This window comes from Galeopterus variegatus, unplaced genomic scaffold (genome assembly GCF_000696425.1).
Source record: "Galeopterus variegatus unplaced genomic scaffold, G_variegatus-3.0.2 Scaffold1877, whole genome shotgun sequence".
Taxonomy (NCBI): domain Eukaryota; kingdom Metazoa; phylum Chordata; class Mammalia; order Dermoptera; family Cynocephalidae; genus Galeopterus; species Galeopterus variegatus.
Window position 1 is genome coordinate 246,098 of NW_007727988.1, and position 67,283 is coordinate 313,380.

Sequence of the window (67,283 nt, forward strand, 5' to 3'; positions counted from 1 at the left end):
GCCCCGGGTTCGGATCCTGTATAGGACTGGCCGGTGTGCTCACTGGCTGAGCGCGGTGCGGGCGACACCACACCAAGAGTTGTGATCCCCTTACTGGTCACGAAAAAGACAAAAAAAAAATAAATAAAAATAAATAAATAAAAGACTTGGGAAACATTAAAGCAGTTGTCTTTCAGCCCTGGGGTCCATGTTTCCTCTGACAAGAACACATCCCCACTACTAACAGGGTGGTCCTTTTTCTGTTTCCCAAGAGCAGTTTCCTTACCCTTTCTCCTTCTCCAAAGCTACCTTAAAAAAGGGAGATTTATTATAAAGAAATTCAAGAGATTCCATAAAAATTAAGGTCAGGAGATACAGGTTGATCTTGCAGTGGAGTAGAACTGGAAAGCTGTCAGCATCCAAGGTAGCTACTCTGCGTTTCTGCTTCATCTTTTCTTTCTCTAGATCAGAGATTGGCAAACTTTTTTTACTAAGGGCCAGTTAGTAAATATTTTAAGCTTTGCAGCTTCATATAGACTGTGTTGCAGCTATGTAACTCTGCACTTCTAGTGTGAGAGAGCCATATGAAAACAAGTGGTCATGACTGTGTCCCAATAAAACTTAATTTACAAAAAAAAGTAGGGAATGAATTTGGTACATGGGCCGATGTAGTTTTCTGACCTCTGCTCTAGACTTCTGCAGACCAGTTCCAAATATGTATATTTCATCATTATGGCCTCCAGATGGCGCTGTCAGTCTCCAAGTCCATGTCACCTAGTGAATTTAGTGCTTGCAGCTAGCTAACTCCATTCTAATTCCAGATACCTAGGGAAAGGACGCTTAACTGACTCAGGTATCCAGATATAGAGATAAAGATATCCATATCTGTCTATCTGTCTATCATCTCTATCTATATTGCCTTATAGGTGGAACTATGTGGCTATCAGCCCTCTCAGCAGGAGCTGTGGGTAGTCTCTTCTCAGAAGGCACAAAGCATATGGAGATGGGCTGGTTATGTACCCCAATGTACCACATAGATCCAGGAAGATTACCTGTTTATTCTGCTTTTATCTCTCTCTCTCTCTCTCTCTCTTTTTTTTTTTGGCAGCTGGTCAGTACAAGGATCTGAACCCTTGACCGTGGTGTTATCAGCACCACGTGAGCTCTCCCAAGGTAGCTAATTGGCCAGCCCCTATCTCTTATAATCTGTCATTTTTTTATATTAAGGAACTAATTTTGTACAATTAAATATATTTGAGTTTGAACTCTACTAAAAAGACTGTAGTGCATGTGTTAAAATTTAAACTTTACTGAGCAATAATAATCTCTAGAAGACTGTTGTTTCACTCTAATACTTACTGTGGAATTACACCTAAGCTGTTGTCTTTTCTTTTGTGTGTAGGAGATCTGCCATAACCTAGGAGTTTGCTACATTTATCTGAAGCAGTTCAACAAGGTAAGTTACAAAAGTGATGATGGTGGTCGACCGAGGATTTCACTGAGGATGCACTTTTTGTTACACAGGTGCCATTTTGTATTATCCGTAGTGCTTGCAGAAGTTTTTTGGAAGTGAAAATTTAAAGTGCCTATACACTTATCCCCATTTTAATTCTCATTTGCCATTATTCATCTTTTTTTCCCCCTGCTTTAAACAAGAAAATGGAAAAGTCTAGAAATATTATGAGGGAATGGCAATCTAACTGCTTTTCTCCTCTCCTCTTTTTCTCTACCCCCAGTTTAATTGTCCAGTATAGAAACAAATGTTCAATAAAATATAAGTATAAAAAAGTGGACCCTTAAGTCTTAAAGGTATAATCATGACCATGTGAGCTATCTTATGCTCTGACAGCAGCTGATATTAATTTTTAAGGTCATTGAAAATGAACTTAAAATTTTAAGTGGATCTGATTCTGATAATTTGCAGTTTTCAGTAATTTTCCATGATGAGAATTTATATTTCATTGTAATTAAGCTATAGGCTCTAAGGCTCTTATATCAGAGAAAACAATTTGAGCTTACCCTGGTATACAGATAAAGAAAAAAACAGTTATGTCTTAATTGAGGAATAGATAGAATTATTGAGAGCTCTGAAAGTTAATGATGGTGTGGTTGGGTAGAGTTTCCTTCATAAAGCTCCCGCTTGGTGGTTATCAAGTTTTATTTTCCTTTCTTCAATGCCACCAGGACTGAGAATCTGAATTAGTTAATACTCATTTGACAATTTTTAGTTTGTGTCAATTTGCAAACTGATGTGACAAATCTGTCCCTCATGGGTGTGAAAAAAAATCTGCACATCAACAATTGAGGTGTACGAGCAACTTTTCTCCTGTGAGATAGATAATAAATAAAATATATATATTTAGTGGGCCCCTTGGGTTTTCTGGATGGATCTATATATATGTGGTTGGTAGATTTTTTTCCTCTTCAAAGAATGTATTTTTTTTTTCCTTTTTGTCTTTTTTCATGACCGGCAACGGATCGCAACCCTCAGTGTTGCGCCCATACCGGACCGGGACCGGCAACGGGATCGCAACCCTCGGTGTTGCTCCCGCACCTCGCTCAGCCAGTGAGCAGCCGGTCTGTATGTGGGATCCGAACCCTCGGCGGGAGCGCCGCCGCGCTCCCAAGCGGCGCACTGTAGCAGTGCGCCACCGGGCCGGCCCCTTCAAAGAATATTTTGAACAGTGCATTTCTATTCACAGGATTATTCTGAGCCAGATCTTTGGTTGGACCTGTACTGAGGAGGAGAATTATATTCAGATTTTACTGTAAAGCTAACAGGCTAAGAAATACAATACCTGGCATTTATATAAGCATTTGTTGAATCAGTGAATGACTAAACAGTGCCATTTTGTTCATCTACAGGATATAAACTCCTCCAGAGCAAGGAGTTTTTGTTAATCCTAGTATACTTAGCACGTAGAAAAATAGGCACTCAATGAATACTTGAGTAAATAAATGAAGACAGTCCATTCATTCATGTATCATCATATTGATGAGGAAAATGAGGCCAGCCTGGGGAAAGTTGTGCAGCTGGTCAGTGGTGTACCTGGAATTGAGTTTGGTACAGTACTCTACACTGTACTATGATATCCCTTTTGACTTATGAAGTATGAGTCAAAGATGATAATGTCAAGGAGCAGAAAACATTCAGAAAGGTTAATCATCTTGTATAAACTCTCCCAAGTGACTCCAGAGGCAGAGAACAGTAACTCCTGTCAGGAAGGGCAGTTTTGGTATGTTTTGTTCTTTGGAGAGTGGGGGCTGTTTGCTGAAATGTGATGTTCATACATTAGAATAGCAAGAGCTCTGTTTTTGCGTTAGCCATGTAAAGCCATTGTGCTTTCAGTGATAATGATTTGGTTTTCTTTACTCCATCAAACTTCTTAGGCACAAGACCAGTTGCACAATGCCCTACATCTTAACAGGCATGATCTGACTTACATAATGCTGGGGAAGATCCACTTGCTGGAGGGAGACTTGGACAAGGCCATTGAAATCTATAAAAAAGCAGTGGAGTAAGTGTGTCTGTTTCCTTTAAAGCAATGAAAAACTAAAAAAAAATTGAGCGGATATATGAAATCCCAAGCCTAAGAGAGAGTGTGTGTGACTGATTCCTAGTTGTATGAGTTAGAGTAAAGTTTAGGTTAAGCGCTCCCAATTGCTTTAATACAGTAGACTGTTTCTTTCTCACCTATCAGGGTGACTGTGCTCTACAAGGTCAACCAGGGGTCCAGGCTCTTCCTTATTAACTCACCACTCCTTAGGTTGTTTTCTTCACCTGCATGATTGAAGCGAGTTACTGTAAAGTGACATCCACATTCTAGGCTGTTGTGGGAGGAGATGGTACAGGAGGCTAAGTACGGAATAAGCACATAGTAATAAGTTTGAAATGACCCAGAAGTGGTACACATATTTCCTGCTCCCATTCCATGGTTTGAAATTAGTTATGTGACCACACTTAGCAGCCAGGGAAGTAGGCAGACATGTGCTCAAGAGGAAGGAGAGAGATTTGGGGGTCAGCTGGAGTCTCCATTTTGGTTTTATACCTTATAACAGGTCCTCTGTTTCTAGAGATATTAGGTAGGGACAGGTTCAGTAATAAGCATTTAGCCTTATTAGCATGAGACCAATATCTTGTTTTTTTAAAACATCACTAGGGTAATCCAAACCCCTTTTGATAATGGAACTAACTGGCTTTCCCATGATGGTGTTCCACATTGCCTCTCTAAGGACACATGCTATCTTGTCTTTTCTGTATAGGGTTTTGTCTTATTTCTTTTAAGTGAGATAGATGTAGCAAAATGCTTTAATAAATGTCTCATTTGTTTGGTCACTTAATAAAATGTCTGGTCTATGGCTCAAAGCCTATTATTCTTGATGATTAGATTCTGAACTAAGATTTTAATTAATTAATTAATTACCTTTGTCTTTTACCATGGTAGTAAATTTTCTGGTTATAGTTAGGCTCAGTACTGCTTTTTGAATTTTCTTCAACCATATATTGTGTCTAAAAAGACAGAAAAATTTCTTGGTTTGTTAAGCTACAAAAGAGACTTTAGTCATCAAGAGGCTAAGTTTATATGGGTGAGTAGGATGGAGCCATGAATATATATTAAGTGCCTCTGTGGTGCTGGATGGTAGCCCTGAGCCTTGACCTCTGCCTTGTACAGGTTGGCTCTTTGAGATTAGCACACATAAATCCCAAGGGGAACATTCTTCCAGTGACTGGTCAATGTCTTAAGTCACTAAATTTCCCAGGAGGGAAAAGGAGACAGCTGAGCATTTGGAACCTCACTGAGAAGGTAGAGACCATTGTTCATGACCCACAGCTTTGGAAAGAATAGTCACGTTGTGGAGTGGGAGTAAATGCTGCTAGAATCATAGAAGTTACATAGCTTTGGGGAGGGAAGTGGTCAAAATGGTCAAAGTGAAAGGCAAATTCTCAGTTCAACTGAGAAAGTTGTGTTGGGCTAGTCCAGGCCTCCCCTGGTTGGGGCTTTGGCTCTTCTGGTTCTCGTCTCCCTACAGGTTACCTGCACCCACCTTATTCCTGAGAAGCAGAAGACATTGTTCCTTGTCCTTTGGCATTTGAACTGTTGAAACTGCCTGATAATCCTGTAGTCAAATCATGTCAACTCTGTTGCTTTGGTTTTGTGACAAAGACAATATCAGTGGGATGGCAGATAATATTTTACTTAAGCCAGTGTTTACTCCTGAAGACCACTGGCTGATTCTTTCCTAGGGCTGGTATATGTCTTCCTTTTTTTGTTTATTTTGTCTATTTATTATGGCTTTTTGTTTAATTTGGAGAGCACAGCACTAGGGGCCTTGGGATCCTAAATTACCCCCAAAAAGTATGCTCCCTGCCATCGTGAGCATAGTGAGAACAGAAAAAAAAGAAATCCCACAAGAGGGGACTGGCTAAACTATGAGTATGTGTATTCTAGACTGACTTGGTTTATAAAGCATTGTTCTTTAATTTTATCAGTATAATCAAGTCAGTCACACAAAATATTCCATAGGTTAAGACTTTGGCCCTAAGAAAAGGCCCTAAAAGGCGTCTGGATTCTAGGTTCCATTTCTTTCTTGCTAAACAGTCCTCTCTATAGCCAGGAATGAGATGATCTGCTTTTGAAGGAAATTCCCCAACTGCCTTCAGGAATTTCTGTGGTGAGAAAGAGGCTCAATAAAGTCTCTCAGGTGTTGCATGAGGGCAGATTACTATGCATTGGTCTCAGGCTCTCTCATCCCCATCTTATTTCCCTCTGAACATGTTTATGTTGCAGGTTCTCACCAGAAAATACAGAACTTCTTACAACTTTAGGATTACTCTACTTACAGGTAATGAAAACTCTTTATTCATTCATGCATTGATGTTAGAAATGCTTTTGGGTTTATGTGTGTGCTGGTTTTGCTGTATTTTGATATTTAACACATTTTACTAAAGGTCATATGAAGCACGTATGAACCTTACTTTCTGTATTTGATATTCTTTGCTAAAGGAATAACTTAATTTTCTGCATTCAAATGGGAAGCAATTCTATTTTAGCCTAGTGCAATTATAATTCTTATCCAACCAAGGAAGGAGCATATATGAGAAATAACTATCTGGTCTTGGGAGCAGTTATTTTGTTGTGGGGGGAGAAACTGTGATACAAGTTAGCCCTTCTTAGGGCTTTAGGGCAAAGGGCATTTTTCTTGCTCAATTTTCCTAACCAAGGTCCAAATAGGAAAGAGGGAAGATAACACGTACTTTATCTAGGATAAAATGTCTCTTCGCTCCTCTACATTCCTGAGTGCAAATGGGGTTGTTTTAATTCCATCACTTCTCTATATCAGCCTGAGGACCCAGGACCCAGGAATCCCTGAGGGCCCTACCCACTCCCCCTTCCAATTTCCCAAATTCCTTGCTCAGTTGATTCTGCCCTCAGCTCTCCCTCTGTGGTGGTCTTAATGTCTATTTCATTTTTCTTTAAAAGGAATCAGTAGCTTACCCCTGGGCTTTGGCTGGAGAAGTTGGTTCCAAGGGAGATGAGGCTAAGTAGCCCATTTCCTGCTAACAGGCATGAATGTGGAACAGCTCTACTGTGGCAGAGATACTTTGACCTTATCAGGAGACACATCAACAAAATAGGAAAAAACCACAAATATCGGGATTTTTAGTTTTCTTTATCTGGTATCTGTAGCTCTTTTTTTTTTTGTCAAGGGAATTTATAGAAGTCACTGTGCTCCTGTTCAGGGTGTAGTTGACCAGACATCTTAACTGCCATCTCCCTGCTGATGTAATCTCTCTGGTTTGCTTTTTTTTCCCAAGCTTGGCATTTACCAGAAGGCATTTGAACATCTTGGAAATGCACTGACTTATGACCCTACCAACTACAAGGTATTGCAGGGTGTGAACCCCAGAGCCTTTACATAGATGTTCCCACTGCTTTTAGAGGTGATCTTACCCTGGAAAGCAAGGGGATAGGTTCCTCATTTTGAATACCTGAGAAATTACCTTTTTTCTTAGAAAAAACAAATAAAAGATAGCTCTTCTTATTTGAAAATATTGTAAACTGTTGGTCCTCTGCTTCTTAGGGCTTTAAAAGAGCACATCTGTTATAACAAGCCTGTAGCCTCTGCAGAAAGCAAAATGGTAGTCCTGTTAAACTTTGTTACTTAGGAAATTAGCAAAGCCAACACAGAATTATTATATTTTTCAAAAATAATTCTGGTGAGATGACTTCCAGATTCCTAATGAATTTGAGATTACAACTTTTGTCCAGATGTGACCTTGGGTTTGAGAAGGAAGATCATCAAGTGGATGAATATAATTGAGGGAGATGTGGCAAGATAATCTATTTATTAAAGGACACAAACTCAGTCCTGAATTAGGAAGTCACATTAGCCTGACTGTCAGCTCCCCAACCTTGACACCTTTCCTTAGAGAAATCAAAGGGCTGGACTGATGCAGCCTAAAGCTGACTCACCCTATGTTCTGTAGCAGAAAGAGCTGTACCTTTAGTAGCCAAAGACAGGTATATTTGAAGTGTCTAAGGCACTTGGTGCACCAAGTAGGGGCTGCAGAGAACAGATTAAAGGCAGTTTTTACTTAAAGGGCCCTTATATTATGAAATACTGGTTTCCTGGCTAGAAGTAGGAAACAAATTATCTGAGTAAAGCCAGTGACATTTTATCTTTTCTTTTTTTGTACTATGCCAAAAAGAGCCACAGTATGGTTTGCAGGGACATTCCTCAGTAGCATTTGTTCTAGTAGCTTGGATATACTATGTCCTTGGAAGAAGTTTTTCACTCCTGTCTACGCTGATGGGCCTGTTGAGTATCTACACTCAGGAAGGCTTCAGCCTTTGGGGAATGACTGAATTACTAATGTTCCATGTGCCACGCTTTCAGGCCATCCTGGCAGTAGGCAGTATTATGCAGACCCACGGGGACTTTGATGTTGCCCTCAACAAATACAGAGTTGTAGCTTGTGCTGTTCCAGAAAGTCCTCCACTCTGGAATAATATTGGAATGTGTTTCTTTGGCAAGAAGAAATATGTGGCAGTGAGTATCCCTTCATGTTTCTTGTTTGCGTTCATACCTGCAGTTATTGGGTCTGCTAAGCTTGCCCCTCTTTCTCATTGAGTGCCCCTTCTCTCCTGCAGGCTATCAGCTGCCTGAAAAGAGCCAACTACTTGGCACCCTTTGATTGGAAGATTCTATATAATTTGGGTCTTGTCCATCTGACTATGCAGCAGTACGCATCAGCTTTCCGTTTTCTCAGTGCAGCCATCAACTTCCAGCCAAAGATGGGGGAGCTCTACATGCTCTTGGCTGGTAAGACATTTATGTCGAAAACCCCCTCTGCAGTCTATAATGAAGGAAGATGAATTAGAATCATAGAAGGTTCTAATTCTTCTATGGCTAAAAGTCCCACAGAAGCCATTCTGCTTGGAGATCCTATTGGAATCTCGATTACAGTCCTAGAAGAAATATGAAAGAAAAAGATGACAAAGTGCCTGGTTGCTCCTAGCCTGGAGGAATTTTACTCAGAGACCAACAGGCTAAATCAAGATCATCCCTGGTTTATCTTTTTCCAATTTTTTTCTCTTGGCTTGGTAATTCATTTTTATTTATACTGAGTTTCAGATATTGAATGTTAACAGCTTGGGCTTTAGGGAGGCTCCTGCCTCCACTACTTACTATGTGTACCTAGAGTTGATGTGAGGGTTACATGATTAAATACTCAATGAATATTAACTGTTGGGTTTGTTGTGGGTATAGAATTGGTCTTCAATTATTAATATTGTTGTTACCATAATATAATTGGTTCCTGGGTGGTAGTTCCAATTCAAGCTACCTTATGTTGAAACCCTTAATCTCCGCTGAGCATAATGTTATATGGAATGTGATCCCATTCCTGAAACTTCATTTTATGCCATACAAATACTAAAATTGATCACAAAAATAAGTTAAACAAACACTTTAAAAACTGTTAGGTCAAATAATTTAAAATTTATGACTGAATATTTTCTCCATATGCTAAACCTACTAGATGTAAGCCCAAAAGCAGTCTCCATGTGCTCTGTTAACAGTGGTCTTCAGGTGATTTTTTTTTCATCACTTTGTGGTTCTTATTTATAAGAGAAAGGTTGCAAAAGCAATTGAGTGGTGGTTATTTGGGGGTTGACTGAATACAAAGATAGCCCAGTTCTACTGGGGACACAGAAATGTAACAGTCATAATGTAAGGCATAATCAACATTTCTAATTTTACAAAGTAGAGGTGGCCTTCACACTAAATCCTGAAGGACAAGCTGGAACTGAGTAGCATAGAATGGCTGAGAAGCCACTATGAACAAGGCATGCAGCCATGAAACTTCACCACGGTCCCTTTTAGCTAGTGTTAGAGAATGTGGTGGGAGATGAGTAAGGAAAGAATAGTCTAGGTCAGATTTTGGAAGGCCATGAGTACAGTATGAGGACTTCAGACTTTATCCAAGAGGCCGTGTTTATCCAAGTGCTTTCCTAGATCTCCTCTTAGATGCCTGGTAGGAGTAAGCGCATGGCTGTTGGGGAGGTAGGGTGAGAGAACTTCCAGAGCATCTGTTTTTATTTGTTTTAAATATTAGGTTTCCAGGAAATACTGACCGGAAGGGAAGGGGAGAGTATTCTGTTGCTAAATAAAAGTTTAAAGGCTACGGTTATAGGTGCTGAGGAACCAGTGAATAGTGACGTGGTCAGATTTGTCTGTAAGTCAGCAAGATACCTGGCTGTATCGTGGCAGGTGGGGACATTGCCACTGGGAAAAAAATGGAAAGCCTGCAATGACCTGGACCTGAACAGAGGCAATGTCAGAAAAGAAAATGCAAAAATAGGGTGCACAGAATTTGGCAACTGATTACCTGTGGAGAAGGGATTGTTGAAAATGGCACCAGGTATCTAAGCTGAATGTTGGGTAAACAGTGGTGCCATTAGCTGAGAGGGTGAAACAGGAGTTCAGCTTGGGAGTGGTCCTGAAATATTCCTTTTGTTTTCTAAGCTGACTGCACCAGCCACTTTCAGTGCTCACTTTCTTTGTTGCAGTGGCTCTGACCAATCTGGAAGATATAGAGAATGCCAAGAGAGCCTACACAGAAGCAGTCCGCCTGGATAAGTAAGCTGCTCTGTGGGGAATGATGTTGGGAATGGTGCTGGGAATGTCGGGTTGGACTCTCCAAAGTCATGAGGTGGTGCCGTAGCATCAGTGCTGCCTGTGAGCCCAGCCACTCCTCCAAGTCCTTTGTTCACAGCAGAACTAAGTGTGGAAGGATGTGGTTCCTAAGCACACAGTGGCTCAACAGGAATTGACACTTTCTGAGAAAATGTTTCCAGTCCAGAAAAATGTTTAAGTCAGGAGGCTAGAGAAAATCAGAGCTGGCGGTGGGCTAGCTCGAATATAAATGGGACTCTGGGCTCAGTTTAAGATAAACTTGACTCTTCCAGGATTTATTCCACTGGCATCTGCTGGACAGCAGTGTAGGGATCCCTTTTTTAACTCTGTGCTGGGTGGTATCTGTGGAGGGCTGAATGTCAGACTTGGTCCCAATACCTGCTTCGCTGGTTGGGCAATTAATTCCTTAATTCTCCTCCACAGGTCCACATAGCACATGTGTTCTAATGGAGAAATCTCTACTTAACCAGTTTTTTGTTTTTGTGTAATGAGAAGGATCTCTAAATGACCATTTGTTACAAAGCTCCAGCTCCATAGAATCCCTGTCTGCCACAGGTGCAACCCTTTAGTAAACCTGAACTACGCTGTGCTGCTATACAACCAGGGCGAGAAGAGGGGCGCCCTGGCTGAGTATAAGGAGATGGAGAAGAAAGTCAACCTACTCAAGGACAATAGCTCACTGGAATTTGACTCTGAGGTATATCTTCTGTTAGCTCCCAGGAATCATAAGCAAGTTGCCAGGAGTCTTTTGGGTCCAACCCAAATAATCCAGATACAAGGTATTATAGGCTCATGGCTCTCTTGGCTTTCATGTTCTTGCCAGGATGTGCTCGTCAATTAGTGACAGCCTGAGAAAAACTCTCCTAGAACAAAATAATAAAAGGAAATTCAGGCTTACTGGGTTATATGTTATTGCCAATACTACTCAACTGAGTTGAGGTCTGTGTCTCTTTGTACCTTCCTTCCACTTCCCTTCATGTAGAAAAGGCAGCGTTTAGCCCAATAATGCACCAAATTTGAATTGTTGGGTTTTGAGATATGTATGAACCCCCTTGCTTTTCACTGAGGGCAATCTGTTTTCTCTGCTGTTTGAGAATGATTTCCTTGTGATAAATACTCCTCCCTCAAATGCTAGTACCAGCAGGCACTATTTTAGCTAAAACCCCCTTGGTGGAAGCCAAAACCCCCTTGGAGGTAGGTTGGCTTGTCTGTGCCAGTAATGACTGTGGTTTTTTTTTTTTTTTCCTTCCTACATGGGCACAAGATGGTGGAGATGGCTCAGAAGTTGGGAGCTGCTCTCCAGGTTGGGGAGGCACTGGTCTGGACTAAACCAGTTATAGATCCCAAATCAAAGCACTGGACTACTTCAACCACCAAACCTGCCAGTTTGCAGCAGCCTCTGGGCTCTAATCAAGCTCTAGGACAGGCAATGTCTTCAGCAGCTGCATACAGAAAGCTCCCCTCAGAAAGGAGGCTACCCAAAGCTCCATGAAGACCTAGCGGGTGCAAGCACATGTCCCAGCAAAGAGATTATAGCTTTGAGTGAGGCTTGCACTCTTTAGACTTATAAAGTGTTCAATGTAGTGTTGGCCAGAAGGGGAAAAAAGCCACAGAGTGGCCAAACTGGCACTTGTTCCCTTAAGGTAAGCTTTGTAGCAGGTAACAGCTACTATCAGGTTTAGTTGGATGGTCAATACACTGGGTCTTTACAATTTTCAAGTTTAGAAATATGTTACTATAGTATATGCTGTCATGTAGTCTTGCTTTAATTTTCACTGCTTTATCATAAGTTGGCATGGTGCAGGTAATTAAAGATTTCTCTCACTGATTCATTGAAGGCAAACTTGACTGTTGCTTTATTTTTTCAGTTATGGTCTTCCTTCATAACTGCAAGGATACATCACAGTCCTCCTATTCTCAGAAAATAGGATGTTTCCTCTTGAAATGTTTTTGGGGGTTTTGTGTGTGTGTGTGTTTTGGAATCCTCTTGAAATTTAACAGCAAAAATAACAATTTCTTCTGGAATTGTCGAGCTGAGAATTCAGGCTATTTATTTTGTTACTAAGTGCTGGAGGAACATCCCAACTCAAAAAGCCACCGTTTCTTCCTCTGGAACCAGAGCCTGCTGTGGAAGCAAGTCCAACTGAAGCATCAGAACAAATAGGAGAAAAGCAGGAGCAGGATGGCCCCAGAGTAGGAGAAGTCACGTGACTCAGGCAGAGTGGAGGCCAGTACTATGCTCTGGGTGGGTACCACAGAATTAAAACGCAGAAGGCAAGGTGTGTTATGATGATCACAAGGAGCCTGTAAAGCAGCCTAAGGCCTATGCAGCCCTCCATTGGCCCCATCAGCCAGGAAATAGGGAGAAGGTGGCCTAGATGGTTCCTTTTTAGAACTGGGAGCAAGTCTTGAGGTTCTATGTTTGCAGCTCCAACAGTCAGCAAGGCACATGATGCTGTTTGCTTTTGAAAGGACTTTTATCTCCTGGCTTACTGACCCCCTTCTTTGCACAAGGAAAGACGGATACAGACCTCTGCTCAGTAGCTCTGTGATGACCAAGCCTTGGCTTAATTGCTGCGGTGATCCTCAGGCTGTGGGGTGTACCAGTCTCCAAGGCAAATGGAAATCTCGGATTAATGATCCAACTTTAATAGTCAAAATGTATAAGAAAAAAAATGATGAAAAAAAAAAAAAGCTAAGTTGAGGCCCAGTCTGGTGAGTATCCCAAAGGGAATCCAGAACAAGTCCCTGTATTTTGTTCTTGAGAGGTCAGACTCTAGAGTCTGATCATGTCAGTATGATAAGTAGAAGCCAAGGGCTGGGCTCATAATAAGCACCACGGATTTTTTTTAAAAAAAGAAAAAAAGGAAGCACTTCTTAGCTGAGGAGTTTTTATTTAAGACAATCAGAGATAACCACTGACCAGATGCTATCAGTACGTTATCTAAATGTCCTTTTTAGAATAAAGATTACGTATCATCATTCCTTTGGGGAAAGTTGTTACTCAGGTATAAAGATAAGAGATCAACATAAAAATGTCTTAAAAGAACCTATGATCGCAGTCTTCCCTTACCTGTTTCCAAGCCTAGTTTAAAACTAGAGGAGAAACCTCAAGGACAAGTTCCCACTTGGTACCAGCACAGCCTATGTAGCAGCCCTAATGGCTGGTAGGCCAGCAGTTTGTTTACGGAGGCCAGTCCCCATTTTGCACTTGAGATGCCCTTTAATCACCCTAATATGAAGGTGGAAACCTGACCTACTGCCACACCAAACTGGGTTGGAGTTCTGTATGAGTGGGTCTGTACTGACACTGAAGCAGCAGCTAACTGAGCAGAAGCCACTTCAGTTCTCCTATCTCAGAAATAAAAAGCAAGGTATCATAAATTCTTGCCTATACAGCTAGTATGTGGCAGAACTGGGAATTTGTACCCTGAGCAATTGAGAAAACTCACATTTACATCAATGTGGATTCTACTGTACTAGACTGAATCGGTCTAGTTAATGAAACTGAATAGGTTATTTTTCAGTGAGAAATAATGAAGGTATAAATTAAAATGAATGGGTAGGAGGAAGGAGATGTGAGAAAAACTTAGGAGCTAAAGTCAATAGATATTAGGGATTGATTGGATGTGGCAGATAAGAACAGATGGTAGGATGGGTACCAATTTTTGGGATTAAGATGACTGGGGAGAGTTATACAAATCAGATAAAGGAATATTGGACTGAGGTCAAGGGTTGATTGTGGTGTCTAGTTTTAGACATGTTTATCTTTGAGACATCCAAATGATGTTATCCATTAGACACCTGAATAGCTGAACTTCAGCAGTGAAATCTGGTTAGAAGATAAAAGATTCATGAGTAATTTGGATTTGGATGATAGCTGAAACGATAGAATTGAAAGGAGACACCCAGACAGGAAACCAAAGAAGGAAAATAGATATTTAAAGAGAGAAGCAGAAGAGTCCACAAAGGAGTCAAGAGAAGCAAGTGATAGAAGAGAAAAACCAGGAGAGTGACATTGCAGAAGGCCAAGGAAGAAAAATGTTCAGGAAGGGAATGGTCAACCTCATTGAACCTTTCCAACAGAGAGGTAATGTTACCACCACTTTATAAGGAGGAAGCTAATGTTGGAAGAGGCAAGATGAATTTTCTAAAGTAAGTTGCAGGATCAGAATTTGAACCCAGGTCTGGATGCAGAGCTCCCGCTCTTAATTATCAGTCATCAAGCAGTGATGTAACGTTGGTGAAGTAGTAATAGCAACAGAAACCCAAGGGCTTGAAGACTGAAGATGTGGAGATTGGACTTCTCTTATTTCAAAAAGTTTCCAAGTAGAGAGAAGAGAGACTTTCAGATAGCAAATAATGAATTCATTACTCTGATCTGAGAAAATTTTAATATTTGGGGAGAGAAGGGTAAAAAGGTTTTTCTGTTTTTTAAATTTCATTTTGTCAATATACGATGTGGTTGATTATTGTGGCCCATTACCAAAACCTCCCTCCCAACAACCTCCTTTCTGTTCGCTTGTCATATCAACTTCAAGGAATTGTAATTGTTGTGTCTTCTTCCCTCTCCCCGCCGTTTGTGTATTTATTTATTTATTTTTACCTCCCACAAATAAGAGAGAACATGTGGTATTTCTCTTTCTGTGCCTGACTTGTTTCACTTAATATAATTCTCTCTAGGTCCATCCATGTTGTTACAAATGGCAGTATTTCATTCATTTTTATAGCTGAGTAGTAGGTTCTCCCAGCACCATTTGCTAAAGAGGCAGTCTCTTCCCCAGTGTATAGACTTGGTGCCTTCGTCAAAGATCAGATGGTTGTAGGTGTGTGGGTTGATTTCTGGATTTTCTATTCTATTCCATTGATCAGTGTGTCTGTTTTTATGCCAGTACCATACTGTTTTGGTTATTATAGCTTTGTACTATAGGTTAAAGTCAGGTAGTGTTATGCCTCCAACTTTATTTTTTTTGCTCAGCGTTGCTTTGGCTATGCGTGGTCTTTTGTTATTCCATATAAATGTCTGGATGGTTCTTTCCATTTCTGAGAAAAATGTCATTGGAATTTTGATGGGGATTGCATTGAATTTGTATATCACTTTGGGTAGTATGGTCATTTTCACTATATTGATTCTTCCAATCCAGGAGCATGGGATGTCTTTCCATCTTCTTGTATCCTCTCTAATTTCTCTCAGCAGGTGTTTGTAGTTCTCGTTATAGAGATTTTTCACATCCTTAGTTAGTTCAATACCTAGGTATTTTATTTTTTTGGTGTCTATTGTGAATGGGCAGGCTTTCTTGATTTCTCTTTCTGCATGTTCACTATTGGAGAATAGAAATGCTGCTGATTTTTGTGTGTTGATTTTGTATCCTGCTCCTGTGCTGAAATCATTTATCAACTCCCAAGAGTTTTTTTGTAGAAGCTTTAGGCTGTTCGATATATAGGATCATGTCATCTGCAAACAGGGACAGTTTGACTTCATCTTTTCCAATCTGGATGCCCTTTATTTCCTTCTCTTCTCTGATTGCTCTGGCTAGTACTTCCAACACTGTGTTGAATAGGAGTGGTGAGAGTGGGCATCCTTGTCTAGTTCCTGTTCTTAAGGGAACAGCTTTCAGCTTTTCACCGCTCAGGATGATACTGGCAGTGGGCTTATCATATATGGCTTTAATTGTGTTGAGATACTTTCCATCTATACCTAACTTGTAGAGAGTCTTTATCATGAATGAATGTTGAATTTTCTCAGATGCTTTTTCAGTGTCTGTAGAGATGATCAATAAAAGCACAGACAAAAACCATATGTGGTGTATCACATTTATTGATTTGCATATGTTGAACCAACCTTGCATCCCTGGGATGAATCCCACTTGATCGTGGTGTATAATTTTGTGTATGTGTTGCTGTATTCTGTTAGCTAGTATTTTATTTAGGATTTTTGCATCTATATTCATCAAGGATATTGGCCTGTAGTTTTCTATTTTTGATGTATCTTTGTCTGGTTTTGGTATCAGGGTGATATTTGCCTCATAGAATGAGTTTGGGAGAATGGCCTCTGTTTCAATCTTTTGGAATAGTTTGTAGAGAATTGGTATCAGTTCCTCTCTGAAGGTTTGGTAGAACTCTGCCATGAACTCATCTGATCCTTGGCTTTTTTTTGTTGGGAGCCTTCTGATAACAGCTTCAATCTTTTATTTTTATTGGTCTGTTCAGATTTTCTGTATCTTCTTGGCTCCGTTTTGGTAGTTTGTATGTGTTCAGAAATTTATCCATTTCCTTCACATTTTCAAATTTGTTGGCATATAGTTATTTATAGTAGTCTCTAATGATTCCTTGTATTTCTGAGGTATCAGTTGTAATATCTTTTTTATTTCTAAGTTTTGTTATTTGGGTCCTCTCTCTTCTTAGTTAGCCTTGATAAAGGTTTGTCAATTTTATTTATCTTTTCAAGAAACCAACTGTTTGTTTCATTGATCTTTTGTATTATTGTTTGGGTTTCTATTTCATTTAGTTCTGCTCTTATCTTATTTCTTTCCATCTACTAACTTTGGGTTTGAATTGTTCTTGTTTTTCTAGATCTTTGTGGTGAAATGTGAGGTTATTTGCCGTTTTTCCATTCTTCTTTTTTTTTGTCTTTTTCGTGACCAGTAAGGGGATCGCAACCCTTGGTGTGGTGTCACCCACACCGCGCTCAGCCAGTGAGTGCACCGGCCATTCCTATATAGGATCCGAACCCGCAGCTGGAGCGTCGCTGCGCTCCCAGCGCCGCACTCTCCCGAGTGCGCCACGGGGCCGGCCCAAAATTCTCTATGATAAGAACACTCTCTAACACTGGTCTATGTAGTGTTCTTCCTTTTTTTTTTTTTTTTTTTTTTGTCTTTTTCGTGACCGGTAAGGGAATCGCGACCCTTGGCTTGGTGTCATCTGTACCGCGCTCAGCCAGTGAGCGCCCTGGCCATTCCTATATAGGATCCAAACCCGTGGCGGGAGCGTCGCTGCGCTTCCAGCGCCGCACTCTCCCGAGTGCGCCACGGGGCCAGCCTGTTGCATTCTTCTGAAGTAAGCATTTAATGCAATATATTTCCTCCTTAGTACTGCTTATGCAGTATGTTTTGGTATGATATCTCATTATTTTCATTAGTTTCAAGAAATTTTTTGATTTCCTGTTTAATTTCTTCTTGGACCCATGTGTCATTAGGTAGAATGTTGTTTAATTTCCATGTGTTTGTAGTTTCCAGAGTTTCATTTGTTATTGATTTCTAATTTTAATCCATTGTGATTGGAAAAAATACATGGAATAATTCCAATTTTTTTGAATGAGACTTGCTTTGTGACCTAACATGTGGTCCATCCTGGAGAATGTTCCATGTGCTGATGAGAAGAATGAATATTCTGAGGTTGTTGGATGGAATGTTCTGTAGATATCTGCCAAGTCCAATTAGTCTAAAGTGTTTAGATCTTGTGTTTCTCTATTGATTTTTTGCCTAGATGATCTGTTCAATGTTGAGAGTGGGGTGTTCAGGTCCCCCACTATTATGGTGTTAGTGTCCCTCTCATTCTTTAGATCTAATAGTGTTTGCTGTATAAATCTGGCCGCTCTGAAATTGGGGGTGTTTATATTTATGATTGTTATGTCTTCTTGATGGATAGATCCTTTTATCATTATATAGTGGCCTTCTTTATCCCCTTTATGGTATTTGCTTTAAAGTCTATTTTATCTGATAAAATAGCTACTCTGGCTCATTTTTCATTTCTATTTGCATGGTCTTTTTCCATCCTTTCACTTAGTTTGTGTGTGTCTTTACAGGTGAAGTGAATCTCTTGAAGGCAGCATATTGTTGGTTCCATCTTTTTAATGCAGTCAGTCAGTCTGTGTCTTTTGAGTGGGGGATTTAATCCCTTTACATTTGGAGTTATTATCGAAAGGTGTTGATTTACTCCTAGCATTTTACTGATTTTTGTTTATATTTCTTAAGTACCTTTTGTTCCTTTCTTCCTAATTTTCTGTTTGTCTTCTGTATTTATTGGTTTCTTGGGGTGGTAGATAAACTTTCTTTATTGTTAGCATTTTTGTTTTACTGGTAGGTTTTGTTCTTTCTTGAGTATTCATGGCAGTGATGGTTGTTTTTCAGGTATCAAACCCAGTACTTCCTTGAGAATTTTCTTGTAAGGCTGGTCATGTGGTAGTGAACTCACACAGTTTTTGTCTGAGAAATATACTATTTGTCATTCATTTCAGAAGGATAGCCTTGCCGGGTAAAGTATTCTTGGCTGGCAATTTTTGTCTTTTAGTATTTTGAATATATCATCCCATTCTTTTCTGGCTTTAGGGTTTCTGATGAAAAGTCTGATGTTATTCTGATTGGGGGTCCCTTATGGGTGACTTGATGCTACTCTCTTGCAGCTTTTAAGATTCTGTCTTTGAGTTTTGCTAGTTTGACTATAACATGACTTGGAGAGGACCTTTTTGGGTTGAATATGTATGGGGATCTTTGGGCCTCCTGAATCTGAAGATCTGTGACTTTCCCTATACCTGGGAAGTTTTCTGCTATTATTTCATTGAATATGTTTTTTAATGCCACTTCCTTTTTTGTCCCCTTCTGGAATACCCATGATTCAGATATTTGAGCACTTAAAGTTGTCTGTTATCTCCCTTAGATTTGCTTCAATTTTTAAAATTCTTTTTTCTGGCCTGCCTGTGTTAATTCAAACAGCCTGTCTTCAAGGTCAGGAATTCTCTCTTCTGCTTCTTCTAGCCTGCTGGTTAGACTTTCTGTTGTGTTTTCTATTTCGTTGAATGAATCCTTTCAGCTCCACAATCCTGCTACATTCTTTTTCAGGGCATTGATTTCTTTGTACATTTCTTCTTTCAGATCCTATATCTCACTTAGTTTCTTTAGAATTGTTGCTCTAAATTCCTTGTCATTCATTTCAAGGACTTCCTGTTCTATAGGATCTAGAGCTTGAGAGTTATTTTCCTTTGGTGGTGATGTACTTTCTTGATTTTTCATATTTCTGGTATCTTTCCTTTGGTGTTTAGTCATTGTGGCAGTCATTTTGGCAGACCTTGAAGACAGGCTGTTTGAATTAACACAGGCAGGCCAGAAAAAAGAATTTTAAAAATTGAAGCAAATCTAAGGGAGATAACAGACAACTTTAAGTGCTCAAATATCTGAATCATGGGTATTTCAGAAGGGGACAAAAAAGGAAGTGGCATTAAAAAACATATTCAATGAAATAATAGCAGAAAACTTCCCAGGTATAGGGAAAGTCACAGTCATTGTGGCAGGGCGTATTCCACCCTGATATCTGGCTTGGGTCCTGAAGGGACTGCCAATTCTGGGCAGCAGTAACTAGTCTGGGCTAGGAGTCCCATGGGGCCTGGCTGTTCTGGCACAGCTGACTCAGGTCGTGTGGGCCCAGCAGCTCTCAGGCATCTCTGCGTGGCAGGGACCAGACTGGGCTGGGGGTCCCACGTCACCTGCTTCTTCCTGTGCTGCTGTCTTGGGGTGTGTAAGCCTGGTGGCTCTCAGGCCTCTCTATGAGGCGGGGACTGACCTGGGCTGGAGGTCCTGCAGTTCCTGCCTTTTCCAGCGTCGCTGACTTGGGGTGTGTGGGCCCCGGGTGGCGGGCACTGGCCTGGACTGGGGTCCCACGACATGCAGCTCCTGCCTGTTCTGGCACAGATCTTGGGCCTCCTGTTGTTGCTTTTTAATAGTTGCAAATTGGTGGATTTGTGGGAGAGAGCAACACTAGGAACCATCTACTCTGCCATTTTCAGCACTTCCTCTTTCAGCAATTAATAGAAAGTAGAAAAGGACATATCGACCACCTTGACCTAGCTACATTTGTAGAACACTACAACCAGTAACTTTAGAATACACATTTTTTGCAAGTGCACACAGTACATTCAGCAAGACAGCCATAAAATGTGTCTCAAAAGTTGGGCCGGCCCGGTGGCGCACTGCTACAGTGCGCCGCTTGGGAGTGTGGTGGCGCTCCCGCCAAGGGTTCGGATCCCACATATAGACCAGCTCCCGCTCACTGGCTGAGCGAGGTGTGGGAGCAACACCGAGGGTTGCGATCCCGTTGCTGGTCCCGGTCTGGTACGGGCACGACACTGAGGGTTGCGATCCGTTGCCGGACATGAAAAAAGACAAAAAGGAAAAAAAAAATGTGTCTCAAAAGTCAAAAGACTGAAATTTACAGATTATGCTCTTTAATATAATGAAATTATATTAAAAATTAATAACATATCTAGAAAACCCCTAAATATTTGGAAATTAAACACACAGTTGTAATAACTTATGAGTCAAGAAAGAAAAAGAGAAATTAGAAACTATTTTGAACTGAATGATAATGAAAACAAATTAAAATGTGTAGTTTTCAGCTAAAAGCAGTGCTTAGAGGGAAATATAGCTGTAAATGCTTCCATTAGACAGAAGGTAGAAAATCAGTGGTAAGGGTTTCCAGTTTAATCTAAAAAAGAAGAGAAAAATAAACCCCAAATAAGGAAAAGGTAAAAGCAGACAAATATTGAAGAAAAAGTTTAAAAGCTCCAAATTCTATGAAAAATAAAAAGTCACCAACTGATCGAGAATAAAAAGAGACAAATTACCAGTATCAGGAATGAAGGAGAGGATAGCATTACAGATCCTACAGACATGAAAAAATAAGAGAATATTATGAACAATTTTATGACAATAAAAATGACAACTTAGATGCAATAGACCAAAATCTTTGAAAAATACAACATACTGAAACAAGATGAAATGTAAAACCTTATTAAGTCCTACCTATTAAAAAATCTGTATATCAGAGTTATCCTAAAAGCAAACTGCTGGCCCAGATGATTTCACTGGTAAATTCTATCAAACATTTAAGGGGCAAAATAAATTCAATCTTACAACAATTTTCAGAAAACAGGAGAGAGAACTTCCCAACTGGTTTGTGTGAGCCTAGCACAACCCTGACATCAAAACTTGCCAAAGGTATTACAAAACAAGAAAAATACAGACCACTATCCTGCATGAACATAGGTACAAAAATCCTTAACAAAATATTAGCCAATCAAATCCAGCAATATATAAAAACATTAATATGCATACCATGACCCCATTGGGGTTTTCTCAGGAATTCAAGCTTGGTTTAATATTTGAAAACCAAAGTAGTTACATGTATTAACAAAGAGAAAAGTCATGTGATTTTAATAGATAAAGAAAAAGCGATTTTTAAAAAGCCATCATGCAAAAGACTTATCTGATAAAGGAGTATTAGCCAAAATATACAAAGAACTCTTTAAAACTGAACAGTAGAAATACAACCTGATTAAAAAGTGGACCAGAGACCTTCACCTTACTGAAGATACAGATGGCAAATAAGAATATGAAAAGATGCTCCACAATGCAAATTACAACAAGGTACCACGACATACTATTAGAATGGCCAAAATCCAGAGCATTGACACCACCAAATGCTGGTGAGGATGTGGAGCAATAGGGACTCTCATTCATTGCTGTTGGGAATGCAAAATAGTAGACACTTTGGAAGACATTTTGGCAGCTTCTCACAAAACTAAACTCTTAACCATTATTACCCAGCAATCAAAATCTTTGGTATTTATTTACCTAAAGGAACTGGAAACTATGTCTACACAAAAACCTGCACATGGATGTTTATGGCAGTTTTTTCACAATTGCCAAAACTTGGAAGCAACCAAAATGTCTTTTGAAGGTGAATAAGTGAGTAAACTGTGAAAATACCCTGCATGATACTATAATGACGGATATATGTCATTACACATCTATCCAAAGCCACAGAATATACAATGAAGCCTAATCTAAATTATGGACTTTGGGTGATTAATGTACACAAATTGTAACAAATGTACCACTGGGGGGGGGGGAGCTACACGTGTGGAGGTAGAGGGTATATAGGAAATCTCTGTACATTCCTCTAAAACTAAAACTGCTCTAAAAAAATAAAGAGTCATCATAAAAACATCTCAGCAAATCCGGAATAGATGGGGAACATCTTCAACCTGATAAAGGGCATCTATAGGAAAAAAATACAACAAATATCACCATATTTAGTGGTGAATATTAAATACTTTCCTCCAAAGATCAGGACCAAGGCAAGGATGTTGACCAAGGCAAGGATGTCCACTTTTAGCCACTTCTGTTCAACAGTATACTGGAGTAGAGTTCTAGCCAGTGCAATGAGGCAAGAAATAAAAAGGCATAGAGATTAGAAGAAATAAAACTCTTTGCACACTACATAGTTGTCTATGTAGAAGATTTTAAGGAATCGTATAAATAAGTAAATAAATGAAAATAAAGCTACCACACCTGAGAAGGTGGAGTTGGCAAGGTCACAAGATATAAGGTCAGTATACAAAAACCAATTGTATTTTTTTAATATACTAACAATGAACAATTTGTGTAAAAAATCCATTTACAAGAGTGTCAAATACTATTGACATGAAATAGTAAGGAATAAATTTAATAAAATACATGTAAGACCTCTACTCTGAAAACTCCAAAAGAATTGCTGTGAAAAAAAGGACTAAAATAGAAAAGCCATGCATTGGAAGACTAAATACTGTCTTAAGGTAAAAATCCTTCCCCAACTGATCTGTATATTCCTAACATAATCTCATCGGGTTTGCGGGTAGAAATTGACAAACTGGTTCTAAAATCTTACGGAAATACAAAGGACCTAGAACATCGAAGGCAATCTTGAAAAAGAACAAAATTGGAGAACTTACATTGCCTTACTTCAAGACTATAATAGTAGTCATGTGGTACTACTGCTTAAAGATAAATAAAATAGAAAAGAGTCCATAAATAGACCTTACGCTTATACAGTTACTGGATTTTTGATAAAGACAATGCAATGGTAAAAGAAAAGTCTTTTCAACAAATGATGCTGGAACAACTAGACAGCTGTATGAAAATAAGTGAATTGGGGAAAGGGGCTGGGGAGATGTTGGTCAAAGGATACAAAATTTTACTTGCACGAATAAGTACAAGAGAGCTGTTGGACAACATGACTATAGTTTATAACAGCGTATTCTTGAAAATTGCTAATAAAGATTTTAAATGTTCTAACAACAAAAAAATAAGTATGTGAAATAGTGCATATGTTAATTAGCCCAACTTAGCCATTCCACAATGTATACATATTTCAAAACCACATGTTGTACATGATAAATACATACAATTTTTACTTGTCAAATAATTAAATCTGGGCCGGCCTGGTGGCACACTGCTACAATGCGCCGCTTGGGAATGTGGCGACGCTCCCGCCGAGGGTTCGGATCCCACATACAGACTGGCCGCTCACTGGCTGAGCGAGGTGCGGGCACAACACCAAGGGTTGCGATCCCGTTGCCGGTCCCGGTCCGGTGCGGGCGCGACACTGAGGGTTGCGATCCGTTGCCGGACACGAAAAAAGACAAAAGACAAAAAAAAAAAAAAATTAAATCTGACCCCAACCTAACACCATACACAAAAAGTAACTTAATAATGGATTATAAACCTAATTATAAAAACTAAAGTTATAAAATCCCTAGAAGAAAATAGAAAGCTATATTCATGACAAAGGCATAGCCCCATGTTTCTTAGGTCACAGAGACCATAAAGATAGTTGAAAAAAAGTAGGTGGCTCAGCAGGTTAGTCTGCAGTACTGTAAAACCAAGGTCAAGGGTTCAGATCACCTTACTGGCTGGCTGTGAAAAAAAGAAAAAAAGGAAGTAGGGAAAAGACTTGGACACTTCACAAAGATATATGTGTTGCTTTGCCTCCCATGGATTTGTCACCCCTTTTCCCCTGGGTGATGGAGCCACCAAAGATTACTCAAAGCCCATCTCTTCTGAGCAGTGAGAAGCTCCCAAAAGGGGATAATCTCCCAGAACCCTCAAGAGAGAGGCATTCCTTCCATTTGGGAAATTAACCACGAATTGGGGTTCTCTTCCTGCATTTATTCTCCAGACCAGGAAGTTTCAGGAAGAGCACATGGGGTTTTTGCTAAGTATAGTTTAACAATAGAAGCTGGTAACATTCAGTAAGACAGGCAAGGTGACATTCCATAATGCAATTTTCAAGAAGTGAAGCTGATCCACCAATAAATGCTTGATCTTAGCAAACATTCTCTTCTTACAGCAATTTCCCAGTATCTTTACATATCAATCAGTAACCTGTCTTTGAGCCAAAACCTTGCTGTTACAATTCTTTACCTTACAACAGAGACTATAACCTGGAGAAAATTTCCTGTCCTTTGCAAGGTCAATATTTGAAACTGCAAGGCTTTGGAAAACCAGGCCCCGTGAAGTACATTTGCTTTATGCATACTCCACATATATGAATGGCTAATAATGTGAGAAAGTGCTCATCATTTGTCATCAGGAAAATGCAAACTAAACCTACAATGAAATACCACTATATACCCATCAAAATAGCTAAACACTGACCACCACAACTGTGTGTATGTACTGTTGGTAGGAGTGTAAAATGGTCCAGCCACTTTGGAAAAAGTTCCTTCACCCAGCAATTCCACTCGTCAGGATTTTTACACAAGTGAAATGACAATATGTCTACACAAACACTTGTTGATAGCAGCTTTATTCATAAAAGTGGAAAACTTTGTATTCACAATGGAATACTATTTAGCCATAAAAGGCAACGAACTACATGCAACATAGAATAATCTCAAACTTTATACTGAATGAAAGAAACTTTATACAAAGGACCAAATACTGAAGGATTCCATTTATAAGTTTCAGAATAGGCAAAGCTAATTTGTGGTGGAAAAAATTATAACAGTGGTTACTCCAGGGATTAGGGCTTAGAGGTGGGGGCAAGGGTGACTTGGAAATGGCATGAAGGAACTATCTGGGGTGATGGAGACATTCTGTATCTTGAAAGCCATTTGGGTTAGTTGCATATATGAATTTGTCAAAACCTACCAAATGGCACACTTAAAATCTGTGCAATTACACTATTAAAATTTTTACCTAAAAAAAAAAAAGGACCAAAAAAATTATTATGGTAATTTTTCAATGATTTAAAATAGTTCTAAAGAAGCTCCAGAAATTGTTCAGCTTAGTAATAACTGACAATGATTAAACTCTTAAATATGTGCCACACACTTTGCTAAGTATTTTGCATGGCAATCTCCTTTAATTGTCAACAACCCTATCCCCACCCTACTCAAAACTGACAGAGAGAATAAAATGCAAACTGAATCTGCATAAGGATTACCGATTTCTGGCTGCATTCTTACCTGCTGGCGGTGTTGTTTGCTGCAACTTTTTCCTGTTAAATCAATTTCAACTGAATACAAGAGGGAGCGTACCAACAGTTTTTAGGAAGGCTCATTTTTCACCAGACTTCCTTTCTAGGCCAGTGGATTTTTCAACTTTTCTTCTTCATATAAAGTAATAGTAGAAACCTTTGTAAAAATACAGTTCAAAGCAAAGGGTTAAGAGGCCTAAAGCTCCACTTCTTCAGCTTATCCTGCCCTTTCAACTCACCTCTGCATAATGTTCTAGGTGACAGATCCCAGTCACTCTCACTTCAGTAGCTTAGCCTACTTCACAAAAAGATGAGACATTCTGCAGAGGGATGTACTACACTCAAATCTAGGTACATTCATTCAGACATACGCTCAGTAACATTTTACAAAACAACTTACAATACTTACCCTTGTAATGTATATTTTGATAGTTTGTTGATAACCACCAAATTGATTTAATAACTATTAATAGTTCAAGAATCATCATTTGAAAAACACTGGTCTAGGGTATGTGCTAACTACAATTACTGAACTAGTCCTTATTGACATCACCAGCGAAAAGTGGAGAACTTGTTGAGAATATACTCATGATAGGGGTGAAGTAGACACCTTAGAGACTGTAAGAAAAAGATCATGTAGAGAACACCTCAGTACTCCTAAGAAAGTCTTAGGGTTAGAACATACAAATATGAGTTATTCCAATTCTTCTTGGGTAAACAGAAATCTCTTAAGCCTTTCTAATAAAAACAGGGTAGATAGTTGGTGGTTAATTATTTTTAATTGAACTTGGGGAGGCAGAGAATGGTGAGGGAGTAACTAGAGATTTCCTTAATAAGCTTCTTCCTTTGAATTACAAGCTGCATAATTCTCGAGGCTTAAATTTTCTTTGAAGAAGGAGTAATCAAGACTTTCCTTTTTACCCAAAGCAAGGAGGGGGAAGTCATTAATAAGGAACTTGAGATAGCTTTGAGATTCTAGAAGCTGCTGCTGTGGGCTTAGTGTGAAATGATGACTCCTGAACTAGACCCCTGAACAGGCCTGCCACCAGCTGCCAGGTCCATACTGCTCTTTGAACAAACTGAAAAGGCTCATCACTCTTTCAAACCACTGTGCTCCAATTCACCTTCAACTTGGCTACTTCATACTGGTATCTGCTGTCATTTTAAACCCCAGAGGACAGGCCTGTAGCTCAGGCTCAGTGTGAGGGACTGCCTAACCCAGTGATGGGGAAGACAAAATAATCAGACACCTCAAGAGCACAGTAACATGTAAATTACAGGTTAAGATCAGAATGACTTATATTTTATCTGGTTCCAGAGTAATGGTGGAAACAAAATCAATTACAAACAGACTTAGGATTCCTGAAATGTCGATTGTTTTTAATACATTTAAAAGCACGAAGTCTTGATTTATAAAAAAATAAATATATAGCATGACAAATTTATTCATGATCCTGGGGCCTCTTATGAGGTCAAACTCTTTAATGGATGGGTCAATGAAAATATAAAACATACATGATCTTTTATATACACAGAAGCATATTCCAGTTGTAAAAGCTAATTCCTTAAAGGCTCGAAATGAACAACAATCAGTCTTCTATCGCAGAAAGCACATCCAGAGCTGGGCAATGAGGCTGAGCCCAAGACACAGTAGCCTCTGACCAGCCAGCCTAAGATTTAAGGAGCCAGGGCAGGAAGGCATAGTCCTTCAGCTCACAGTGCCACCCAAGCTTCCAAACAACTGCAGAATGAATGACTCCCTCAAAGGTTCCTCAAGGTTCCCCAGCCTCTGCTGTGATCATAAAGCATAATCCCTCCTGTGCATTATCAAAACAATCTGTCCTAAGTTTGAGAGCAGAAAACTGAGAAGGTATGCTTATTAAATACTATCATTATAACACTGAATGGAAATCATGATTCTGCCCATGAGCAGGGAGCTGAGAGACAAAAACCTCGCATCAGGCTCTACTAGAGGCTGGGACTGCAGGTGAGTGAGCATGCACTTCTGAAGTGGGCAAACAGGGAACTGCTTTCTCCAGCTGACATGCTCTTGAGTGAAGAGTTTGGCTTAAAATACTTGATGACGCACAAATTGGGGATTTGAAAGTTGAGTTTTTACCCCTGTAACACACAACATAAAAAACATAAATTCAGATAGCTAATTTTGATTAAAACCTGAAGTGTTTTTATGTAATCACCAACAGGCTGGAATGTATCTGATACAGTTTCATCTGTTGTTTCTTTGGCTATCTTCCAATTAGATCTAGAAACAGTTCTGATACCCTCAATCCTATTTTCCAAACCACTTTCTTCCTGTAATTCTTAAATTGGCTAATTCTCCTTCCTCAGAAGAATTACCCACAACAACCTTCCTAATAGTGAGGGTGTACTTCTTCTGAATAGAAGAGTCCTTCGGCTGAAATGGCATCTCCAAGGCCCACAGTTCGAATAGGGTCTTTACATACCAGTACTGGTGTGAAGTGGAAGGATATTCCCTCCCTGTGCCATTCTACTACTGGCTTGTTTGGGTCTAATATGATCTTGGAGCCTGTCTCCGAATGGGAAGTTATGAACTCTTGGGGTGCTCTTAGAGACACCCGGCTGGCATCTATGGTTTCTGTTGCGCAGGCCTGTGTCACAGCCACACGAGCTCCTGCGGCCACGGCTGCAAGCTGGTTGGCCCAGTGTCCTTCCACAGTTGCCAGGATGTGGTAGACCAGTGTATGGAAATGGATCCTGGTGAGGTCCGAGGCTCTGCTTTTACTTCTCCCATGTTCTTTTAAGATCCAAAAGAGGATGTCACTGACCATGCCCACATCAGGAACGCCATTCCAGGAAGAGAGAGAAGAGTGAGGTCCAGAAGCTGACTGGCTGAGAAATAACAGTTCCTGTTCATTCAGCCCAAGGGAAGTCACTGCAGGCAAGACCTGCTAACAAAAACAATGACAGGTCTCTTTCTGATGGATATCACCTCACTCCTAATATATCTTAGGACACAGCCAATAAATAAATGACAGGGAAGCCAGGCAGGCAGGCAGGCATCTTTCTTCCTTAACACAAGATTCCCTGCCCCTATAGTCACTGCTTTAGCTATTACAACTTTAACTATCTACACCTTCATTTTCATTTGGGAGAAACTGGAAAGTTGCAGTAATACCATTTCACACCCTGTCTTTTGTCACATGCCATTGTAAGACAAATGGCAGAGGTGTACGTATTTTGTATTTCTTTCTATGATGCCTAGCTTTTGCCAATACTTTTATTGCTGATGGGATATGGCTCTTAGTTCCTGAACATCAGCAGGCTTTATAACAGTAAAATGGAGAAGACCCTAGCAACATAATCACTGTCACAATGGTTCTGTGTACACAATAGCAAGAAGCAAGAAGAATATAGTTTCATGTTAGAGCTAAGCTTTTTAAGCAGGTTTTGAGTTAGGACTGTGCATTTAGTAATAACATTGTGTAAAAAGTTACCAAACAGGAGCTGTTGAACCTATTTTCTATCTTATGGGGAACCTCTATGTCACCTCTCTTTCTTACTCAGCACTTCTCTCTTTAGAACCAGAGATCCACATGCAAGGTGAAAGTTTTTTGCAGGACAGATCAGTACCTGTATATATGTGTATGTATGTGTATATAAAGTTTTTTAAAAAAATTAATGGCCTATACCTTTCTTGGTGTAAGAGCAGCCTTCATTTACTGCATGGTCTGTGTCAGGCTCTGAGCTAAAGGTTTACTTTATCCAATTCTTACTGAAACCCTCTGAGGGAAAGGGGGACCAATTCCACTTTACAGACTAAGGTTCAGAAGGGTTAAGTAGACAGTTACAGAGAAAATGAAATAAAAATGGCTTGTTTTTAAAAAAGTAAAAAGATACTCAATGTCAAAGAAATGTAAATGAAAACTATACTGAAAACACTATGGATTTTGGGTGATGTGTCAATGTACGTTCATTGGCAGTAAAAATGTACCACTCTGGTAGGGGATACTGATAGTGGGGGAGGCGGTCTGGGTGTGGGGACGGGCAAGGAGTAGATGGAAACTCTGTACATTCTGCTCAATTTTGCTGTGAACTTAAAACTGCCCTAAAAAATAAAGTCTGTTAAAAAAAAACGATCAGACTTACATAAATGCAAATTTTTAATCACATTCTGGTGGCAAGGATATGAGGAAATTAGCACTTGTAAATACTGCTTGTGGGAAATAAGCTGGTACAACTCTCATGGAGGGCAACTTGGCAATCTCAAACTTACAGATGCTTTCTTATGTTCCAATCTGGCAATTTTGCTTCTGAGAATTTATACATATAAACTTGCTCACAGGCTAAATAAAATCATGTACGAAATTATTCACTGCAGCATTGTGTACACAGGTTGAGCATTCCTAATCTGAAAATCCAAAATGCTCCAAAATCCAAAACTATTTTTTTTTTGTCCTTTTCTTTTGTGACCGGTAAGGGGATTGCAACCCTTGGCTTGGTGTTGCCCGCCCTACACTCAGCCAGTGAGTGCACCGGCCATCCCCATATAGGATCCGAACCTGTGACGGGAACGCTGCTGCGCTCCCAGCACCGCACTCTCCCGAGTGCGCCATGGGCTCGGCCTCAAAATCCAAAACTTTTTTTTTTTTTCCCTTTTTGTCTTTTTTACTGACCGGTAACGGGATCACAACCCTCGGTGTCGCGCCTGTACCGGGGACTGGCAACAAGATCGCAACCCTCAGTGTTGCGCCCGCACCTGGCTCAGCCAGTGAGCGGGAACCGGTCTCCACATGGGATCCTAACCCTCGGCGGGAGCGCCGCCACGCTCCCAAGCGGCGCACTCTCCAGTGCGCCACCGGGCTGGCCCAAAATCCAAAACTTTTTGAGTGCCGATGTATCACTCAGATTTTGGGTTAGGGATGCTCAACTGGTACGTATTCTGCAGATATTCCAAAATCTGAAAAAATCTGAAATCCAAGATACTTCTGGTCCCAAGCATTTCAGATAAGATACATTCAACCTACAATAGCAAAGGACAGTGAACAACCAAAATGTCCATCAAGCTGCAGGCTGAAGAAACTGAGGTGCATCCACACATTCATTTTAACCAAGTAGCTGTGAAAAGGCTGAGGATGCTCTCCATGTCATGATACAGAAAAGATCTCTAAGATACATTCAGTGGAAAAAAACAAAGTGCAGAACAGGGTACTGTATTCAGTATGCTATGCTGTCTTTTTGGGTAAAAAGAGATTAAAAAAAAAAAGAATATATTGTCATATTTTCTTATGTATGTACAAAATTCTAGAGGGATGGAGATGAAACTAATGAGATTACTAAGAGTGGGTAAGGTGGGGGAAGGGGAAGAACTAGGAGGAGGGAGATATTTCACTATCTTTTAATATATTTTTGGTTTTTGAACCAAATATATTGATTATATTACTAATTAAGGTTAAGTAACAGTAAAATGAAAGGTTAAGTAACTTGCCTAAATTCACAAAGCTAGTGAGTGGCAAAACTGGCATACCAAACCCAGGTCTCTGAAGCTTGTGTTCTTAAGCCTCACTCACTCGGATTAATCCTAATCATTGCTACTGTCAAGAGGCAGGAGCTGAACACCTAGATGCCTGGTGGTAGGGGAGTAAAGTTCCCCCAAAGTTTCCTTTCCTTGAGCTTCCTGAAGTTCAATTAAAAGCAGCTGAGCCGGGCTTTCCGTTTTTTTCCTTCTACTGAAAAACCCATTCATTTTCAACTTCCCTGTTCCGGAGAGAGAAGTTATGACCCGTTAATCTATAGTTACACTGCTGTATTTCTAACCTCGGAGGAGATCCTGTTCCAGAACAATCCTGGATCCTTATTGGATCCCCATGGACTTACATCTGAATGACACAACACCCATATCTCACTGAGCCAGTCCCTGAGCCCAAATGCCTGGTCCCACAGGACGAAGGAGCTTCTCTGCAAAGCCCTACAAGAGTCAAGGCTAGAGGACGGCCCCATGTCCTGCCCATGTGGTTACCTGATGCACAATACTGCTCATGAGCTCCCTATTGGTCATGCTGGCCAGCTCTAAGTGAACTGGAACCCCAGTAGGAATATCAGAAATAGAGGTTACAACCTGCAAAGAAAAGAAGACAACATTGCCATTAGAAATAGAAAGAAGTCAGGCAGGAGGAAAGAAAAGATCAGGTCCTGAGAGGCAGTGCCTCCTGTTAACTACCTTCTTTGCATCCTCACGAGAGCTACAAGCAATGTGGGTCCCCATCACCTCTGTGGTCAAGGGATACTCTTCCCAACAGGGAAGACGAGGCTCTGCAAAGAGCCATCGGGGTTACAGAATCAGAAAGGACAAAGAACTGCCCCTGTATGTTCATGTCGCCAACCTTTTCCTGGGACCTAAACTGAGTAGTCACTTGGCTTCAACATCCACACACACGTGCAGGAACCACAGCAGAGCTGATGTGAAGTGAGATGATACGAATAACACAGAGGACACAACTACACACCCTGCAGCTTGCAGCCACGTTCAGTTTAGCATGGGATGCAGAGGCTCAGGCGAGAAGAGGTTCTGACCTGTCCTACTCAAGCCACTGCCCATGCCTGAAAGGATACCATGAGGGGCCTCAGTGGAGAGAAACAAGCTTCACAGCCAGCTGCCAAGATATGTCCTTGGGAGGCCAGGACTGAAGACAAGGCAGCACAAGCTACAGAGGCCAAGAGAGGCAGGAACCTGAAGAAAAACACCAGCTAAGATCTGTAAAATTCTGTTAACAGTGCTATTACCTCCAAGAGTCTCTTCCTCTGGAGCTCCTTGCTTTGTCCCTCCATCATGTGCAATCCAGAGAGGACCACCAGGTCTGGCTGAAACTCCTCCAGGCTAGACACAAACACCTCCAGCATATTCATGGCCCCGTTGGAGAGGTCGTGAGAGAAGATGAATCGGTTGGCATGGGGAGCTTTTAACTGGCCCCACTCCTCCCCTAGAAAAGCCCAGTCAACACAATGGGGAGAAAAGGAAGAGGCTTTAAGTCTCCTAGCTGTGTGGGGGTGGGGGAGACTTGCAGGTGCCTCACTGGAGTCTGGGCTCTGAGGAGGCTGGCTTCTGGCTGAGTGCACACTAGCTACAATGGTCTAAGGAGAGCATAGCATCCAGGATGGTGGTCGGTAAAGAAACAAACCAAAAACCTAAACTCAAATCCAACAAAGAAACAGAAACACAGTACGGGTGCCATATGCCTTTTTTAAGGGTCTACCTTTGAGTTTCAGGAAAGCTCTACTGTCCATTTAGCTCTTAAACACAGGACACACAGTTACAGAGTGGTAGCATGACTTCCAAATGCCAGTATACAGCGCAAACCATGCATGTCCATGCAGATAGGACAGGCTGCCTTTTTCAAAGCATGTTCCACCTCATAGCAGTGCCCTGAGCACCTTTCATCTAGTTGGAACCTAAGTAGGCTGCTGTCCTGAGAGCCAGGCTGACTGCCCCTCCTCCTCCTGCTGCCCACTGTTGGTTTCTGGGAACTTGATCCAAAGGGTAAGAATATCTGGCTGCGGCTTCTGTGCAAGTTACTTTGGAATAATGACTGTTGAAGACCAAATTTAACTGCTACTTCCTTCCTAAATGTGAAGGCTTCCCTAACTCTACCACACTCAAGCAGACTTGATTACTTCCTTCCTGGGGCCACCACTGTGCCTTATTACAGGACTGGGCATATGATTTTGCAATAATTTGTTTAAGTGTCTATCTCCTGCAATAAACTGCGAGCTGGAGCCAGGCCCTGTGTCATCTGCTCTCATCATATTCCCGCTGCCTCACACTGTGCCTGGCACATAGCCATGTGAATGAATCAGCAAAAGAACAAGAGAATAACAGAACAGACTGATGACCTAACTGCCCACAACAACAAAAAGTATGGGTGTGAACTCCAAATCTAACATTTGCCAAATTAACAAGAGTCTATACAACAGGAAAAATACATTACACTGATATTCTCCATAGGGCAGGACATGGTCCAAACGCTTAAATAGTGACACTGCTAGGAAACATGGCCCTAAATTAACCTAGGAGAAAAAAGGAAATCAAGATAATTGATTTCTTCAGGGAAGTGACAGAGGCAAAAATAAACAGGCTTCCAGAAGGCAAGTACAAGGAGGAATGTGCAGAGCTGCTCCCTGTTCCCACAGGACACAGGACTGCTGGAGTGGCCTGAGAAGCAAAAGGATTGAAACTGAGCCTACAACAGCAGTTAATGCCCCTCTTTTCTCACAAAGATTTGGATTTATTTCTGCAGGCAATCTCTTCTCTCAATTTATGCAGCAAGTCAGCAAAACCTCTGTGTAGAAACTCACTGGACTCACAGCTCAAGCCTGAAAATGGGCTTCTCAAGAGAGGCCTTGTAGGAGAGAACGAGAAAAAAAGTTGACAAATCCTCTTGGAATTTACCCATCTAGGTTAGAAAGAAGCTGGGGATGGATTTCTGTTACGAGAGCTGACTGGGGCTGCCATCACCAGACTAGGTTCCCTCCCGGAACATACACAAATGTAACTTCACATAAAACTTAATGGAAGTTCACTGCTTTGTGCTAAGAAAAATAAGGCATGGGAAAGAAAAACGCAGTGTCAAGCTTTTTTATTAACCTAAGTATGGAGACAATTCCTTTCAAGATAAGCTGTGCCATCTCCTTAGCTACATAAAAGGCACAGCTGTCAAAGACAACAGTAGTCTTGGTGAAGACACTACCCTCTCTCCACTCTGTAGTCACCAGGGAGGACAGAAACCAGGAACTGCAACGGTCCCCCATTCATGCTGTTGGAGCCAACAGAAGCGGAAGTGAGATGAATCTGGAAGTGGCAGCACAGGCCTGTCTTTAGCTATTCCCAACCCTTCCAGTCAACAGTCATGTTCATGCTTTCCATTCAAGCAGCTCACAACGCTTAAACACTCTAACCTCTTTATCCTTACCACAATGTTCAGGCAGTAAAAAACTAACACTCTTTCTTCCCATTTGGGGAAACTAAAACTGAGAGAAACTCAAAACCTGTGTATCATTAAATGTGAATTACCTACCTCAACACTGTGTCCCTAATTTTCAGATCCTGCCCTTCCTAAATTCTCAACTGATTCTAGTAAGCACCCAAAAGGAAACCAGAAAGAACAATTCCTTTTTTTGGGGGGAGAAAGGCATCATTTTCAAGAAGCCCTATATTTCATATCTTATATTCAAATTAATTACTCTAGTTGGTGAGGCTCTCTTAACTGATTTAGAAGCAGTTCACTGAAAGATATTAAGTACTGCTTTAAGGTGCCAATTAGTCTGTTGAGATGTTTGAGTCTTTAACTTTAATTAATAATGTATTAAATCAGAAACCTAAGAGTTCTTAGCAAAGGGAAAGATATAGCAGGAAATACACAGAATCAAAATATGTCCAGGTATCTAAGATCCTCTTGAAAATTAGATCGCTAGTCTGTGTAACACATAAAACCTGCTGGGGATGGGGTGGAATAGAGTGGATTTGGATTTATAAACAGTAGAACATTATATAATGGAAAATAATATTAATGATGTTAAATACAAAACAGTTCCATTCACACACCTAAGAAAATCTAAAATGCTCCAAAGAAAGTTGCCAGAGGCCTAGAATCAATCATAAGCAGCATGGAACAGACAGCCAGAAAGGCATAAGGCATAACCTAGCACAGAGTTGAGCAGATGTCACCTGCCCTTCTCTTTTCTTAGTAATAAAAGAAAGCTTTATATATGTGCACTTAACACATTGTCATTTTTATTCAAGATGCTTGCTTTCCTACAGATCGATTGTTTATAGATCTGGGAATTTTCATATTGTAATACTCTATCACTCTTCCTTGAGACAATGGCCAGTATTAGCTCAGGAGAACCACTGGGTTAGAAAACCTTTGGTATGGCAAGAACAGGATCCTGCTCATTTACAAAGATAAATTTCTGGCATAGCTATCCTCCAGTCTGCCAATACGCAGGCCCCTGACTAGTCTTACCACCAGTACTTACTCATTTCCCTTACCTGCTTGATACTCTAAGATGAGGTGGAACTCATCCACTTCCTGCAATGACTCTGGTGGAACAAACACACTGTCATCAAGAAGTTCATGCAGCTTTGGACCAACTGGACCGCAAAGAAGAACCTGGAGACAAGCAACATGAAATCTATCAGAAGCCCTAATCATTCTCCCACAGAATCTGAACAGTAACTGATAAGGAACCTTCAGGCCATTTTATTCATTTTACAAAATATTGGAACCCAAATCTAATTTTGAAAGCTCCTGGTTTGGAGGTATGTAGTAGAAAGGCTATTAGCAGGGCTTAGGCCTCTAGAAGGTATGGTCATAATGTACACAGAAATGAGAGGCTGACAAAAGACCCAAGTCACAGTGGTTAGGTAGGTACCTATGCAGCTGCTGTATTCCATCTTCCTGTTATGGACTGAATGTGTGTGTGCCCCCCAAATTCAGGTGTTGAAGCCCTAACCCTATTGTGATTTGGAGACAGAGCTTTTAGAAGGTAATTAAGATTAAATGAGGTCATAAGGATGGGGTTCTAATCCAATGGGACTGGTACCCAAGGAAAGGCCATGTGAGAACACAGTGATAATATGGCCATCTGCAAGCCAGGAGGAGAGCCCTCACCAGAAACCAAATCTTGTTGGCACCTTGATCTTGGGCTTTCCAGGCTATAGAACTATGAGAAAATAATTGTTTGTTGTTTAAACCACCAGTTTATGGTATTTTATTATTATGGCAGCCCAAGCAGACTAAGACACAACCTATCCCCACTTTCTCTCTTTTCTTTACTCACTCACAACAGACATGGGATGCTGTTTGCCTAAAGCTACAGATGAAAACAATTGCTTGAATTTTACACAGTATAGAAAAACCACACCCTCAACAACCAGGTGACTTAATTTGTGGGATCAAGCTCTCTACCATACTTAACTGTTACGTGAATAGGACAGCTTTTCAAATATGAGAATCAAAGAGCATCTCAATTTAGAGTCTGGAGAGGTGCTCTGCAACTCTTCTAAAACCTTTTTCTTCAGCTCCAAGCTGGGCCTCCCCCAGCTATTCGTTCTAGAAGCCATTTCACATCTGCTGCTGTTCCTTAGTTTCAATAAGCTGCTTTTTCTGCCATGCCAGTGAAGGCCAGGTTAACAGACTGAAAACCACAGCACAATGAGTGCATGGACCAGGATTTAAAGGAAAGTCCCCAGAGACTATAAACACTGTTTCAGATTTAATATGCCCTGTTCAAAAGTTTCAAAAGGCATTTTTGTTACTAAACTGCTTATTTGTATACTGTTTTGTAGAGAGATTCCTAAGAAATCCCAACTTCTGGGTAAAAATATACCTCTCACCCCTTTCTGCCTTGATACACACCCATTATTTGGCAATTCTGAAAAGTCTTGTCCCTACCTATTTCCTTTCTCTAATTCTTCCAATTCTGGTATTTTCTAGACAAGATAACAAGGGCCAGAGTTACTCTCCTGCCTGAAACAAGAACAAAAACCAGGAAAGATATATGAAACAATATCAAGGTCAGTGATCCCTAAGAAACATGAATAAACTGAGTAAGCCCTACAAATACCTCAGGACATTACCACAAAAGAGTTTCCACATATACAAAGGCTAAAAGGATTTATCACCAGCAGATCTACACCACAAGAAATGTTAGAAGAAGTCCTTCAGGCAGAAGGAGAATGATACCAGATGGAAATACAGATCTAAACAGAGGAATGAAGAGCACCAGAAATGGTAACAACTGGATAAGTACGTAAGATTACTTTTGTTATTTACATATTTTAAAAATATAATTGACTAAAGAAAAATACTAACAATGTAGTGTGAGGCAGAAGTACAATATACTGCAATAATAGTCATTAATGTACTTAATAACGGAGCTTTGAAATACATGAAGCAAAAAGCTACAGAGCTGCAAGGGAAATAGACAAGTGTGTTCAATTACAGTTGGAGATGTCAACACCCCCTCCTAATAATGGATAGATCAAGTAGACAGAAAATCAGAAAGAATATAGAAGACTTAAAAAACACTATCAACAAAGTTGACCTAACTGACATTTACAGAATACTCTATCCAACAACAGAAATTCCCGAAAACAGTACATTCTTGAAAAACTTTCAAGTGCACATGGAACTTCACCAAGATAGACCACATTCTGAGCGATAAAAAAGTCTCAATAAATTTAAAAGGAGTCAGGTAATAGAAAGCATATTTTCTGACCACAATGGAATTAAAATAGAAATCAATAACAGGAAGATATCTGGAAAATGCCCAAATATTTAGAAACTAAATAACACAACTCTAAATAGTCCATGAATGGGCTACTAAACAGTGCATCCCAAGAGATCAGAGAGAAATTAGAAAGCATTTTGAACTGAATGTTTTTGAACTGAAATAAAAACAAAGTCTGTAGGTTACAGCTAAGGCAGTATTTAAGGGGAAACTTATAGTACTAAACACCTGTTTCATAGACAGGAAAGGCCTCAAATCAATGACTTTAGCTTCTTACTTAAGAAACTAGAAAAAGAGCAAGTTAAACTGAAAGTAAGAAGAAACCAATGAAATAGAAAAGAGAAAGAAAAGAGAAAAATCAATGAAACCAAAAGCTCATTATTTATTGAAAAGAGTAATAAAATTGATGAATCTCTAAAAAATGCTCAAGAAAAAAAGACACAAATGACTAATATCAGGAATGAGAGGGATAGCATCACTATAGATTCTATAGCTCTTAAACGAGTAAGGGAATATTATCATTAACTTTATGTCAATAAATTCAACAACTCAGATGAAATGGACAAATACTCTGAAAGACACAAACTACCAAAAACAGAAAATCTTAATTTCTCTACATGTCTATTAAAGAAATAAAAGTTGTCATTAAAAACCTTCCCACATAGAAAATTCTAGGCCTAGATGGCTTCACTGGTGATTTCCACAAATATTTAAGGAAGGCATAATACCAATTCTAAACAAATTCTATTTAAAAAATTGAAGACGGGCTGGCCCGGTGGTGCACTGGAGAGTGCGCCGCTTGGGAGCGCGGCGGCGCTCCCGCCGAGGGTTCGGGTCCCATGTGGAGACCGGTCCCTGCTCACTGGCTGAGCGTGGTGCGGGCGCAACACCAAGGGTTGCGATCCCGTTGCCGGTCGTGGTACGGGGCGTGACACCGAAGGTTGCGATCCTGTTACCAGTCAGGAAAAAAGACAAAAGACAAAAAAATAAAAAATTAAAAAAAAATAAAAAATTGAAGAGGAGGAAATAATTCCTAACTCATTCTATATGGCCAATATTACACTGATAGCAAAACCAGACAGACATTACAAAAAAAGAAAAATACAGACCAATATCCCTTATGGAAATGGATGTAAAATTTAAAAATTTTTTATGTATTTATTTTTCAGTTGAAACAGTTGATTGTACATATCTGTGGGGTACAGAGTTGACTATCAATACCTGTGTGCAATATGTTATGCTCAAATCAGGATAATTAGTATATTCAATATTATACAATGTAATCATTTTTTGTGGCCCTTTACAATTCCCCCCTTGCCCCCTCCCACCTTTCCCACCTCTGGTAACCTCAGTTCTATTCTCTCCTTTTGAAAGTTCAATGTATTATTGTGATTACTGTAAAAATGTTAAACAAATTTTAGTAAACTGAATCCACCAATATGTAAAAATAATAATTAATACATTAGAAGTCGAGTTCATTCCAGGGATGCAAGGCTGGTTTAACAGTTGAAAATCAATGTAATTATCATATAACAAACTAAAGAACAAAAACCATATAATCACCTCAACAAATGCAGAAGCAGCATTTGACATAATGCAACATCTATTCCTAATTCTTGGCTAAATTCCACAAATATATTTTTTAAAGGCACTGCTCCTCTCCTGTAGTCTGGCTTCTAGTCCACCATTCCACTACATCCGCCTTTACTATATTCACCAGGGTCTATTTCTGAAACACAATACAGCATGGTCATTAAGAGCATGGACTCTGCTGCCAGACTGCTTGGGTTCACATCCCAGCTCCACTCATTACTGGGTATGTGACCTTGAGCAGTTTTAATTTCTCCATGCCTCATTTTTCCTACCTGCAAAATGAGGATAATAAAAGGACTTCCCTTATAGAGCACTGTGAGGATTAAATAAGTTCATATGTATGTAAAAAGCACTTAGAATAGTAATAACTATGTAAGTGTTAGCTATTATTATTACCTTTGAAAAATACTCTGATAGTTCTCAGATGATCACTCACTCCATGCTGGAAGCATTTCAGCAAGTTAAACTGCACCTCTTAGAGAGCAGTACAGGACAGTGAAGTAACAGCAGAGCCTGGTGTTTAAATCCTGACTCTACCTTTTACTAGCTAGGTGACGTTGGGCACATTACTTAGTCTCTCTGGACCTCTTTCTTATCTTTAAAATCATCAAGTCATATGACTGTTGTGAGAATTGAGTAACAAATAATCCTTTTCTTTCCTCAATCTCCTATCAAGGCCAGACTTGTTTTATCAGAATGCCTTCCAATCAGACTGGTCCCAGGCCCAGCTTCACCAGAGATCAGGAACAAATGCTGGTCCCAGGAGAGGTCAATACTGAAAAGTTAATCTTGTATTCTCCCATGACTTCCAGTGTGTTTCCTAGCAGAGGACAGAACTGTTTCTCAGGATCAGGAGAGAGGCCTTTTATGGACCCATGAAAACTGGAATTCTGTTGGGAAGGGCCTGGGAGCTCTCTACAGAGTTTATGATTGATCTTTTCCTCTCTTCTACCTATTAGCTGGTAATATTTCCAAAAGGTCAGCCCTGGAACAGAATTCTACTCTTTTCTATTTGGGAGTTAATTACTATTTATAAGTATAATGACTGTAAAAATCTATATTTTCTACTGTAATATTTCATGACAACTTTAACTCTTATTAAAATGTGAATGTTCACTTTAATATACTCTCTATATCTAAAGCACATCCATCTCCTGGTGTATAGTGTGGCTCCACATGAATTTTTCCCCTCGAATTGCTGATCATCTATCCCTATTACTGAGTTTGTCTCCAGCTTTTGATTCCGACCCCCTGACCCATAATTCAATTTTTAGGCTGATCCCTTCGCTACGGTCAGCAGCCACAACCATTCTGCACCTCTCAAGTTTATTTATTTCAGAATTATCTTCATGAAATCTCTCTTCTTTTTCCCCACATGTGGTCTAGCCAAGCCAGTGATTCTGTTGTAGTAGGTTTAGATATACATGTTTCTCCTCTTCTGGTTGCTCTAATCCAAACCTTAATCATTTTACAGTACAACAGCAATAACCTCCTTGCTGGCCTCCCCCTCAGACCTATTCCACTTATAGAAAAAGAAATATCTTACTCAGATGTTATTTTAAACACAGCAATAATGTTAATTCTACTTAAACCAAACAGTTTAAGACTTGAAAACACTCCTCTGCTGACTCCCATCTAGTGGCTTTCATTTTTCAACACTGGATCTAGGCTTACCAACATAGTAAACTATGTTTCCTCTCATCACTTGCATAATCCCCAGTTTTAGGTATTATCTCCAGAGCCCTCATGCTCCTAGCCAATAGAGGATACAGCACTTAAGATCATAGGTCCTTGGGAAAGACTGCCTAGATCAGAATCTTAGTTCCGTTACTTATCAGTTGTGAACCTGTCTAGGCCTCAAGCTTCCTCATATAGAAAGCAAGGACAACAACAGTACCATCAACAGTAAGAACTTGGGCCAGCCCGGTGGCACACTGCTACAGTGCGCCGCTTGGGAAGCGCGGTGGCGCTCCCGCCGAGGGTTCGGATCCCACATGCAGACCGGCCGCTCACTGGCTGAGCGAGGGGCAGGAGCAACACCGAGGGTTGCGATCCTGTTGCCGGTCCCGGTCCGGTATGGGCGCGACACTGAGGGTTGCGATCCGTTGCCGGTCATGAAAAAAGACAAAAAGGAAAAAGAAAAAAAAAAAGAACTAGCTTTACAGGGTTGTTGCAAGGATTAGATAATCTGGCAAACAGCACGTGATTGATAAGTTGAATCAAGGAACAACATTTATCCTTGCTCCTAAAATTATCAAAACGCTAGTGAAAAGCACAGGTTTTAATCTGGGAATTTCACCTACCTGCAAATCTGAGTTGGCTGCAAGTTTCTGTCCAATTATAGCTGCATTTCCTCCTACATAGTGCTGTAAGATAGTTCAAGGCTATTAGACAGTATTTCAGCACAATTATATTACCCAAGCTTAATTTTTCATTTAAAATATTAATTTATAGTTTTTCCCCCAAAAGCGTTTTTGAGGTGATTTTACAACAAAGGACACATAGATGAGGTTAATAAAACACAGAAATAGACAATGAGTAATAAGGAAAAGTGAAGAGTATAAATATGCTAACCATAAGAATTAGTATGACTGCCATAACCGTAGATCAAATTTGGCTCTGAGCTTCCGGGCAGCAGAACAGATATAGGAAATATGGAAGTGTGGATGAATCTTATTTTCTACACCATAATCCTTCTTAAATAAAAAAATATCACTCTCCTGAAAATCATTCAACAAATACAATAGTGAACTTAAATCTAACTCTTAAGTGAGGCACACAAGTCCTTTATCTGACCCATGGTTTCCTTTCCACCTCCATCTCCTGCCCTTCCCTTCCACACCCTACTCACAACTCTCTAAGTCAGCCTTCCTCTCCAGCTCTGTGCCTTTAATGCGTGCTGTTTCCTTCCAGTAGGGTGACCTACACTTCTTATACACTAGGTAAACCACTGATCACTTTTCATGAACTAGCTGCCTGCGGTGTCACCTTTTCTGCAATGCCCTCTGTTCTCCTTTCCCCACTGACACCTCAGCCTCCACAACTGCCTTCCCCAAACAGGACTACAGATCCCTTCCTCGCCCTATAACCTGAACAACTTTCTAACACAGCCCTTGTCTGACTGGCAATTATCATCTGGGCACACAGCTAGCTCCTCAATGCAGGGACTGTCTTCTTATAATGAATGCTCAGTACATGTTTGTGACTATATTTCGAGAAAAAAAGAAACACACTGATTTGCTGGGAAATAAGGTAACAGGCCCTAATATAGCACAATATTTTCTAGCTGAGGACCTGGAGAGCAGATAATTCATGGCTGGTATTCCATGTTGCTGACTAAGGATATATCCATGTGCCTTGGAAACCTGGCAAATAGGAGATAAGGCTGCTGTTCTATTCTGAAGGTTGAGAAGTCTAATTAATAGTCTTGCCTGGGTAGAATGTTACCACCCCACCTCCCTAGTCCTCAGCCCATGGAGAGGTATAGATAAACGAACAATTCTAGATGCTAGATATCACTTTCATCGCATGGTTTCTGTTGACCAACCTCTGATTTCAGGTGAACAGTAACAGCTTCCTATAGATAAATTTAAAACATTCTGTGCTATGTAGATTGAAACTTGGCCTTTTAACATGTTAGCCTTAATGTCTTCTTTAATTGTGATGGCTAGAATTATTCACTAAAAAATCTTGGGGGGAAATATTAAGATACCTAACAAAGTGTATTTCAGAGTTTTCTTATATGGTTATTAACTGTTGTTTATCAGTCAATTGCCTTATAGTTTATAGAATTTTATCAGCCATCTGCCTTAGAGAGTTGGAAAAGGCACCAAATTGAAGTGTCACCCTAGTCGAAGGTAAGTAACACATTTTAGGTTTTACAATATTAAGAAATAAATAGGGCCATCAAAAAGCTAAAGTTTCTGTAGAATTTTTTTTTTCCCATTATGAAATAAAAGGCAGGATCAAGGAAGAAGAGAACAGAATAGGAATCAAACTGGTGCTTTAAATACCATGATCGGGCTGGCCAGTTAGCTCAGCTGGTTAGAGTACGGTGTTATAAAACCAAGGTCAAGGGTTTGGATCCCCACACCAGCCAGCCACCAAAACAAATAAATAAAAATAAATACCATGATCATAAAGACTTTTGAGCAGTATATACACCGTCATTAAAACTATCAAGATTCTCTCATAAGAGATCAGAATCTCACTACTGAACTAAGCTGTCAAAATGATCATAACTGAAATTTTTTTTTTTTTTTTTTTTTAAAGATGACCGGTAAGGGGATCTTAACCCTTGACTTGGTGTTGTCAGCACCACGCTCACCCAGTGAGCTAACCGGCCATCCCTATATGGAATCCGAACCCGTGGCCTTGGTGTTATCAGTACCACACTCTCCCGAGTGAGCCACGGGCCGGCCCCCATAACTGAAATTTTAACAACTTGCTTTCTTCATAACTGAAATTTTAACAACTTGCTTTCTTCTTTAGAAACTCATCCAGGTAATACCCACACTCGTTTGAAATGGGCAGCTTCAAAGGACAAAAAACTTTAAAATCTTAAAAGTCATCAAAATATGGGCCGGCCCGGTGGTGCACTGCTACAGTGCGCCGCTTGGGAAGTGTGGTGGTGCTCCCGCCGAGGGTTCAGATCCCACATGCAGACCGGCCGCTCACTGGCTGAGCGAGGTGCGGGTGCAACACCGAGGGTTGCGATCCCGTTGCCGGTCCCGGTCTGGTACAGGCGCAACACTGAGGGTTGCGATCCGTTGCTGGTCACGAAAAAAGACAAAAAGGAAAAAAAAAAAAAAGTCATCAAAATAAAAGTGGTCACAAAAGTTTGCCTGTAAAAGGTACCAATTAAAAATGGTATTAAGAGCTTCCCTTGATAGATCCACAGACCCAGACTGGGGTGCCTAGTCAAAGGAAGGTTTTAGGTGAGGAAGAAGTGTAGGGGGTGGGGCAGGCAGGGCTGGGGAGAGATGCTCAACCAACCAACCAAAACTCAGCCTCAACAGGCATGAGGGCTCTGCTCAAGCCATCTGCCATCTCGCCATGTGACTCCCTGCACTGCTGTCACCACCCACCACCAAGGCCCTCACCAGTTGTGTTCCCTGGACTTTGGACTTCTCAGACTCTGAAAGTGTAAGAAATAAATTCCATTTCTTTAAACATTCCTCAGTTTCAGGTATTTTTGTTATAAGCAACAGAAACAGACTAATACAGAAAATTAGTACCAGAGAAGTGGGGTATTGCTTATAACAAATGCTTAAAAACATGGAAGTGGCTTTGGAACTGGGTATTGTGCAGAGGCTGGAAGAATTTGGAGGAGCAGGCTAGAAAAAACACAGATTCTAGTCAAAGCTTAAAAGACAAAAAGACCAGGGAAAGTCTGTAATGTCTTAGAGACTGGTTAAATGGTGGTGGCCAGGATGCAGATAGAAATATGGACAGTGAAGGCCATACTGAGAAGGTCTCAGACGTAAATGAGATTATTGAAAAATGGGTTTTGGGCCGGCCCGGTGGTGCACTGGATAAGTGCGCTGCTTGGGAAGCGTGGCGGCGCTCCCGCCCTAGGGTTCGGATCCCACATACAGACCGGTTCCTGCTCACTGGCTGAGCGAGGCACGGGAGCAACGCCGAGGGTTGCAATCCCGTTGCCGGTCCCCGGTCCGGTACGGGGGCAACACTGAGGGTTGCGATCCGTTGCCAGACACGGAAAAAGACAAAAGACAAAAAAAAAAAAAAAAGAAAAAAAGAAAAATTGGTTTAAAAAAAAATAATAGAAAAAAACAAAGAAGAGGCATGAGGGCACGTGCAGCAGCAGGCATGCTGGGGTGAGGTGGGAAGGGCCATGGCTGTGTCTCTTGCCCCAGCGATGCCTTTTACTCCACATGACCTTGAGGATGTGTATGGATCATAAAGGCACCAGGGCTTTGTTTATGATCACCAGGTGAGTTTGGGACTACTAAGATTCTCTTTATCTCTGACAGGTTATCTACCCTACAGACCAATGAGGTCCTCAGACCAATAGCATTAACCAGGAAATTTGCTAGAAAGGTAAATTCCTGGATCCCATCCCACATCTACTGAATAAGGGCTCTGGGACTAGACCCAGAAATCTGTGCTTCAACAGCCCCTCCAAGTGATTCTGATGCATGCTCAAATCTGGGAACCACCAATCTAGGCCAGCAGTTTTCGGGGTGATTTTGCTCACCCCCTCTTGCCATATTGGACAATGTCTGGAGACACTTTGGGCTGTCACAAATGGGGAAAGGGGAATGCATTTAGTGAGCAGAGGCAAGAGAGGCTGCTAAACATCCTACAACGCACGGGACAACCCCCGCCAAAGTATTATCCATCCCAAGACATCAATAGTGCCCCCACTGAGAAACCCTGCTCTGGACCAACAGAATAAAGGTGAGGACCCACCCTTCCCTCTTCCCATGCAAAGGTTGGATCTAGTTCTCTGTACTTCTGTTCAGGAAGGATTCAGCCATATTAAGATTGCTGTAAGTTATCAGCCACAAGCATTACAACTAAAACAAATTAGGAGTAGATATCTTTTCTATCGTAAGCTTTGGGAACACACACAAAAAGTGTAATTTAATGGGTAAATCAGAACTAAAATTTTAGTAAATATACTTCATTAATGCTGGCTGAATTGAACTGACTAGAAATAGCAGAGTTAACAGAAGGTTGCATATATAGTTTTATAAAAAGAGAAAACATGCAAAATTAGATTCCCAATGATCACTATCTTGGGGCAAAAAGTTGCTTGGTTGCTTCTTAGGAATCATATAAAAAAGGCACCTTTTCCCACCCTATCTTAACTTACTATTGGTGAACCGAACAGACCTGGGCTCCCGGGAACTCTGATGCAACCTGGGCAATGTCATGAAAAGCGTCCTTATCACTGAAGAAGCGCTCAGCAGCTGCTCCCTTCCCCATGAAGTGCATGAATGCTTCTTCCAGATCACTCCTTGAATGCAGAACGGTGTGGTCTTTCCCATTCCCAGGACTCAGACCAAGTGCCTGCAAGAGCTGCACCCCTGACAGCACCACATCGACACATGCATTGACTCTGGAAGGAAGGAGGAAAGAGTGTGAAAGAAAGAAAAGCAGAAGCACCAGGCAGCTATTTTTTTTTTTTTTTTTGTCTTTTTGTCTTTCGGGAGCACCGCCGCGCTTCCCAAGCGGCGCACTATCCAGTGCGCCACCGGGCCGGCCCTCCCAGGCAGCTATTTTTTTTTTTTTTTCTTTTTGTCTTTTTTTCCGTGTCCGGCAACGGATCGCAACCCTCAGTGTTGCCCCCGTACCGGACCGGGACCGGCAACGGGATCGCAACCCCCGGCGCCGCCCCCGCGCCTCGCTCAGCCAGTGAGCGGGAACCGGTCTGTATGTGGGATCCGAACCCTCGGGCGGGAGCACCGCCGCGCTTCCCAAGCGGCGCACTATCCAGTGCGCCACCGGGCCGGCCCTCCCAGGCAGCTATTTTTTTTTTTTTTTGTCTTTTTGTCTTTCGGGAGCACCGCCGCGCTTCCCAAGCGGCGCACTATCCAGTGCGCCACCGGGCCGGCCCTCCCAGGCAGCTATTTTGCACTAACAGGAAATTGGTTCAGAGAAATGGTTTAGAGAACTGTATTCAAACAGAAAAACAGGGAGTAGATCTAAAACTTGAACTGGAAAGTCAATAGCAGGTGGCAAAAGGAAAATGATTTTTGTGGATGTATTTATTAGAATTAGAACACAGGACTCTTTTTCAATAGTTTGGCCAACTTTTACAACAGTTACAAAGTTAGGAGATAGCTGGTTAGCATTTCATGCTAGCAGAGCCAAACTTTCTGGATTCATGCTGTGTGTCCTAGGTAAGTCACTTTTAATTTCTTTGTGTCTTGGTTTCCTCATCTATAAAATGGTCATAATATGAGTATTTAACACAGAGCTTTTGTGAAGATTAAGTTAATGTATACTTAGGAACAGAGTAAGCAAAATGTACGTCTTGGTCAAAAGCTAAATATCAGACACATTCCTTTAAAGACAACTGAGGATGGTGGTAAGATACAGCAAATACCTAAATGCCTGAACACTCTCAGCTGAACCTGTCTTAGAGTTGAGTGGTGCTTTAATGACTTTTGTACACCTGTGGCCTTGTAACAACTCATCACTTGGCAGGTGTTCACAGGACTGATCCATGAATTTTAAAGGGCTGGTGAGAAGCTAATGCTGCATCACCTGGTTGGCTCTATGGCAATTATAAAGTACTAAGGTTGTCTGGCATGGCACCTCCTATGTGTGCATGGGCAAGTTGTGGCTTAAACATATTTTCAGTGTTTCTTTGCTTATGTCATCCCTCTTTTAAAGGGTAGGGTGAAATAATTACGGTAGCTAGATAAGGTCTTCCTGCCCTCCCTGTCTTGGTCACCTTTATTCCTGTCTCTGCCCATTGGGGATGTCATTCTGGCCAGTGGGGCTGGATGACCATATGGGCAGCTCCCAGCCTCTGAGAAGAGCAAAGCTCTCAGCAGGACAAATGGGACGGCTTCTAGTGATAAGGGTGGCTGAGCTTCAGAGTTAATTCTCAGTAGCTCTGAAACCAGAAGGTAAACTTATTGATAAAGAGGGCCCAATGGATTGGATTTTAGTGTAAAATATAAAGCTATGAAGTTTCCCTTCTAGTCCCCTTCAAAAATCTCATGGTCTGGAAATTAACGCAGCAAATTATTAATGGTGGCAAAGCTAAGAAGAGGAATGAGATTGGGATAAAGGAGAAGACTTTTTATTAGATATACTATTAGTTTTTACAAGCATGTATTACTTTTACAATTTTTAAAACAGCATAACTTTAAAAAGGCCAAATATTATTATTTACATCACTTAAGCAAGATTTACAGGGGTAAAAAAGAGACACATCCCTCCTGATGATACAAAGTGATTGTATCTGCCTCATAAGGATCTTTATTAATTCTTCCCCTATGGATATACAAGTGTACTTCAAAAAGTTCATGGAAAAGTAGAATTAAAAGATAATACAAATCTTTCCCTGAACTTATGAAGATCCCTCCTATGTTCTGAAAAGATTTCTGCCTACAAGAGTATTTAAATGCTCAAATTTTCTTATTCTTTTAAAATCAAAGACACATATAGTGACTTTGGTCAACTGGAAAAGCATAATCTAAGAGTTACTATATCTTTCAGTGCATAAACCACACCGATTTGCATGCAGCATATGCTTAAATATATGTTTTAAAACACATTCCTTTCACAGCCTTACACTATAATAAACCAAACACACCTTGCAAACTGGTCTCAATCCCACCTCATACAAGGTGCCCTTTATTTCTACTGAATGTAACATGACATGTCTCAAAGGTAGAATCTCCATAGGAATATGGGTATTCCTGGCTCTCAGTCTCCATTAGCTTCAGAGTGAGAGTTTGTATAGTGAAGGATACCAGTCATGCATAGCATAACAACGTTTTAGCCAACAATGGGCCACCATGCATACAACGGTGGTCCCATAAGATTATAATGGCTCTACAACATGGCCTAGGTGTGCAGTAGGATACACCATCTAGATTTGTGTGAGTATACTCTGTGATGTCTATATGACAACAAAATCTCCTAGTGATGCAATTCTCAGAACATACCCCTGTGGTTAGGTGAGGCAAGACTGTATTTCCTCCAAGAATTAATAAAAGGATCCTTACGAGGAGGACACTTCTAAAAAATGTATCCAAATGTATTTGGCTTCTGAGTCTGGAGAGCAGGAGTTCAGAAACTGAAGGAAACGTCTATTTGAAAATAACAACTTAAAAACTGTAAACATATCACTTCCATATTTAGTTCTGCTGAGAACTTAAACAGTTTGACTCTTTAAAGATGAGAATGGGGAAAGCTGAAGTTTGCAAGTGAACAACAAAAAAAAGTAAAAGGACAAAGTTCAGCATAGTTTTCAACACAAGGCAAAACCAAACAGAACTAATTTTGAGTTTAAAAAATGTAACTACCATAGAAGCACTTTTCCATCCCCCACCTAATCATGTCAGGAATACTAGGGGGAAAAAGACAGTCTTACAGAGGAAACATTTTTACTTGATAACTTTTTATAACTAAAAAAACCCTGAACATCTACTATGTGCCAGATGCCAACCTAAGTACTTTTATATGTACTTTCTTGCTATATTTTATGCTACTTTAACCAGAACAAGAATCTCTCTCTGCCCTTACCTCAACTCAATAGCATCCAAAATGTAAACAAACACATTACCTAAGGCACTTTATTATCAAGGGGAAATAAAGGGAGAAATGGAATTAAAGAACCAGAAGACAAAATCATGCTCATTTGACAGGTAGGCAGAATTTCGCTCTTCAGTAAGAAATGTATAAAAGGTAACAGTGTGATTTTGGAGAATGAAATAACTGGAAAGTAAGGCAAGGCAATAATGCTGAATGCCAAAACAAGAGGCTATGGAGACTGACAGAGAGGACACTGGAAGCCTTGGCTTCCAGGCGTGTTATCAGAGATTTGTCGGGGTAGGGTGGGAGGGCCGAAGTGGACAGTTCTTCCTTCTAGACTGCAGCCTCCTCAAATGGTGAAGATAATGTTTATCACCTCCCTTCTGTTTCATCATCTGTAAAATGTTTTCTAAGGTTCTTTCTAGCTTTAGCAGTATGTGCCTCAGATATCACAAGACCTAATCATAATCACCAAGATAGAGGAATGTAGAAAAATCAAAAAGGGCTGGGACAGCGGTCCCTGGGCTGAACCCCGGGTACAGCTGGACAGAGAAGGAAGACCGATCTTTATGAAGCACCACAGACCAGGCAGCATTTTCAGATAGATTAGGCCAATTTGCAAAACGCTGTAAAATGGGTAATTAGTCATCACTGCTTTCAGCTGAGAAAAGTGAGGCTGGGCGCTAACATTCCAAAGGCCACTGACTGGAGAAGCCTAAATGCAAACTTGGACTCATCTAATACTGAAGCCCATGTAGGGAGCACACATAAAGTTGTGGATGAGGAGATTAACCTTGTGTATGAACACGGTAAGAATGTTAATCTAGCTAGAATGAAGAATTTGTGCAGGGGAGAAGAGCAAGATAGGTTTCAAAGGATGGGGTGAAGCCAGTTACATGAACGTCATCATTTTTTACCCAATGAGCAATAGGCACCAGGGTCCTATTTGGAAGCCGGGGAGCAATCATGTGTCCTAGAAATGATGTGAGCCCACTACCACATCTTCATGAAACTCCTCCTATCCTTCTGTTTCTTTTCCACCAGCCCCTTAAATGCTGGTGCCTCCCAAAATTCCACCCTCACATTTTTACTTTCTCTTCTTAGTCTCTTCCTGGATGATCCTATCCAGTCTCTCTGGGTTCAACCTAATGGTGGCTTCAACCTAAATGCTGATATCTCCAAACGCCTTAACCCTGCTCCTCAATATACTCCTAAACTCCGGCTTCTCATCTTCAGTGGCAGATGGAGTAGCTTCATTTGTAATCCCGCAAAAATGTACATTTCTCTTCCTCTGAAATCCAACTTACCTTAGTCCACAAAATTTTCTTTTTTCTTAAATCTCTCTTATTGGCAACAGTGTGGTATGAACATGGAACCAGAAATGGGAAAGACCAGGCTTAAGTTGTACCTCTGGCACTTGATAGCTGTGTGATCTTGGGCAAATCAATGTTTCTTTTTTTTTTTTCCCTTTTTGTCTTTTTTCGTGTCCGGCAACGGATCGCAACCCTCAGTGTCGCGCCCGGACCGGGACCGGCAAGGGATTGCAACCCTCGGTGTTGCTCCCACACCTCGCTCAGCCAGTGAGCGGAACCGGTCTGTATGTGGGATCCGAACCCTCGGCGGGAGCGCCGCCGCGCTCCCAAGTGGCGCACTGTAGCAGTGCGCCACCGGGCCGGCCCCAAATCAATGTTTCAAAGCCCTGTGAAGACTGGATGATAATACGTGTAATCTGCCTACTTCATAAGGTTGTTATAAGATACCCAATACTAAAAACCTGTCACTTCTGACTGCTTTTTTTACCATATCCAACCTGTTACCCAAACCTCTCCTGAATCTCACCTCTTTATCACCATTGCCAAGCAATGGTTCGGGCTCTTTTCACCCTTCACCCAAACTGTTCAATGGCCTCTTAACCAGTGTCAGGATCTCAAAACATTCTTCCTTATGTATGAATCACGTTAAATTGGGTGTTTTGAGTGTGTGTATGAGAGAGAAAATGTGTTGTGTTCTCCCGAGAAGTCAAATTACAACACCCCCCGCCCCCAACCACCACCAAAATGAGATTCTGGCACAAGTACTGCACCCGCTCCCACCCAACCCTCCTATATCCCCATCTGTAGCCTAAAAATCTCTTTGGGTAATGAGAAATGTTACCAATGGATTGTTGCTACCCACAAGAATGATACGAAGCAGTAAAACAGGTGAGAACCACTGCTCAAAATCTGCCAGTTATTAGGCCAGCCCCATGGCTCACTTGGGAGAGTGCAGCGCTGGTAGGGTGGAGGCCACGGGTTCAGATCCTATATAGTGGTGGCCGGTGCACTCACTGGCTGAGCGTGGTGCAGTCAACACCGTGCTGAGGGTCGCGATCCCCTTACTGGTCCAAAAAAAAAAAAAAATCTACCAGTTATTCTCAACAAAGAACTCAGCACCATTTACCTGCTTATAAACCTTTTGGCTTCCCCATCACTTACCCTGACATAAAGGGCCCTTTGCAATCTGGCCCAACCTTCCATTCTCAGCACCATCTCTTTACATTTCTCTACCATAAGATTCTTGCCCCAACACAGGGCCACCTTTCTGTTCCCAAATAAACCATGTACTTTCCTACATTTGGTTCTCTTACCTAGATGGACTTGTTCTCCCTCCTTTTCTTGGAGAAATCTTATTTCTTCTCAAGGGTCTGTCCCACGCAAGTCACTGTAGTAGGATATATTTTCTAAGATGGTCATGAGATGTCCCATCCCACATGTCCTTTTTATAATGTGACACTAATGCTCCTCCCATCAAGGTATGTTCTATGTCCCTTCCCCTTAAAACCAGGTGGAATTGTGACTCTGGTAGAAGGGACCCCACGTGCTTCTACGGTTAGGTCATAAAAATCTTCTGCCTGGCCCTCTTGGGACATTCCCTCTTCTAACCCAGTCACCGGGCTGTGAGAAAGCTAAATAGCCACATAGAGAAGCCATATGTAGGTGTTCAGATGAAAACCCCAGGTGAGGTTCTAACTACCAGCCTTTATGGTGATTCCAGTCCCAGCCACCATCCAACTACAACTGCACAAGATCTCAAGTGAGAACTGCCAGCTGAGGCCAGTCAAATCTCAGAATCATAAAAGATAATAAAATGACTTGTTTTAAGCTACTAAATTTTGAAGCGACTTGCTATATAGCAATAGTAAATGGAACATCACCTTCTCAGATGGAGTTTTTTCAAGCACCCCATCCTGGGAAAAATTTTTAATTCTTCTTTGGGACACCAAGACTACCTTGTTCTTACCACTAGTTCAGCAAAGCACTTTTCATAACTGTTACAGACTGAATTGTGCAAGCCCCGCCCCCTCAATTCATACGTTGAAGTCCTAACCTCCAATGTGACTATATTTAGACATAAGGCCTTTAAGGGTGTAATTAAGGTTAAGTGAGGTCATATGGGTGAGCCCTAATCCAACAGGACTGGTGTCCATGTGAGTCTAAGAAGAGGAAGAGACACCAGGAGTGTGCATACACAGAATAAAAGCCGGGAAGGACAAAGAAGCCGGCAGTCTGCAGGCTAGGAAGAGAGGCCTCACTAGAAACCAACCCTGCTGGCACATTGATATTGGACTCTCAGCCTCCAGAACTGTGAGAATATAAATTTCTGTTGTTTAAGCCACCCGGTCTGTGTGTTCTGGTCTAGCAACCCAAGCAGGTTAATCCAATAATGAATATATCTGTTTCCAACACATGTGGCGGGGATTTCTTTACCCATCTCTGTATCCTCATAACCTAGCACAAAACAGACACCAACTATGTAGTTGGCAAGTATTTGTTGAATAAAGGCACATAAAGCAAGGGAGGACAATTAAGAAGTTGTTATGGAGGTGGGTGAAAACGGCCTGAACCAGAAAGAGGTAAAAAGAGATACTGAAGAACCAATAAATGTGCTGATATAAAAAATACTAGCTAACATTTCAGTCCTTTTTAAAAGCAGACACCATGCTAGATAGATTACATGGATTATTTCATTTAATCTTCAGGATAACTTTGCTGTATTTTACCCCTCCCGGCCCCCAAACTCACAGAACGCAGTAGGGTACTTGGTAGAAGGGCTGCTTTTGTGTGATTTCTTTGAGCCGATGGTAAGAAAGTCAAGCCCAACTGAGATAGATTAAAGTTTGCGAGAAGGGAATAATTACCGGGGAGGAGTACAGGAAACGGAGGAACTGTGATTTGGCAGAACCTTAAATATGCAATGTCACTGAAGTGAGGGGAAGAATAGAGTTTCAAAGAGAAGGGTGTGTTCAACGAGTAGAAGGTTGCACAGAGTTCCTAATCAAGACTAAAAAAGCAGTTCAATCTGAAAATCAAAGTGGGGTTTCAGTAGAGTGGTGGTCTCCAAACTGTACGGCGTTAAGAAAGGAAAACAAGGCATAAGGATACAAAGTCGGTAGCTAAAGGCAGAGACCACTCCAAGTTCAGAAGCAAGAGGAAGAGTGCCGTCAAACTGCGTAAGACTAAGCATCTTTGAGTGCAAAAAAGCAGTCGCCAGAGGAACAGGAAGGTCTGAAAGTTGGAACGATGAAGAAGGCTCGAATATGAAGGTGTCAGGCAGAGCGGGATTCACAAGAAACTATTAGGGGGATGAGAGAAGGGCGCAGGGGCCAGCCGAGTGGAAAAAGCAGTCTGGTGAGTCCCTGCAGCAGTGACAAGCAGGGCTCCACCCAGAGGTCCGACGCTTCTCTCCAAGGGAACAGCACGGACGCCAGCGCCTGCAGGGCCCCGGGAACTCCTGTTTCCGCGCGTGGTCTACCTCGCAGATCCCAAGCCGCCCGACCTCCAAGGCGGACCTCGGAGGCCCGAAGACCGAGGCCCCTCAGGCACTTACCCCACGGCCACGCGGCGCCAGCGCCGGGCCGGCCGCACGATGAGTACGTCCCAGGCGGCCGCCAACCGACCCTCGGGAGAGCTGGGTCTCGGGGGCGCAGACGCGGGCCCCAGCCACAACGAGCTCCAGAGAGAGCGCAGCGCCGAGCCCGGCAGCTCCGGCTCCAGCAGGAAGACGCAGCCCACGGCCAGCGCCAGGAAGCCCGCGTACGCAGAGCCACGCCACAGGGCCATTGGGAGCTAGGCGCAGCAGCCGCAAGCTGCGACTGCTCTCCCGGCCCGCGCCTCTTCCGGGGTTGGCGCGTGCTGACGTTGACACACGCGTTACGTCACACCGGCGCGCCACGGACCTCCCGAAGGGGCGGGGCGAGGGGCGGGGCGAGGCGCTGGGGCGGTGGGGAGCGCTCGTCAGTCCGAATCCTGGCAATTGGCGGCGCTGTACTGTGGCCTTGAGGTCGGAGGGTGGGTTGACAAAGGCCGTCGTGCCCGTCCGAGCGCTGCACTCCTTCCCGGAACTCCAGCTGCACCCCACCATAGAGGGGCGGAAATACGTTTGCTTTCCCAGTGAAACGAAACGGACTAGCGGGCAAACCTCGCATTAATATTTGAGCCAGTCGGCGGCTGCATTGGGACGAATCACACTCTTCCATTTTAATCTGTCCCTCCGCCCATCCTCCATCATTTACTAAACTCATCGTCTTCGAGACCCAGTGGCCCGCGCTCCCGGGAGGAATCGGCTCAGACTGCAGCAGCGCTGCAGAGAGCCCTTGCGGCACGCGAGGCAGGGGGATTCTGCCCCTTTGGAGGGGGCGGAGACCCTCCTCGTTTGGATGACCAGGTTCAACGTTCAAACCTTAAAATAACCCCTTTGGGGGCGCTGTTCCCTTTAACGATCTCAGAAAAATGCACAAATACACACAATCGTGTGTACCACACAGGAGGGTTATGGTCCTGGGTGAAGAAACCCTGGTTTCTCTTGTTCCCCTTGGATGTGACCTTTCTGTGCGTGAGTCTGGGTTAAGAGCCAGTAAGGCTAGGCATGGTGCCAGCTCATTCTCAGCAACCACCATGCCCGGCCTGGTCTTGTCACCTTGGCCTGTTTCCATTTTTCCTGTTCTGCTGGCTCCTGACCGTGGCTCTGTGTCCAGTTTTCCACTTTGCCCCTGACCTTTGGACTTGGCAGTGAAACATTATTTCCCTAGCTTTGATCTTGGGCATTAGTCTTCATTCTCCCCAGCCCCACCTCAGCAGCACTTCCCCATCCTGGTCATCTACCTTCCCCCAGTTTACCTCACCCAGCCCAACTGACCATATCCCTTTCAAAGAAGATGTTCATACAGGGAGACATTTGGACTACCTTGGAAAAGAGGAAAGCCAAGGAATCAATGAGATCTGTGTGAAGCTACAAATGCTGTCTTCCCTAGAGTTGCCTGTCCCTTTGTTACCGAACCCAAGTCTGGCTGCCCACTGCCAAAACAGAAAAAAAAAAAAAAAAAAAAAAAAAAAAAAAACCCAAAATCAAATTATTGGTGAAATAGGAAGGCAGCTTTATTCAGGCCTGAGGAGACAGCAAGCTGAGCCATCTCCCCAGTAAACCTGAAGGAGAAGGGCCAGACTAAAACCATCTCAAAGACTCAGATTTGCTGAAGGGTTCTTGAGGTGGTTGAAGGAATGGAAAGCAGGAGGGGGAGAGGCAGGCTATGAGGGCTGTGTGTAAGGGACAGGTGCAAATTCTCGTCAAGTCTCCATCTGGCTTCTGTTCTTGTCCTCAACGTTATCTTAGAGTCCTGCAGGATTTTGATATGCTGATTCCACCCTAAAGCAAAGCTTTGTTGATGTCTTCCTTGGGTTCTTAGGGTCTGGATAGTACATGTCTCATGGCAAGTCTGCAGCTCCACGCTGGCTGGAAAACAACTTTACATTCATGTAATAGAGTCATTCAGCCCTCTAACCTAGGTTCAGGATATGAAGTAACCAGAGAAATGCATACTAAGAAAGAAAAAACTGTCTTTTAAAAAATTTCCTACAGCCCATGCGGTTTTAGATCCTATTGGGAAAAATAGGAAATTGTCAGGGCCCCTGGGATATTCAGAACCTTGCTGAGCATTTGCTGTAACTATCCTGAGGTATTCCTTGTTACTGCTTAATGTAAGTTGTGTATGGGCACCCAGGTGTCCAGGGTTGTGGACTTAAGTATAAAAGACTAACAGCTCTGCTCCACAGTGCTTCTCAGAACTCTCAGAGAAGCCGCTAGGATAGTTGCTCCTAGATCTGAATAAAACCCATTCATTTTCTATACCTATGGCTCCCAGAACCTTTTTTTTCCTGTTACCTAGCTCACAGACCTGTGTGTGGAAGATTCTTAACCCAATCTGTACAACAGACTTGAGGGGTCTGTAAGCCCTAGCTTTACAGATCCCAACATGGCTTCAGTCCTGCTCACTCCCCCACCTTCTCTCTCAGGGAGACTTGTCAATCAGTTCTCAGAGAAACTGCTCCATCTCATTGTAACCACATGTATCAAGGACAAAAATTGGTCTCAGTTCCACTTCCTGAGATGGTTGCTATTAAATTTTAGGCTGCTTTTCAGGATATAAGCTGAGCATGCTTAGAGCAAAAGACCTTGGTTTGTACAAGATAACCTTGGAACTAAGAGCCACCTGCCTCCAGAACCCAAGTATCAAAAACATTCCCAATAGAGCCCTTTATGAAGTGAGAAGTCCTTCAACAAGGAAGATCCAGCATCCAGCAGCTTGGTTGCCACATATGGACTGATTCAGAGCTAGCTGATCAGGTTCTGCCAAGCTTAGAGATTCTCTCAAACATCTGGATCAGGGAGACAGATTCGAGCCACGCCTCCAGTCTCCTTGCCAATCGACCTGCAATAAAAGTTTTTTCTTTTCTCAAAAACTGGTGACATAGTGTTGGCTTCTATGTAGGGCAGTGAGCCCCTTGCTCGGTAACATCATGGCCCTCAGCTGTCAGGGATCTTTACCATCCACAGGTGAGTGAGGCAGCACCTAACTCCAAAGCAACAAATCCACTGACTGGCCAGAGACCATTTCTCTCTATTGAGAATTTGAAACAAGAGTTAGTTGTTTTTGGTTGTGGACCCACAAAGTCTTATAGAGCTGAAGGTCAGAGAGGGCCAGTTAAATATGTTTCCAAGGTGAAGTTTTGGGGGAGCAGAGCAAGCTGAACTGTAGAAAGTCCATCGAGCAGACAGGCCGAGAGGACTAGGAGAGTGCTCCACACCAAAGTGTTGTGGAGACGAAGCCGCCTGGGGCCCTCTCGCTCCCTCGAGACACTGCTGAACTTCAGCATTTTGCACTTGATTCTTCTGCTGCTTTCTAGGCTTGCCAGAACTTTCAATTTAGTCATAGAGACAAAACAACAGCAGCTTGAACAAGGTGGAAGTTTCTTTCTCACATAAATATCCAGATGGGATGCTGGCACCCTGTGGGCTGCAGCAGCAGGCTTGGCCCCATCTGGCTGTTGTGGAGGCTGCTCTGGGCCTCCTGTTGCTTGGTCACTCAGGGGGGGGTTTGCATTGTTGGGAGGGGCGGCAGGGAGGCAAACAAGGAGCTGAGAGCCAGCTTCAATTCCAAGCGAGAACTGAAGACTCGGAAGCTGCAGGAGGTGAAGGATGGAACACCAGCGATCATTGCCAGTCATGGTGGAGCCTGGTGTGCCCTCTGGTCACACACAGTCACAAAGGCCTTAATTCCTTCTCACTCCTCATCAGGGGGCTCAGGGGCAGGCATTCAGCTCTCTTAGTACTACAGTCCCTCTTGAAATGTTTCCCTAATGAAGGATAATCATTTCAGATTCTGATCGTCTACCTGTTCAGAGAGTCTGGAATGCAAGCCAGTTGTTCTCCTGAAAGTTAGATTTCTGGGGGCAATTATGAGTGGGCAGCTGTGGCTCCATTGCCTAGGCTGAATAAAGAGAAAAGGGCTGGGTGGGCCTCAAGATGCCCCCCCACCCCACCCAAATTGCTTCCAGATATGACCTTTGCTATTGGTTCTCTTTCCTAGGACCTTGAAATAAGAGAAAAAAGCAATTCAGTTCCAGAAAATTCAGAAGTAGATGGAGGCTCCCAATGTCCCACTCAAGACCCTGACCTGGAAGGCCAGAGAGCAGATCCCATATCTATACAAGGAATTAGCAGAGTCCTGTCAGCCTAATGCTTTGGCTTTAACATAAATACCAGTCAACACCACCTACATGGTCTCCCACATTGCAGCAGAAACTAAAGTGAGACCAAACCGTCCTTGTGAAAGCTGGGCTAGCCCACTTTTCCCACAGCTCCAGGCCTTTGGGGTTTCATCCAAGCTGCTCTCTGAAGGCCGTGCTGTGTCAAGGCCTTTGCTGATGCCAGGAACGTGGCCCATCACAGGCTACACAAAGGCCAGAGTCAGAGCACAGCTTTGAAGGTTATAGAAAGCTCTGAGGAAACAAAAGAAGAGGAATAAAGGATCCCAGGACCCGAAAAGAGAAAGCTTTGTGTTTGTGGCTACAGCCCTTGGTAAGGAGACATCCTCCTCCCTAACCTGCATCTGGAGGGCACTGGAAGAGCTCAGAGGACAGACTGCCGAATGGAGAGGCAGAGATGTTGAAGACAGAGGAGCCAGGTGACAGGAACGTCAGCGGTGAAAAGGGCAGAAGGGTTCCTTGGTTAGTAGTAGGACTTCCTACACAGATTAGTAGCAGGAGCCTCTTTAGTCTGTGGGGATGTGACAGTGTGGTGGCCCTGGATTTCTACTTTGGGATTAACTGCTTTGGACTTGGAGAAATTGCTGAGCCTGGGCAAGCGGGAGGCATAGAGCTGTCTGAGCTTGTCTGGCAGGGGCCTATGAGCTTCACAGGGCAAATGAATTGGGAGCAGCATGAAGCATGGGCCTGCCCCTCAGTGCTCTCTTGGACGTCTCAGGCTTCCCAGAGCGCTCCAGCACATGGCCTGCTGTAGCTCTCCACACTCACAGGCGCTCCTGCCCTGGCTCCCCTCTGCAGCCTGTGCACACCAGCCCTTTTGTAGACCATGTAGTATCTGTGGTAGTGATCTGGTTTGGGTTTCTGTAACACTTGTCATGGTTTGGAAAGAAATGGAAAGTTTGCCTTCTAACCACATTTCCTTCTTGATTCAAGAGCCTTAACAGTTCTAGAAGCACTTGGCTTAAAACTAAAATAAAGGAAAAATAGAAATAAAAGGAGGCAAAAATGTCTGGTATGGCATGGCAATGCTGCTCTAGAGAGTCCTCAGGGGCCCAGGCTTGTTCTATTTTTTACTCTGCTATTCCCGGGGTGACAGCACACAGGAGGGGGTACATCTTCACAGAATTAGGCTTCTGAAAGAAAGGAGAGGTGGTGAATGTTTGTTGCAAGCAATCAGCAGTTTGTACTTTAGTGGAGAGAAGGTGGGATTTAATGTCTGGTTTCAAATCCCCACTTCTACCACCCATGATCTGTGTGGCCTCAGGTAAGTTATTTAACCTTTCTATCCTTTAGCTTCCTTACCTGAAAAATAATTCCTACTTTACAGAATGGTTGTGGGAGGTAGAGATAGCTTAAGAGAGCCTATCACAGTGTCTGTCACGTGTTGGAACTCAAAATGCTCCCAACCATTGTGATGGTTGGTTCCTGAGAGCTGTATTTAATTTTCTTCTCAGCCTTGCTGGTCTGTCAATGTAAGGAAGGCAGGCATGTCTGTGTAGATCCCTATGTAGTGGCCTTTTCTATTTTTAGCTGCTCTGCATCTATATATTATCCTACTAAATGAAAATGCCAAAATATATTTATCCATTTTATTGTCAGTTTTTTACTATTATGTACAGTGTTGCTATGTACACATTACTGATAACGCGTATAGACGTTTCTGTAGGGTATAAAGTAAGCGTGAAATTTCTGGGTCGTATAATATGTCTGTCTTCAACTTTACTGATAATGTCCAACATCTGTCCAAAGTGGTATGCCAATTTATACTCCCACTGGCAGCACGTGAGAGTTTCTGTTGCTCCACATACGCACCTACGGATTTTTAAAGTCTTGTCATTCTGTAGGGTGGGTAGTGATATCTCACTGTGTTTTTTTTTTTTTTTTTCCTTTTTGTCTTTTTTCGTGTCCGGCAATGGATCGCAACCCTCAGTGTCGCGCCCGTACCGGACCGGGACCGGCAACGGGATCACAACCCTCGGTGTTGCTCCCACACCTCATTCAGCCAGTGAGCGGGAACCGGTCTGTATGTGGGATCCGAACCCTCGGCGGGAGCGCCACCGTGCTCCCAAGCGGCGCACTGTAGCAGTGCGCCACCGGGCCGGCCCTATTGATCATTTCTCAATGGCGCTGCATTCTCACCTCTGTCCAATATCAAGTGTCCATATGTGTGCGGATCTGTTTGGGGGTTCTTTGTTCTGTTCCATTTGTCTTTGTTTATCCCTGTATCAGCTCCTTATTATCTTGATACCTGTTAGTGCAAATTCTTTAGCTTATTTTTCAAAAGCATCTTGACTATCTTTGGCCTTTTTCAATTTGCATTGTTGAATCGACTTGTCAAAAAAAGAAAAACAGAATTTTGATCATTTTGGTGAGGATCCATGTCTTTACAATACTGAGTTGTCCAATCTAGGATTAGGGTACATCCCTTCATTTACTTAGATCTACATACATGTCTCTCCAAAACATATTAGATTTCTGTGCATAGAGGCTTTGTACATCTTCAGTAAGTTTTATTTATAGGCACTTAATATATTTTTAGTAACTTTATTAAGATAAAGTTGATATACAATAAACTGCACAATACTTAAAGTGTACAAATTGATAAGTTTAACATATGTGTACACCCTGACACCATCATTATAATCAAGATAATAAACATATTCATCAACCCCAAAGTTTTTTCATGGCTCTTTGCAATCCTTCTCTCCCACGTCTTCCTGCCCAAACATCACCCACTCCCCTTACGCAGGCAGTCAGTGATCTGCTTTCTGTCGCTATAGATCAGTTTGCACGTTCCAGAATTTTATGTAAAGAGAATCATACAGTATGTACTCTTTTTGATCTGGCTTCTTTCACTCAGTATAATTATTCTGAGATTTATCTAGGTTGTAATGCATATCAACTGTTAATTGCTTTTAAAAAATATTTATTTCAAAATACTTATAGATTCACAGGAAGTTGCAAAAATAGTAGAGAGATCCCGTGTACCTTTCACCCAGTTTCTCCCAGTGGTTATAATGCAACATCAAAACCAGTAAATTGGGGCCGGCCCGGTGGCGCACTGCTACAGTGCGCTGCTTGGGAGCACGGTGGCGCTCCCTAAGTTGACATTGGTACAAGTGCATGTGTGTTTCTGTGCTATTTTACCATATGTGGAAATTTGGGTAACCACCATTCAGGGAAGTTATAGATCTGTTCCATCACCACAAAGAGCTCCCTCATACTACCCCTTTATATATAGTCAAGTCCACCCTCGTCCTCTACCATTCCTAACCCCTGGCAACCACTAATCTGTTTTCCATTGCTATAATTTTGTCATTCTGAGAATGCTATAAATGGAATCATACAGTATGTGATCTTCTGAGATTAGCTTTTTTTCCCACTCAGCATAATGCCAACATATCCAAGCTGTTGCATATGTCAATAGTTTATTTATTTATTTATTTTGGTAGAGTAGTATTTCATTGTGTGGATGGATCATAGGTTATTCATTCACTTATTGAAGGACATTTTGGTTGTTTCCAGTTTTGGGCTATTGTAAATATAGCTGCAATAAACAATCGTGTACAGGGTTATTTGTGTGCATAAGTTTTCTGGGATAAAGGCCCAGGAGTACAATTGCTGGGTCATTTGTTAAGTATATATTTAGTTTTTTTTACATACTCACAAGCAACATATGAGAGATCCAGTTTCTCTACATCCTTGCCGGTATTTAATATTGTCGCTATTTTTTGTCTTTGTTCTAATGGGTACGTAGTGACATCTGTTTGTGGTCTTAGTTTGCATTGCCCCACTGGCTAGTAATGTTGAGCATCTTTTCATGTGCTTATTTGCCATCCATGTATCTCCAGTGAAATGTTTCTTCACATCATTTGCTTGTTTTCTACTTGGATAATTTTGTTGTTGTTGTTGAATTTTGAGGATATATATTCATGTATTCTAGGTATGAGTCCTTTGTCAGATACATTGTTTGCAAATATTTTATTCCAATATTTTCATCCTCTTGATAGTCTTTCACAGACACTCAAGTTTTTAATTTTGACAAAGTCCAATGTATTGACTTTTTAAAAATAGATTGTGCTAGTTTATTGCTTTTTGTTTCTGAGTAGTATTTCATTGTATGGACATACCATCATTTGTCTATCTCTTCACCTGTTGATGGACATTGGGTTGTTTCTAGCTTTTAACTATTACATATAAAGTTGCTGTGAACATTTGTGTGCAGGGTCTTTGTACGAGCATATGCTTTCATTTCTTTTGGGAAATACCTATGAGTGGAATAGCTAAATCATCTAGTAGATGTATGTTTAACTTTTTAACAAACTTCCAAATTGTTTTCCAAAGTGGTTGTACCATTTTATGTTCACACCAGCAGTGTATTAGAGTTCCAGTTTTTCTACATGCTTGACAAGACTTGGTATGGTCAGTCTTTTAAATTTAGCCATTCTAATAAGTGGGTAGTTATATCTCACTGTTTTCCTTTTCATTTTTCTAACAACTAATGATGTCGAGCATCTTTTCATATCTTCTTTGGTGAAGTGTCTGTTTGTATCTTTTGCCCATTTTTTTATTGTATTGTTTTCTTATTATTGAGTTTTAAAAAAATATCCTAGATGCAAGTCCTTTACTAGGTATGTAATTTGCAAATATTTTCTCCCTGTCCATGGCTTGTCTTTTCATTCTCTTACCAGTCATTGAATTAGGGTTCACCCTAACAACCTCATTTAACCTTAGTTACCTTTTTAAGGACCCTATCTCCAAATATAGTCATATTCTGAGGTACTAGGGGTTAGGACTTCAACATATGAATTTTGGGAGGCAGGTGGGGACACAATTTAGCCCATAACAGTCCTCAACAATTGCTCTGGCTACACTGGCATTTTTTTTTCTGTTCTTTGTTCGTTCTTACCCATGGTATGTTACAGAAATCACAATTCTCCTTTTGCCTGTGTCCACTTCTTTCGTAATCTTCCCATCAAGGAGTGAGGTCTGTTTTTCTACTCCTCGAAGCTGGGCTGCCTTTCCAATAGAATATGGTAAAAGTGACATTGTTCCAGTTCTGAGCCAAAGCCTTAAGAGGCCTTGCATACCTCCACTCTCTTGAAACCCTGCGCTGCCACATGAACAAGCCTGAGATAACCAGCTAGATGATGAAAGATATGGCCCAGTTGCTCCCATCACTCCCACTGATAGCCAGCCAACCCTAAGAAGCAAAACCACCTAGCTGATTGGTACTGTCCATTGACACAAGAGTAAGAACATCTGAGACCAGAAGAACAGCCCAGCTGAGCCCAGCACAAATTGCTGTCCCCACAAGTCATGAGCTACATAAATGGCTATTATTTTTTATGTCACTAAGTTTTGAAGTGGTTTATTATGGAGCAAAAGCTACCTGATACCCTTCCTAGGGGTCTTTGCTCTAGTTCTTACCTCTATCTGGAATGCTCTGTGCCTTGATGTTTGCATGCCTGGATGCTTTCTGTCCTTCACGTCTCTGCTCAAATATAATCTGCTCAAACAGGGCTTCCCTAACCAACCAATATGATCTCTATCATGTCTCCCTATTTTATTTTCTGTTTAGAATTTATCAATATCTGATATTTCTCTCATTTGTTTATTAATATATTTATTGTGGTATCACATATGATCTCTATCATGTCTCCCTATTTTATTTTCTGTCTAGAATTTATCAATATCTGATATTTCTCTCATTTGTTTATTAATATATTTATTGTGGTATCACCCTATTAGAATATGAATTCCATGAGAACAGGGACCTTATTTATCCTAGCCAGTTACTAGTGCCTGGTTCTCAATAAATAATTGTTGGATAATAAAATAATGAATCCTCCAGAAAACACACAAAATGGATATTGTTATTTCCATTTTACAGATAAGAAACTGGGCTGGGAAAGATTAAGTGACTTGCCCCAAACTATACAGTTTGTGGTAGTAGTGGTGGGATACACAGTGTCAAGATTTAAATCTCAGATTTCCAGAGACACATCGCACTTTCTAATTTTTAAATTCTGAGACAGGAAGCAGGGCAGACTGAAGCTGGTTGTGTTTATCTCCTTCTATGGCAATAGCCCTTCTTTACCCCACAGACCCAGACCCCAGTGCCTGGGCCAGAGGCAGCTAACATCCTAAATGGTGAGCTCTTGGGATCACTGGTCCTCAGCAACAGTGGTAGGGTCTGAAGTTCCTTGTGTAGTGGATATTTCTCTCTCACTTCCCAGAAAGAGCAGGCAATTCATGCCCCCGCCCCCCTCATCCTCATTCATGCTTATGTTTGTTTTTTAAAATAAATTAATACTTCTAGTAATTTATTTCTAAATATTTCTTTAAAGGGGCATTACAGTTCATTATAGTTTGTTGTGAACAGATTTCTTTAAGCAGGTCAGCCCAGATGTTGAATCCATAATACATATTTTTCTTAGTTTTTGGCACTATTTACTGTTTAGAACAATAGAGAATAACTTTTAAAATAAAAAGTCGAGAGTACTTTGCTGGGAAAATAGTCTAACAAGTAGATTTTATTTTCACACCCAAAACTGACATATCTTTAGTTAAAGTTATATTAAGAAGTTAATTCCCAAATGATACAAGATTAAAAAGTCATGATGAAAGTTGGCTTTTCTTGAGAAATGAAATTAAAAACAGACTGCACTGCTTACTTTTCAGCAAATCCTACTCTGCCAAGTTTCAGAAGGCAAAAGCCTAACATGAAGTTTTCAGTGTTGTCTTCCTGCCTGGGAGAATCTGGGGACCTGCTCCTTTCTGATGGCCTGCTTTGTCACTACTGAATTCATCAGCTTGATGGCTTCACATCCTTACCACGTGCGGCCTAGAGCCGAAAACCTGGGTTGGAGTAGATAAATTCTGCTGCCTCTTCAATGGAGCTGTGGATTTCAGAGCTCGCTCTATGGGGGTACTTCGAAAAGTTCATGGAAAGAGTCATATATTATCCTTTAATTCTCTTTTTCCATGAACCCTCTGAAGGACCCTTGTATGTGTGCCCCTGTCAATTTGCCTGGAGCTAGTATGAGAAAGAAACCACATCACTTACTACGTGACTGTCACCTTTCTGCACCCAAAATCACTTCAGTCCATTCCTCTTCCAATTACAACTTCAGTAGGTACCAAGTAGCTATTTTTCTTCCAGAGCTCCCGATCTGTGTCCAAATCTGTGATCCACCAGTTGGGTCATGTTGCAAACTCTGTTCTAATCAACTCTTTGGAAAATTTATTGTCATTGTCATATTCTTCAGAAGGAGCAGCTCTTGGTAACCATGATCCCAGTGCCTGTCCTGGGACTAGGGGAAAGGAAATGCCCCGGTAGTCCCCTCCCCTCCTTCCTCCATACAACTACACTTTAGGCCTGTCCTTCCTGGGGTGGGTAAGTGAACACCGGAGCTTTCCTGCTTTAAAAAAAAAAAAAAAAAAAAAAAAAAAAAATAAACAGGAAATGGCTTTATTTTTTCTCAACCATCACTTCCTAATATCTGTGGGCAAATGTCCCTTCACTGCGTCTTTGGTGATTCTCTGAGAGATCCAATGTCAAAAAAAACCCACAAAAACAATACATATTCTTTGTGTAATACCATTTAGAAAATACAGAAAAGTAAAGTACAAATACTTTAAAAATCACTCTTAATTCCAATATTCAACTTTTTGGTACATATCTTTGTATAGACTTTTTTAAAAAAAGCCCACTAAATACACATATCTTTACGGAAATGGAATTTTATTATTATATATGCTGTATTGTAACCTGCTTTTTTGCTTAAAACGAACATTTTGATATCATTAAGGTTTTTTACCCAACATGATTTTTCATGGCTGCATAGGATACCATTTACTTAGCTTGCCTGTGGAGAGTTAGGCTGTTCACAAGTCTTGGCTCTTAGGAACGAGGGATAAACATTCTCATAGCAAAATCCTTGCTGAGTTTGTCTTCTCAGTACAGAGTCACAGTGGGATTGCTAAGACCAGGGCACGCCCGCCGCTGTTGCCAGATTTCCCTCCCGTGGAGCTGGCGCCCCCCTCTTCAGCAGTGGGTGAGCGTAGCCGCACCCCACGCGCAGCCCGGTCCGCGCAGCTCCTGGGAGGATTCGCCCGGCCGCTGCTCCGGCTCCAAGAAGCTCGGAAGAGAGAGCGCGTGGGGTGCACCGCAAACCACTGAGTCTGTGGCCACACCTGAGTCGCCTAGGGCGAAGGAAGGGGTCCCTAGGCGGAGAGAGATGAGCACACGTGAGGGTGGGCCGCGGGCTCTCAGATATTCCCCTTTGTGTCCGTGGATGCATCAGGTTCCGTCTTTCTGCCTCGGTTTCCCCATCTGCGGCATGGGGGTGGGATCCCACGGTGACGGAGATGCGTGGACGCGGTGCCCTCGGGGGTGCACAGAACCGAGCCCCGCCTGCAGGAGCGACCCCGGCCACTGGAGGGACGGAGAACCCCACAGCCTGATGCGCACCTTGGGGGCGCCCTCGCCCTCCCGCCGGCGCCTCCCCCGCTCTCCTGCGCGGTCCGGGGCCTGCAGGGGGCGCCACGAGCCCACCAATAGCGCGGCCGCGGCGCGGGGCGGGGCCTCGAGTGTCCCCGGGAGGAGGTCGCGAGCCGAGTCCCTCCGAG

General features: G+C 41.8%; 2 protein-coding genes across 4 annotated transcripts in view; one reads left to right on the forward strand and one right to left on the reverse strand.

Annotated features, from left to right (window-relative positions):
• BBS4 (Bardet-Biedl syndrome 4) overlaps positions 1 to 12,022 on the forward strand; it is a 49,737-nt gene extending 37,715 nt beyond the window's left edge. For both annotated transcript variants that reach the window (XM_008579410.1, XM_008579411.1), the window contains 9 exons: positions 1,382 to 1,435; positions 3,370 to 3,497; positions 5,769 to 5,823; positions 6,797 to 6,865; positions 7,879 to 8,031; positions 8,133 to 8,304; positions 10,053 to 10,122; positions 10,735 to 10,876; positions 11,444 to 12,022. In XM_008579410.1, coding sequence (XP_008577632.1) covers positions 1,382 to 1,435; positions 3,370 to 3,497; positions 5,769 to 5,823; positions 6,797 to 6,865; positions 7,879 to 8,031; positions 8,133 to 8,304; positions 10,053 to 10,122; positions 10,735 to 10,876; positions 11,444 to 11,671 — 1,071 coding nt within the window. In that variant the 3' untranslated portion in view covers positions 11,672 to 12,022. The remainder of the gene's footprint in view (positions 1 to 1,381; positions 1,436 to 3,369; positions 3,498 to 5,768; positions 5,824 to 6,796; positions 6,866 to 7,878; positions 8,032 to 8,132; positions 8,305 to 10,052; positions 10,123 to 10,734; positions 10,877 to 11,443) is intronic.
• A 14,801-nt stretch (positions 12,023 to 26,823) lies between these two features.
• Positions 26,824 to 54,691, reverse strand: ADPGK (ADP-dependent glucokinase). 2 transcript variants are annotated; one of them, XM_008579412.1, is made up of 7 exons: positions 54,436 to 54,691; positions 46,189 to 46,414; positions 41,634 to 41,696; positions 35,495 to 35,615; positions 32,233 to 32,429; positions 31,469 to 31,567; positions 26,824 to 28,400 (listed from the first exon to the last, which is right to left on the reverse strand). In XM_008579412.1, the coding sequence occupies exons 1-7, from the start codon at positions 54,666 to 54,668 to the stop codon at positions 27,843 to 27,845; spliced, it is 1,497 nt and encodes a 498-aa protein (XP_008577634.1). In that variant the 5' UTR covers positions 54,669 to 54,691; the 3' UTR covers positions 26,824 to 27,842. The 2 variants fall into 2 exon arrangements, with proteins under 2 accessions (XP_008577634.1, XP_008577635.1); XM_008579413.1 differs by having other exon boundaries at positions 26,824 to 28,397; positions 54,436 to 54,668.
• Positions 54,692 to 67,283: the final 12,592 nt, after the last annotated feature.

What these genes read in the sequence shown, in the direction of transcription:
- ADPGK (XM_008579412.1), bottom strand. Translation starts at nt 54,668, where the DNA reads ATGGCCCTGTGGCGTGGCTCTGCGTACGCGGGCTTCCTGGCGCTGGCC. An exon ending in CAGAGTTCCCGGGAGCCCAG is followed by an intron (nt 41,697 to 46,188) that starts GTCTGTTCGGTT and finishes ACTATCTTACAG; the next exon opens with CACTATGTAGGAGGAAATGC. An exon ending in CATCTTAGAGTATCAAGCAG is followed by an intron (nt 32,430 to 35,494) that starts GTAAGGGAAATG and finishes GGGCTTTTCTAG; the next exon opens with GGGAGGAGTGGGGCCAGTTA.